Source organism: Aotus nancymaae, unplaced genomic scaffold, assembly GCF_030222135.1.
Source record: "Aotus nancymaae isolate 86718 unplaced genomic scaffold, 86718_ANA_hifiasm-v0.15.2.pri h1tg000083l, whole genome shotgun sequence".
Lineage (NCBI taxonomy): Eukaryota > Metazoa > Chordata > Mammalia > Primates > Aotidae > Aotus > Aotus nancymaae.
In genome coordinates, this window is record NW_026988498.1 from 563,716 (window position 1) to 635,537 (window position 71,822).

At 44.9% G+C, this 71,822-nt stretch overlaps 1 protein-coding gene and 1 long non-coding RNA gene across 4 annotated transcripts; one reads left to right on the forward strand and one right to left on the reverse strand.

Moving 5' to 3' along the window:
* Positions 1–23,238: 23,238 nt before the first annotated feature.
* On the forward strand, positions 23,239–27,620 carry LOC105710924 (uncharacterized). 3 transcript variants are annotated; one of them, XR_001105926.2, is made up of 5 exons: positions 23,239–23,819; positions 24,339–24,637; positions 24,750–24,902; positions 26,228–26,301; positions 27,542–27,620. It is a non-coding gene; the product is annotated as an uncharacterized LOC105710924 (long non-coding RNA). The 3 variants fall into 3 exon arrangements; XR_001105925.2 differs by lacking the exon at positions 23,239–23,819 and having other exon boundaries at positions 24,044–24,637; XR_010339701.1 differs by lacking the exons at positions 23,239–23,819; positions 24,339–24,637 and adding an exon at positions 24,044–24,301.
* A 12,980-nt stretch (positions 27,621–40,600) lies between these two features.
* KLF6 (KLF transcription factor 6) lies at positions 40,601–49,192 on the reverse strand. The gene is made up of 4 exons (XM_012443444.3): positions 48,849–49,192; positions 45,589–46,162; positions 44,060–44,183; positions 40,601–43,619 (listed from the first exon to the last, which is right to left on the reverse strand). Exons 1-4 carry the CDS (start codon positions 48,948–48,950, stop codon positions 43,568–43,570), a joined length of 852 nt encoding a protein of 283 aa, XP_012298867.1. The 5' UTR covers positions 48,951–49,192; the 3' UTR covers positions 40,601–43,567.
* Positions 49,193–71,822: the final 22,630 nt, after the last annotated feature.

Below are 71,822 nucleotides of genomic sequence, written 5' to 3' on the forward strand. Positions count from 1 at the left end.
GAGAGAGAGAGAGAGAGAGAGAGAGAGAGAGAATAAGAATAGGGAGCCATAATGGTAAATCCTCTTTAATTAACATCTACCAAATAATCCATCTCTGTTTAAAAATGGCAATAGCTGAGATACAGTGAAGGCTTGCGATGTGCCCAGTACTAAGACCGATGGCTCGATGGTCTCATTCCATTCTCAAAGCAGCTTTACGAGCTAGGAGCTATTACTGTAAGTATTTTTCAGATGAGAACACAGGCCTTGCAGAGGATGGCTGGGAAGCAGAGCAGGCTACAGGGCTGTCATTGCAGAGTCAGCATCTGTACCTGGCTACAAGACTCAGCCACACTCCAGCCCATAGTTGTGTAGGTTTTAAAAGAGCCTCCAAAATCCTTCGCCACTCAGTTCATCATGAGGTGAAGCTCTGTCCTCTCACGTTGGTGGCCGGACACATAGGGTGCGGCAGAAGTGACATGGGGCCTGTTGCTTTAGGAAATAGGTGCTTTCACCTCCTGTTTCTGGAGGCATTTGCGGTTGAGATCCAGCCCCCACTCTGGGAGCCAGCTCAGGCTGCCTACCTATGTCCGAGCCATCTTGGAAGTGACCCCCCCTCGTACCCAGCACCCCTGCTGATGCCACAGAGCACACACAAGCTGTCATTTCTAGCCCTGACCCAGTGGTAGATTCCTGAGCAATTCAAATGAGTGGTGACTTCCAGCCACTAAGTTACCGTAACAGTTAATTGACATACAACTGTTAGACGTCTCCTAAAGCTGTGTTATTAAACTTCAAGCTAGTAGCACTATTGAAATAACTGTTGACACACCCCTGTTTGGAACCAATGTCAACAGGCCATCTTATTTGCTTTTTTTTTCTTCTGAAAGCATCATTACTAAGAAGTCACAGAACTCACTGTTTCTCCTCGTCAAGATATCTCTTGCAGGACCTCAATCCAATGTGCACGTAGGCTCTCTTTCTAAACTAGGATGGTGGGAGTTTCCTGTCTTGGGGACGTTGCCTTGCTGTTCCTGGGATATTTCCAGTGCAGTCATGGACGCACAGGGCGCCCGTAATTTACAACTGAAGAACTCAATCCCAAAGAGACAGTGGGAGCTTTGCCTTCGTGGCACGGAGGTGACACCTGGAGGAGCCACACGCCGACCCTGGACCCATGGCCCCCTGTGAATGCTTGGCCTCTGCATGATGCAACAGCCTGTCCCAGGCTGGTGACGCCAGTGACGCCCCAAAGCACGTTGGTGGGAGGGACTGTGGACACAGCCTGCCCCACCAGCAGCTGCCCCTGCCTGCACCTGCTCACCCTGCCTCTTTGAACGCCTGTTCCCACCTTGACCTTGCAAAGGCGTCCCTCTCTGCAGTCTTCATTCCCTTATGTGAGCCTCCCCAGGGTGTCTGTCCTGCCCAGGGGCTCCTCCCTGTGTCCCCACCTGTCTAATGACCTGCTCGGACACTCTTCTAATCATGTTTTTGGCTTTAACACCTCTTTGTGTACCACATCTATAAGACTGTAAGACCCAAGGACAAGACCAAGCTCAAATGCTGTGAGGAGGCAGCTGGGTTGCATCTGTGGTAGAAACAACTTGGTATCAGACAATGGGAAGCAGCGGGGCTTTGGCAGTTTGTTTATAATCAGAACTATTCAAGGTTATTATAACACCATCTACTAGAGCAAGTCTGGAGAAACTGATTTGGGGCAAAGAGCTTCATTTGGACCCATCCATAGTTCCTGAATCTTTGGCTTAAATCCATTCCTGGAACTAATGAGAGTGGCACCCTGGTTTTGAAGTCATTACGATGAGGAAAGAAGGGGCTCTATCCTACAAAATCACCCACTCTGTGTGGGCACAGACCAGAGGAACCCTCTGTGCCTCGACCTACCTGAGGGCAGAAGCATCTTTAAAATAAATGTCTTAATTCATAAAAGTGCTGGCATACTAATGTGGAAATTATGATTAAAATCAAAGAACCAATCAGTCATCAAGCAAGCACACACACACATGCAGATGTCTATTAACCTGGGGTTGTCACCAGCCTTTTACAAACATCTCTCTCTCTCTCTCTCTCTCACACACACACACCCCTTGCTAGAGTCTGCGCCTTTTTTCAAGTTGTCCCAAGAGAACAATGAGACTCATGCTGTTGACTGATTTGGGGTGAACCATAGAGAGAAGAAGCCTGCTTCATTAGCTAAAACCAAAAGAAGGGAGCATACTATTTACACAGTCAGCTCAGAAAATACCTCGGCCATCCCTCCATCAGTGGTGTTTACTTTACCTAATTATGTTAGTTCATTACCATGGTCTGGATGGATTATAAACAACACAGTTATTTCTCACGGTTCTGGGGAAACCAAACGGCTGGGAAGTTCAAGCTTGAGGCACTGGCAGACTTGGCGTCTGGTGACGGTGTGGCCCCCCAAGTTGATAGACAGCACCTGCTCACTGTGTCCCCACAAGGCGGAAGGGGTGAGGCAGCCATGTGGGGCCTTTATGATATGGGCACTAATTGCAATCCCGGGCTCCATCTCTATGATCTAATCACCTCCTGAATGGGGGTTAAGATTTCCCCATGTGACTTTGGAGGGGAATGGGGCACAAATATTGTCTATTGTACCGATTTTATTCATTTAAAAATGTTGAAAGAGGATTAAAAATAAGAATAAAGAAACTCGTCAGCCTAGAACATGCTATTTGCCAATGAGATTTTCTTTTTATTTTTAAAGATCAACACCAACTTACTTTCCCAAGCTTATTTTGAAAGGAGTTGACTTAACAGAAATAATAAGAGGCTTAAAATTTGAGGAAAGTTTCCAACATATATGATAGGAAAAAGTTAATATTCTTAGACTATAAATGACTGACATTATTTGAAAAGAAGACACACACTTTAATAGAATAATGGACAGAGAATATAAACAAGTAATTAAAAAAAAAAACTTATATGGCCTGTAAAAGAAAAACGTATATATATATATATATGAAGTTACTTAGCCTCAATAGCATTCAAAGAAGTATTATATACTAGATACTATTTTCATGGATCAAAAGTCAAATATTAAAAATAAGTTATAGTGTCCAATGCTGTCCCACATATGAGGAAGTAAACAGCCTCCTGCACTATTGGTGGAAAACAAATTAATATAATCTTTGAATAAACTAATTTGCTGATTCCTATTAAAAACCTTTACAGCACTTTGGGAGGCTGAGGCAGGCGATCACCTGAGGTTGGGAGTTCGAGACCAGCCTGATAAATATGGAGAAACCCATTTGCACTAAAAATACAAAATTAGCTGGGCATGGTGGTGCATGCCTGTAGTCCCAGCTGCTCGGGAGGCTGAGGCAGGAGAATTGCTTGAACCCGGCTGGTGGAGGTTGTGGTGAGCTGAGGTCGTGACACAGCTCTCTCCAGCCTGGGCAACAAGAGCAAAACTCCACCTCAAAATAAATAATAATAAATAAAAATAAAAACCTGTAAAATAAGTCCATCCTTTGGTCCAGTAAGTTTACTTGGAAAGATTTATTTTAATAAAGTAATTATAACAGATGCACTCAAAGATTTAACTGAAATATGTCCATTGTTTATATCTGATGAAATATTTGTACAATCTGGTGATCAGAATAATATGTAGTATAACCCTATTTTGGAGGAAACAAATATTTATATGTACAGGTGACCCTTGAACAACGTGAGTTTGAACCACTGTAGTCCACTTATATATAGATTTTCCAATGAATATATTGAAAAAATTTTAAAGATTGCAAAATTTGAAAAAGTTTGCAGATGAACTGCTAAGCCTAGAAATCCTAAAATTAAGAAAAAGGTATGCCATTAATACAAAAAATATATGTAGATACTAGTCTTATTTATATATTAATCAACTGTGTTATCAATAAGGCTTCTTATCAAGAGTTGGCTATCGGTAGTTACATTTTGGGGGAGTCAGAAGTCATATGTGAATTGTATCCGTCTGTTCTGAAACTGCCAATAAAGACGTACTTGAGACTAGGAAGAAGAAGCGACTTCCAGTTTCACGTGGCTGAGGAGGCCTCAGAATCACAGCAGAAGTGAAAGGCACGTCTTACGTGGTGGCGGCAAGAGAAAATGAGAGAGAAACCCCGATAAACCCATCAGATCCTGTGACACTTATTCACTACCTTGAGGACAGTTTGGGGGAAATCGCCTCCGTGATTCAAACTCTCTCCCACCAGGTCCCTCCCACAGCACATGGGAATTGTGGGAATACGATTCAAAACGAGATTTCAGTGGAGACACAGCCAAACCATGTCATGAATTTTTAACTGTACAAGCAGTCAGTGCTCATAACCCTTGCATTGTTCACAGATCAACTGTATATAACATATGGAAAAAAATATATGAAGGTATACACAGCAAAGAGGTATTCCAGAGTGGTGAAATTTTAAATTATTTTAATTTTTTCTCTGTTAATCTATGTGGACTATTTTTCCTTTAATAATCATGTGCTGTGCCCTTAGATATTTTTATTATGTGAAAAAGATAGTTATTCCTTCATTACTAAAAACAAATGCTTTTAGAATAAATAAGTAAAAGTAATTTAATTACTTGATTATGGATTTTTGATAAAATGATGCTGTTAAAGAATAAAAATTCTTACATACACATGTATGTAAGAATCGAATATATGTAAACAAAGAAGCAATAGTCTTCATGTGTGATTCTGAATTGTGAGATGTTTATTTTCGTCCTGTTCTCATCCACACTGTCTGATTTCCCTATAAGAATGTTGATTACTTTCTAGGAAAACGTATTTTAATTGGCATCTTGGGGTTGTGGTGAAACAGGTGTCCTGATGCCAGTATAATTAACTACAGCCTTTCTTAGAAACAATTTTCAAATTCCTTTCACTCTCCTTAAAAGATGACACTGTTTCACATAATGATTCCATTCCTGTTGATCTATCTTAAGAATATAATCAGAATATTCACTCAAGAATGTTGTTTTTCCAGAATCCTTTGAAATTGAAAAAGATTTATAAAAGAATGTCTAAATAAGTAGAAGTATATCAACATGACCAACTATTGTGCAGTCATTTAAATGGTTTGTAAGTGTTTTTTTAAACAGCGACTTGTTATTGAACATTCAGTCTGAGCCGCGTGTCACATCAAACTTTTCGCCATGCCTGAGTTCCCTTGATTCTCTCAGCAAACCTGTGAACTCATATTGTGGCCACAGTTGTTCACATGGGAAAACCGAGGCTCAGAGAAAATTGTACGACTCTTAAGCGACAGAACGTCAGAACAGAGTACCACTTGAACCCAGCCCCTAGGGATTCTACTACTACTATCTGGAAATGATAAATTAAAATCAGACAATACCAGTGATTTAATGCTGAGAGGAAAAACGTCCTTACTAAATTGTATCCTATTATGATAGACATATAGGCATAGGAAGAAATACGACAAAATATTCATAGACACCATCTGGGCGTGGCAAGTTTTCAAATAATTTTTATTTTTTTAAAATGTTGTTCCTTTCTGCGTTTCTCAAATGTACTACCATGTACATGTATTATAAGAAGGAAAAATAATGTAGCTCTAATTAACAAAAAAATACATTTTCAAACAGGGCTATTCTCATGGTTGGCATGTTTTGTGTAAACACTAAACAGTGCTGAATAATGGGTAACTCGACTCTATACACACTCTGCTTTATCATAATTCTACAGAAAATGATACAAAATATCACTTGACTTAGAGTATGAGTGCCAAGTCATTCATAATTTGAAATCAGGTCAATTATATTTTATAATTAGGTATTTGACAAATGCTTTCCTGTATGAGCTCCTCCCTTTATAAATATGGACACACTAACATTGATGATAAAATAAGTATCAGAGTTCATCTGCCATCCACAGGGGCAGAGTGTTGAGCTAAGATTTTCATTTCACCCTTATCCATTCCTGTGGTACGAGGGGGACCCCAGCCAAGCAGGAAGTTCAGGCAACATTACTCAGCATTACTTAAAGTCTCTTCTGAGCTGCTTCCTTCTCACTTGCTATCTTATATCCTTCAGGTGTTGTATTACCTTTTATAAGATTTCAAACACTAATAAAATGATACACATGAGTAAAAGAGAAGGATCCATTATATAACCCTTCAGAACAGGCTAAAGGGAGCAGAGTCCATAAAAGCTGAATCACCCCAATGTGTAGGTCCCTACAGAAAAGAGTGACTCATCACCTGAACCAGGAAGCCTCATCTTCAGTACACATGAGATATCAGTAGCTGTTTCACAGATTGGTCATCAAGTGAGGCATTTAGGTGAAGATTCGAATTACGACTTTATCACTCATTAATTGGAGAATTGCAGGGAAGTTACTCAAGCCCTTGATACCTCTGTTTTCTCAGTAATATGAATGCAGGGTAATGTCTATTACATAGGGCAGTTGTGAAATTTGGGCAGGACAGTGAGTGTTAAATTCAGAGGCTGACACAGAGTAAGTATTCAACTCAGTTAGTCAGCCAATGTGTTTACTAAGTGCCAAGTCAGCCACTGAAATCCAAAATCCAGACACATCCCTGGTGCCACAGACACAGCTGTAAGAATGCAGCCAGACTTCTGTCCTCCCCCAGCTCATATTTCAGTGGTCCTTATTGTATGGGTCTTGCTTTTATACCAATAAGCAGACATAACATAAGATCTAAACTAAACATATTTATTGGATAATTTTTTTTTTAAATGGATTCTCACTCTGTGGCCCAGGCTGGAGTGCAGTAGCATGATCTCAGCTCAGTGCAAACTCTGCCACCCAGTTCTAGTGAGTCTCCTGCCTCAGCCTCCCGAGTAGCTGGGATTACAGGTGCCTGTCACCACACCCAGCTAATTTTTTTTTTTTTTAATTTTTATTAAAGACGGGATTTCACTGTGTTAGCCAGATGGTCTCTATCTCCTGACCTCGTGATCCACCTGCCTCAGCCTCCCAAAGTGCTGGATTACAGGCGTGAGCCATCACACCCAACCTATTGGATAATTTTTAAATCTTCAGAAAAAGATTCACAATGTAATATTTTATATTGCAATATATGTTTTTACTTGATTGATAAAACTAAGATCTTTAATCGACTTTTCAGAAAGACTTTTTTGATGGTTAATTTTATGTCAACTTGACTGGGCAAAGGGAAGCCCAGATACGTGGTAAAAGTGCATATCTAAGTGTGTCTGTGAGGATGCTTTCGGAATAAATTTGCGTTTTAATTGGATTGATGGGACTGATTTTTGAATTGGTGACTGGAGGTAAAGAAGATCCACCCTTGCCAATGTGGGTGGGCATGATCCAGTCCTTGGTAATCTCCCAGGGGGTTCACCTTGCTCGCAGCCTAGACAGAGCCCATTTATCAAGACAGGGGAATTGTGATGGAGAAAGAGTATTTCCGGCAGAGCCGGCTGTGCGGGAGACAGTTTTATTATCACTCAAATCAGTCTCCTCGAACATTTGATGATCAGAGTTTTTAAAGATAATTTGGTGGGTGGGAGGGACAGTGAGTCAGGGAGTGCTGATTGGTTGGGCTGGAGATGAAATCATGGGGCGTCACTGTCTTCTTGGGCTGAGTTAGCTCCTGGGTAGGGGTCACAGGATCAGATGGGCCAGTTTATCCATCTGTGTGGTGCCAGCTGCTCTATTAAGCGCACAGTCTGCAAAACATTTCAAGCACTGATTTAGAAGCAGTTTAAGGAGGGTCAGAATTTCGTAGCCTCCAGCTGCAATGATTCCTAAGCCGTAATTTCTAATCTTGTGGCTAATGTTAGTAGTCTAGTCCTCAGGCAAGAAAGAGGTTTGTTTTGGGAAAAGACTGTTACTCTCGTATTTGTTTTAAACTATAAACTATGAACTAAGTTCCTCCCAAAGTTAGTTCGGCCTACGCCAGGAATGAACAAGGGCAGCTCGGAGGTTAGAGGCAAGATGGAATTGGTTAAGTTGGATCTTTTTCATTGTCTCAGTCATAATTTTGCAAAGGCAGTTTCACTTTCAGAACCCAAACAGTACAAAAAAGTAGAGGAAGGGTAAATTTCCTCTCTGTGTTGTAGCCAGGACATCCATCTTCTCCTGCCCTCACACGCTGGGAGCTTCTGGTTCTTGGGTCTTCCAATTGAACTTGGGCCTTGGGACTGAGCCACACCACCAGTGCTCCTGGTTCTGCAGCTTGCAGACAGCAGATTGTGAGTCTCCTGGGTCCTCATAATCTCAACAGCCAGTTCTGTCACTCTCGCTACATACATATGCATATATGTGTGTGTGTTCATGTACATGTGTGTTTGTATAGTCCTTGCATGTGTATGGCCATAGTAACAGTTGTTACTCCCTTTAACCTTGATTATGTAACATTCACAAGCAAGTATTTAAATGCAATTCTTTTTAAATTTGAATTGTTTGGTGTTTTGTGGGACTTTTGATTTAAAGGCTCGTATTCTTTAGCTTTAAGCAGTATTCTTGTTACATTTCTTTTATAATTTCTATTTTTTCAAGTTTCTTTTGCTGTAACTCCTGTTTCTTTTTTTCTTTTGCCTTCAAGGTTCATATACACATTTCTTGTCTATATGTATGCATGTGTGTCTGCGTGTGTGTGTGTGTCCTTGAAGAAAGAAAGATATATATGAACCTTAAGGATTATACACACACACATGCACATTTTATGTATTTGCATCTATACATGCATATAGAGCATATATATGTATATGTATGTGTGTATGTGTGTGTGTCTGTGTGTCTGTGTGTGTGTATGTGTGTGTCTGTGTGTGTGTATATGTGTGTCTGTGTGTGTGTATGTGTGTGTGTCTGTGTGTATGTGTGTGTATGTGTGTGTGTATGTGTGTGTGTGTGTACCCATGAAGGCAAGCAATGCAGTTGTTCTTTACATCTCCTGTTGCCTATCACAAGGCATGGGATATGATATGCTTTCAATAAAGCTTGCTGAACAAATGCATGGATGAATGGGTTAGCAAAAACATTTTAACCTGCCTAAAAGAAACCATAAAATTTATAAGTTTCTAAAGCAAGACTGCCATATATATCAACAGATAAATGAAAATTTGGTAGAGAAAAAAGAAAATGCCTAGAATGAGAATGTTTGTTCTCTTTATCCAAACTAACTCCTGTGAATGTGAAACTTGGAGAGAAAATTAACAGGATCATTTGCTTAGGATTTCTCTTCTAAGAACTCTAAATATCGGAAACAGATTGAGTAGCAATATTGCATCTAAATCTGTTGGTTAACAAATTAAAAGTGTATAAAATAACAAATAGCGTCCTTAGTGTGGGCCCATAAAAAATAGATTTACCAAATGAAAGGAAGTAATGTTTCAGAATAATTCTTGTCACTAACGTGAAGGTTTTGCTTTATTGCACTTTTTTGTTCAATACTGCTAAAGCAATTTTTTAAATCATTTTTTTCAGTGATTCTTTCCCAATTTTGAACATTTTTGTTACTCTGTTTTATCCTTGATTATATAAAATTCACAAGCAAGTGTTTAAATACAATTCTTTTTAAATTTGAGTTGTTTGGTATTTTGTGAGCTTTTTGGTTTAAAGGCTCATATTCTTTAGCTTTAGTAATATTCTTATTTCATTTATTTTATAATTTCTATTTTCCCAAGTTTCTTTTGCTATAAATCCTGTTTTATTTTTATTTTGTTGTTGTTTTTAACTTCTCTGGAATTTATATATTTTACTTTTCCCTATTATTTTCTGTATCTTTGTATTTTTCTCAATTAACTACTAGACTAATGTAAGTAAGTGTTTGACATTTTGAATCTTACCATCAATATCAGAGTCACAATTTATGGGGGAAGAAAGAAGGTTAAAACAAAGACAGTGCCTTGCATAATCTCTTTATCAATAGTGCTGATTGGATTAACTATGCACTAAGTAGAGCAATAAAGCGGCTGCAATGAATAGCAAGGAAGGACAACCACCCCACTCAAGGAGCATCAGGAAACCTTTATCTGGCCCCGCCAGCCCTGTGCTCCCTCTGCCTGCTGGTAGCAGATCAACATGACATTGTCCTTGACCCTGAGGACTGAAGGCTTAATCTTTACTCCATCTTGCCACCCTTTGCCATATTAAAACAATTCCAGACCGGTTGTGCTGGTGCACACCTGTAATCCCAACTACTCAGAAGGCTGAAGCGGGAGGATCCCTTGAGCACAGGAGTCAAGGCTACAATGAGCCCCAGTGGTACTTACTGCACTCAGGCCTGGGCAACAGAGCAAAACCCTACTTCTGAAGTGAACAAGGTCACATGTGGTGGCTCATGCCTATAATCCCAGCACTTTAGGAGGCTGAGGCGGGCAGATCATCTGAGGTCAGGAGTTCTAGAGCAGCCTGGCCAACATGGTGAAACCGCATCTCTACTAAAAATACAAAAATTAGCCAAGAGTGGTGGCACACACCTGTGGTCCCAGCTACTCAGAAGGCTGAGGCAGGAGAATTGGTTGAACTTGGGAGGTGGAGGTTGCAATGAGCCAAGATGGCACCACTGCACTCCAGCCTGGGCAACAGAGCAAGACTCCATCTCAAAACATAAAAAAGTAAACAAACACATAAATGAAAATTTAAAAATAAAACAATCTCAGGCTTTGAGTAAAGCATCTCATTATATTATGATATAAAAACATTAAATTTTACTTCTAAAAATCTCCCAATCACTATCCCTCTTTATTTTCCATTGGACCATATCAGCCAGTCAGAACATTCTCACACTCTCTAGTCCACACTCATGAACAAAAACACACGTGCATTCAATATTCACATGCCCAAAAGCTATCTGCCTCCATAGTTCACTTTATATAAAGTCATACTCTATTTCCAATAGTCACTCATCCACTCATTCAAACTAAGGTTCTCAGTTCACTGTAATTCCATGAGCTGCAAAGTTCTTAACCTTTGAAGACGTTACGTTGTTTTCTAGAATTCCTCCCTCCTCCTAATAGTCTAGTCACCATATGCATCTTGATCCAGCTGCCTTCTGGAGCAGGTGATGGGAAAGAGAGGAAAAAGAATCCCTCCTCCCACCTCTCCGAAGTGCGGCTTCTGCCAGTCGTCACAAAACAGCAGGAAAACTGGGCTGAAAACAGGCACGGAAGGAACCAAAGAGTAAACAAATATCAGCGTAGAGGCAGACCTCGATACCCAACTCATCAAAGGGCGCTGGGCCCTCTTAAAAAACAGTCCCTTGCTTGAAAGAGCGTTAGAATCAGAGGAGCCTGTGATGCAACATGCAGCTGCCCTCAGCAGGGTGCCACAACACAGAAGGTCTCAGGAAATTGTCACAAGTGAAGGAAACGCAAATGCAAAACCGATGAGGAAAGTAACCTGCCTTAAAGACGCAATGGCAATTGGGAGTACTCTAGATGGCGTCCACGTGGAAACCACCCAGTAAATGGGATTACAGGCGTGTGGTGTCATGCCAGGTCAATTCCAGAAGTGGTTGTGTACAGCCATGTTTATTACTTTGAAGGATGTTCATGTCTTTTATAAGAGTCAAACAGGACTCTGATGTAAAGACGTAAGGAAAAGAAGAGAGCGGACCAGAACTTGGCAGGCTGTGTAACTATGCGTAATGCTGGATGACGAATTGTTTTCTGTCTTCCTCTTTGTTCTTTGTTCCTACAGTCTAATATTTACAGTGAATATATATTTTACAATTAGCCAAAAAATTTTTCTGTTTCTGAAACTCTGTTACCCAGGCTGGTGTGCAGTTGGCACACTCTCAGCTCACTGTAACCTCTGCCTCCCAGGTTCAAGAGATTCTCCTGCCTCAGCCTCCTGAGTTGCTGGGATTACAGGTGCATGCCACCACACCCGGCTGAGTTTTGTATAGACTAAAACATTTTCAAATGTATAAATTTCATACTATAATGCAATGCAATGCAGAGAGGCACTGCAGCGCGACAGCGGGAACTCCACGTGGGGGCCACGTGCCCAGGGTTCACCTCCAGTTCTGCTGCCAAGATGTTTAAGAGTCATTTAACCACGAGAGCTCATTTCTCCACCTTGAGCATGAAGGAGCTAAGTCCTCTTATGGCCACAAAATCTGGATTAATCTATTTTTTAAACCTATATATCTACCCACCCTAAACACGCTGTTCTTACATACACAGCCAGACTCTCCAGCTCATCATCACACAGCAAAGCCAAAGACATCAAACCTTTCTGCCAGGCGACAGACCTGCTGGGGGCTTCCGGTCACCCCTCACATGCCCGTGTGTCCTCTGTGGACAGAGCACTGCACAAGTCTACACAGCCCACAGTCCAGGGGAGGCTGAATTATCAGCTGGGCAATGCCACTAATTTGGAGCATTTCAGACTTCATCGAGCTTGGCTTAAAATAAGTGGAGACTTGTGGCGGTGGGGGATGGGGAGGAGACATATCCCCATTTTGTTCAATTTGGTGAGGGACTTTTGATGGCTCTGTCAACCCATGACAATGTTTGCAGTAACAATTCATAGCTCTCCTTGGGAACCACTGATATGAATGCAGCCCCGTCTACAGAGGTGGAGGATCAGGGGGCATCTGCAGGAGCACGTGGTCAGGCGTCAGTGCATCTAGATGAGGTGAGCAGGGGTCCTGGAGAACAGTGTCCCTGACACAGGGACACAGGTGGTGGAGGACGTCGGCCAGGACCAGTGGAGCACCGTGAAGCTGCTGGGGCTGAAGCATGATGAAGCAGGCACGGGGAACTTTCTGTTTCTCAAACTGGGGACAGCAGGATGAACGTGGCACCCAGGGAGGCTCAGCCTGGCGCGAACATGCGAGCTGAACGGAATGTGGGCAGTGCTGGCCCAGGACGCAGCCCAGAGGCCGCTGCAGTAATCCAGGCATGAATGAGGCTGTAATCCCCACAGAGCGATGTACTGGGCGATGTGGAGCCTGACTTCATTTCCAGCTCTATTTATGGCTCTGAATTACAGGAAAAGCGGGGGAGGGCATTGCTCCTGAAGTTCCCTGTCCTCCTCCCTGTGGTCGTAGGTATCTGACCACCTGCAGCCACAGTCCCTGGGCACAATGGTCATGCGCAAAGCCCAATTACACAGATTCTGGAACTCCCTGAGGACACAGAGGGTGGCTCCCTCCTTCCCCTGAAGGCACCTCATCCACGCTACACGTGTCTTACCACTATCAGGAAGCTCCTACGCTTCCCAGCAGCTCAGGTTTGAGGGATGACTCTGCTGTTTCACTGTAACCACCACAGAAGAAGGTAGCTGTGCCAAAGATGGAGGGAAATGGGAATGTTTGCCCGATAGGAGTACACTTTCCATCAAGTTTGGTTCTCAGGAGTAACACCCGCTTTATGACATAAACTCAAATTTCGTTTACACTAAAATCAGGGGTAGTAATAAAAGGGTATTCTGTGTGACCGGGAAGCACGGTCAACCGTAAAAACAGAACTTCAAAACAGGAGGCAGAGCCAATCGGGAACGCTTTCATGCAAACAGCACGCACAGCAAGCGCTGATAAACAGAAGGCCTTTTCCTGGGTATTGTTTTGTGGGACTGGATCACAGTTTCAAAATTCATGTGCCTTGTTAGAAGCACAATGTTCTGCACTTACACCCTAGTAAATATTTTTACAAGATAATATTTAATGATAAAGGTGTTTTGCTCACAAAATCTCTCCCTGTCAACAACTGGAAGTTGACCTCTCACTTGCCCAAAGCTGTACAAACAGTGGTGGGGGATAGTCGCCTCTGCCACCTCTAAAACACCTTCCTTTTAAAATCTAGTATGAAAGACAGTTTCCTCTACAAAAAAAAAAATTATACCAAACTGAAAGCTGTTCCTTTTTTCTTTTTTTTCTTGTTGTCTTTTATTTTTTGAAATGTTCCTAAGACTGGGAGAAATCTGAGTCTTTTCCAGAAGGCAGGAGTGACTGGCTGGCATGAATTAATAGAATGCCAATGGTGCTGACTCCCCCACCTGCCCATCCCTCCCCACAGTGGCGAATCTTGAAGAGGACATCCGTGGCACAAATAATTATGCCAGGCAACCCTAGAGAATAGGAGTGTTTAACCTTGTCCTCGCCATCTTCTGTACTTTGATCTCTGCAAAGCCCTCTGTGGAAGCGTTAGTCTCACACACCAACATTTCTGGGTGACGCTGAGCCATGGTTACAACTCTCTGCAGCTGTCAGGCAGAAAGTTCTCCAAACAGCATGAATTTGGGAGTCTGGACACCTCAGACATCATCAGGTTTATGGTTTTGTCATAACCCTGCTGAAAGTCCTTTACCTTCTCCAGGCCTCCATTTATTTTCTCTAAAATAAGGAGTTGGGAATGACTCTATGTTGATATTCTGCAGTTTTGTGAAACATCCTACTCAACAATCGCCGGCAGGCGTTTTACAGAAGACCTTGCTTTCCTAGACCCTGCTTTAGAACATTCAGGGTAGCACTAAGATTTAATATGCTGCCACCGTCTGAACTCTTTCCATAGGAAAGAGCAAAAGCTAGAGCAAGCTGGTTTCTGGCTTGGTGGAGTAGCTCTAAGTGCTGCCCTGTCCTTGGCTGTGTGTGGCAGCGAAGCATCTGTGAAGGCCCCGGTGGGGATGTGCAGAGCACAGGGGCTGCTCCCGAACACAACGCATGTGACCCACCGACACTGTGCGTCACCAGTGTGACCCCACGAGCAGTTTCAGAGCTTTGATAAGACCCAGGCCGGGCATGGTGGCTCACACCTGTAATCCCAACACTTTTGGAGGCCAAGGTGGGTGGATCACTAGAGGTCAGGAGTTGTTTGAGAACAGCCTGACCAATATGGTGAAACCCCATCTCTACTAAAAATACAAAAATAAGCCAGGCATGGTGGTGAGCGCCTGTAGTTCCAGCTACTCGGTTGGCTGAGGCAGGAGAGTCATTTGAATCCAGGAGGTGGAGGTTACAGTGAGCCAGGATCACAGCACTGCACTCCAGCCTGGCAGACAGAGTGAGACTCTGTCTCACACACAAAAAAAGGAAGACCAGAAACATCAGACGTGGGCTGCACTGGCAGACTGCTTCACTCTACCCCACATGAATCCAGGCTGTAAAGGCGGGATGTAAATTCAAGTCCTCATGCTATGGAGAAATAAGAGGTTTCGAAAGTGTCTCCATGACTATTTTTAAAGTCACAGCTAATAATTCACCGTCTGACGCTCTGGGGCTTGCCTGGATCTAAAAATAGTTGTTCCTGAGCTGGTCGGGGAACTGGCTGAGAACAGGCATGGGGGTTGCTGCGTGGAATGCATTCTGAACCATCAGGAAACCCAAGCAAAATCGAATCTGGCCACCTAAGATTTGATTGTTAAAAGATGGATTTGACGGCTGATTCCCCATTAATTACATTTGTAAAGATATTTTAAAGAGAGGAATGAAATGACGGTAGGCCCAACACAGTCTCGGAGTTTAAGTCGGAATCTGACATCGTATCCATCGGGTCCTGCAGCAGCTTAGCGACATCAGAGTCAATAGAAGCCAAGGGCCCACTTAGGGCTGACAGCTGACCCTGCAGCCCGGCGGGGAGCCCCTGAGAGGGCCACGGTCCAGCCACCAGGGAAGGGAACCAGCGTGGCCCCAGGCAGGCATTAGGCTGAGCCTTCTCCCAGGACGTGGAGGCTCAGCGCTTTGCACAAGTCGAATTAACGCCAAAGGAAACAGAAAGCCTGCCTTTCCTTTTTCCCCAGCACACATCTCAGAGTATCTGGCCTTTGTCCAAGGACCAAAAACAGTTCTGTGTCCAAGTATGTTTTTAATAGCTGATATTTATTTCACAAAGGAACTGAAATCACTTTCTGTGTCCAGGCTTGAATGTTTAAGGCATACGTGATTAATACATGTGTGCTGCACGCTTCCTAGGGCTCCTAGACTCTGCAAAAGGCAGCTCAGTGGGGGAATTCAAGGCAATTTTCCCCTTAACTTTTGCTACTTCTGACCATTTTCCACTTAAGTTATTATGCTGTCTATCCATTTGTCTGCCTGTCTCTAGCTATCCATCATCTATCAATCAATCTCTCTATCTTGCAATGGAGGAAATAAGAGTGGTGTTTTCAAGTGTATTCCTTCTCTCATATTCGTATTAACATACTGGAAACGCTCAGCTAAATAGAATAAAGTATTTAGTCTAAACATACAGTTAACGTCTCGTGTTTTGGGCGTGATATTGAAGGGGTGGGGGAAAAGAATATGAATGCTTTCATAGACACAGCTGGACTTCTCTGAAACATGAGTGAGAATGCTTTTTACACTTCTAGTTGAGATCGTAGTTAGAAAGATCACATCTGAACATAGGAGATGCCTTCTAATAACGAAGACACATTCCTATCTCTCTCTCTCACACACACACAGATGCATTTACACACACATGCACACAGACACACATACATGCACATGCATGCACACACACATGTGCACACACAGACCACCCACCCACCCATCAGCAGTGCCTCAGCAGCCTCTGCCTCTCCCGCCAGGCTTCCTGGCTGCAGGATGCAGCCCAGCAGGACAGGCTCTTCCCTCCATCATTTCAAGGGTGAGTGGAGACATAGGTTGGTGTTGTGTGTTTCGCACGGTGGAGTGAAGTCCAGTTCCTGGAGCTGGGTTTCTTTCGGCATCTGAGGTGAATCACATTGCCCATACTGTGGAGCCTTCAGAGGGGAAATGCGCTGTTCCAAGCATTTCAGTTTAGTTTCATTCAAATGCAGAAACATGAAAACACAGATTAGACTCATATGATCAAGTTGTACTGGAGCAAAAAATACAACACCAGAATGTCTGATTTTTTAAGTGTCCTGAAGGTGTCTAACACACACTTTAAGTTAGTTACCAAGTTTTCTGTGAGATCTTTTCTAAAATTATGAGTATTGTATTTGACTTGCGTAAAGCATCCTGTAATTGACTAAAGAAAATATGCATATATATATATTTACAAAGTTGTATAATATTTAAAATTTTTCTTTTCTTTTTTTTTTTTTGAGAGGGAGTTTCAGTCTTGCTCCCCAGGCTGGAGTGCAGTGACACAATCTCAGCTCATCATAACCTCCGCTTCCTGGGTTCAAGCAATTCTCCTGCCTCAGCCTCCTGAGTAGCTGGGATTATAGGCGTGTGCCACCAAGCCCAGCCAATTGTTATATTTTTAGTAGAGACAGGGTTTCTCCATGTTGATCAGGTTGGTCTCAAACTCTCAACCTCAGGTGATCCCCCTGCCTCGGCCTCCCAAAGTGCTAGGATTACAGGCATGAGCCACCTTGCCCAGCCTATTTAAAATATTTCCGAGTGGTGTGGCTTAAAAAGATATTATAGTAACCGATTATCATTGTATGGGAAGATGCTTTATAAAATGAGATTCTTCATTTCAGGATATTCTCAATGGCATTATTTCTTGGCTTTTATTCATCAATAATAAATTTGGTGGAAAATGTTAAAATAATGTTAGAGGTTATTTAATGGGAAATATGTATGTTTCTTTCCATTATAAGAAAATATGTGTCTTATAATAGGACATTTTCCTCACCTCACCTAAAAATAACACAGAATGTCTTATTTCAGATAAGCAGTTGTTTTTAAAAGGGTTTAGTCCTATGTCTTGTATCTTGTTTAATTTGAGTTGCTTTTATGCTTAGTGTGAACACAGCCCAATTCTACAAAACACGATAAGAGGCTACCTGTGGGATGGATTCAGGTAGGTGACATTTGTACCTCCTTCCACGGTGTTCTCAGGAACTTGTCACTGTGGCCACAGACGTGGTTTTAATGTGAAAGCGGTAGAAATTTGCCCAGAAGATTGCATGTCATAAGGCATCACCCTGGAGACAAGACCTTGATCTAGGGCTCTACATTATATACAGACAATCACTGAAGGTGAAGGAGGAATTGCAGGAAAAGGAGGCCAGGTGCTTGGAGAAATTCCTGTTCTGCTCCAAGGACGTTGGGGGGGCCAGGAGGAGCTTGGCTTCCTGCAGGGACCCGTGCTGTCGGGGTAGCCCCTGGTGGCCTCAGAGTGACCCCCAAGAGACTGGAAATCGGCATTTACATTTGAGATTCATGTCGAAATTCTGACCTCTTAGGTTAGGTGTTAGGGGATGTCGCCTTTGGGAGGTGATGAGGTCGTGAGGATGGAGTCCTTAAGAATGGGATTGGAGCCCTTAGAAAAAATGACCAGAGAGAGCTCCCTCACCCCTTTCACTGGGTGAGGACCCAAGAAGGAAGCACCCTCAGAGAGCCAGGAAACAGCCTCTCTCCAGACACCAGCACTGCCAGCAGGTGATCCTGGACTTTCAGCCTCCAGAACTGTGAGAAATGAATGCTTGCTGTTTAAGCCATGTGTGTTGTTGTTACAGCAGCTCCAATGGGAAAGACACAAAGGAAAGAAATGACTCTGATGTATTAAACTAATATGCAAATTATATAACAATATTTTACATAGATAGAAAATGTTCGCCAAGGCGGGCAGATCACCTGAGGTCAAGAGTTTGAGACTAGCCTGCCCAACATGGCAAAACCCTATCTCTGCTAAAAATATGAAAATTAACTGGGCGTGGTGGTGGGTGCCTGTAATCCCAGCTACTTGGGAGGTTGAGGCAGGAGAATCACTTGAACCAGGAGGTGGAGGTTGCAATGAACTGAGACAGCACCACTGTACTTGAACCTGGGTGACGGAGTGAGACTCCATCTCGAAAATAAATAAAAAATTAAAAAGTTCAGATAATATATAATCAAATGATATAAATTTAAAGATCTATAATTTTAGGCCTTTAAATATGTCCTTTCCATAATGGGAGCCCACTGTTGTGTCAGTCAGGTCTTGTAAGCAACATTTTCCTGAATGTGTTAGAGCTATTTTTCTCTATGTGAGTGAAAAGGAAGGCAATCCTGGCTTATAAAGCTAAACTTTGTGACTTGCAGGGAAAGAGTCAGCCGTGTGTCAGTGGGCCCAGCTCTGTGTAACCTCGGACGCCTCTCTCAGCCTCAGTTTCCTCATCTGTGACAGTGGGATAACAATATCTGCTCAGTTTCCAAGAGGATTCAATAATGTAAAACACATATCTTGGCGTTTTGTGCATCATAAACCCTCAATATGTATTTGCTATCATTTTTGCAACTTTTAGCTTTGTATCTGAGTTATTACATGGAAACACATCTAAATTCAGAACAACTCACAAAAATAATAAATCAACGTAAGATCTTTTGAGTTAATTTAAAACATTAAATAACATTTCCAAGGAGAGTTATTTTTCTTGCCCTTCTCCTCACCCCCAAAACTGTAAAGTGAACGAAGATGATGTCTGTTGATAGAATCCTGCCTCAAAGAGGTTTGGGAGATGGTAGAGTGTGACCTGTCATCTTGTGGAAAGGCCCACTTCACATGCTAACGGCATTCGAGTTCTTCAGGAAGGAGCAGCCTGTGACTGGCTGAATCAGCATTGAACTCCTATTCACTACCAAGTACAGTACAATTTATTTACCACGGAGTAACCCTTCACACCATATCGCCTCTTGAAAGCTTCCAAGGAGAGGAAACGTACTTAGACGTGAAGTCTTATTTTCTCAACAGTTTTCCGGGTCAAGTTTAAAATTTAAAAATTATCTTGCCATGCTTTCTGCCTTGTGATTTATGCAAGAATGATACAAGAATGAACGATTGTCTTGGCAGGCTGAGTCACCAGCTACGATACCAGGGAGTTTCTTCCTGCTGCAGAGGGAAAGGGACTCGTCATGCTCCTTGAGTCACAAACCTAATCATTGCCTGTCTGAAAGGTGACCTGTGGTGACTGCCTCAGCTGAGATTTGCCAGGCAAGCATGCTGAGTGAGTACAGATACCTGGTCAGCAGGTGGGGATGCTGGGGTGAGATTGGCAGCTGTGACTGTCTGAATTTTCAAAAGGAAGAGGATTGACATCTGATGCAGGAAAAGCGGGCGCTCATGCCTACCGACACGGTGGGCTCACTTACATAATCACACACGTTCATCTTGATCGTCTAGGCCTTTAAATTAATGAATTAATCCTCCCTGTGATGGGAGCACGCTGTTCTGGGGAAAGTCGGCTCTCAGGAAGCAGTATCTCAGCTGTGTTGGAGCTGTTTCCACTTACTCATTCACTGTTATCACGTTCATTGTGCTGGAAACATTCAGGTCAATGTTTTCACTTTTCCCGGGATCCCCACCGTAGCTGCTCCGGAACAAGCAGCTGAGTGGTGGTGGTGACTAATGCAACGGAAGTGGCCTGTCTCTGGTGAAGTCTCCTCTCTGTCTTCTGCCTGAGCTGAAAGTCACAAATCACATGATAAATCTGGAGTCTCAGCCAGTATCATTCCCAGTCTTCAAAGAGGTTCTGAAGAGCCTCCAATGCCTGACTATTAAGAAGTCCTTCAAGTTTTATTTACCTTGCTAGTTAATCCTGCCTGTCCTGCTCTTTAGATAGGCAAAGCAGAATTGCTCTAGGCTACAGCTCAGGGCCTTCATCTAAGGCTCTTGTCAACGGCTCTTTGGAAGGTCCAGAGGGCCTGGCAGAAGGAGTCCCAGGTTCCTAAAGGACCACATTTCTTCCCACAGCCACAGTCCTCTGGACTCCGGAATTTTGTTTCTAGCATGGCTGTGCTGTCTTTGGAAAGGGGGATGTGGGTGAGAAGAGTCTCTAGTTATTTCAAGTAAATATCAAAGAAAAACTGTGATCTGGAATTTTGATGAAGGGACAAGTTGTATAGGTTTTCCACTGATCCAGCTGAACCCAGGTCCTGTGGGAGCATAGAGCAGAAATTCCTACCAAAGAGTAAGAATCAAACCAAATGAGAAGGATGCACAAAGAGAAAAAAGGAACAGCATTTGCTGCAATGGCTGCCTGTACCCAGGCCATCACTTTTGGGAGTAGGACCTGAGACGGACAGCTGTCCTCGGTCGGGGCTGCAGCTGTGTGTCTTAGCTTTGCCCAGAGAAAGTTCTTTTCCATATAGAATACGAACGCATTCTTCCTCTTTCCCTCCTCCTCCATCTTCTTCCCTTCTCCTTCTTCCTTCTTCCTCTTCCTCTTCATCTTCTTCTTCTTCCTCTCCTCCTCCTCCTCCTTCCTCCTTCTTTTCTACATCTTCTTCTTTTATAAGGTTTAAGTCCCAGGTTGGGTGAATAAGGGCTTTTTGTTCTTTAAGAGATTTCCCTTGAACATGAAACAGAAATCTCTAACATCTTGCATGAATGAAAGAACACCTGTTTACTAAAAAGCCAACACCACACCCAGCATGGTGCGATGCAGCTCACTTCTAGGATGCAAACTCTCATAACAGCCCCAGGAGAAGCTGGGTCCCCTCACACGTGAGGGCCAGTGAGGTGCCTTTCTCAGGTCTTTTGGTCTGAGGGGAACAAGGCTGGTCTTGACTCCCTTAAGACATAGTCATTTCCAACAGCAAAGCATATTCAAAAACTTCGGAGGTGAGTGGCTTTTCAAAACCCACACCCCAGGAGAATGGTAACAGAGAGATCAGCTGCACCATTGCTGCTCAGGTTTGCTGTTATTGAAGCTATCTGTTTTATTTTAATCATAGTGTTATTATGTGTACTCTCTGGAACTTTAAGCAAATGAAATAATGTAGAAAATCCAATAAATAAGTAAAGGGAGATGAAGAACAGAGCACACTGTGTTGTTCAGGCAAAGGAACAATAGCAGCAGTGGCGTCAACAGAGACTCGCTTCTCTGCAGCCTTGCTGGCTGGTGCTGTGGAGATGCTGACTCAGTCTGCTCGACCTTGTCACCTAAGGTCATCAGTCTCTCTTCTGTTACTTCGACTTCTTTAAGTAGCTAAAGGTCTCCCTGTGGCCGCTGAATTTCAGCCGTCCTCACAGCGCTTCTGAGCAGCAACATGGTCCTACGGATGTCACTTACGTGTGTGAACCGCAGCTCTGCACCTGCGCAAACTGGTCCTCCTGGAGCCACGTCTCGCCGGGACAACCCTACGAAGAGGGGATTCACCCATGTCTATAAACGTCTTACTTAGTGGTGGCTCAGGATTCTCGGACAGTCCCAAGAGCAAAGTCCTGGGGATTCCCGCATTGTCCAATTTTATTGGCCCTGAAAACAACAAATTAGATTATTAAGTGAAGGGAATATACCAAGATTATTTCTAAAAGTTGTTTGTCATCATTCGCAGAAAAAGGTGATTCAAAGAAACATTGTAAAAATCACCCTCAGGCTGTCTTCTCAGAATCTTAGAGAACGAGATGACTCACCTTTCCTGCCTTAGCGGGCGACCTGTCTGGGTCTTCTCAGAGCTCCTCTCGCACAGGGACAGCCTCCTCACTGACTCCCTCTTCCTGAAGGCCATGCCTTGTGTTTTAAATTGTAGCCGATGCCTATGGGGGTCTACCGTGTCCAGAACTTCTACTTGGAGCATCTCATCTGATTTTTATTTATCAGATAAGTGCAGTGATGACTGGATGAAAAGGGGAACAAATGGTCCTGTTCAGGATCGAAGTGGTGGCAGGGTTGGACCCATGCCAGGTCCCAGCCAGCGGGTTCCTCCCCGTACCGCCCAGCGGCTGGGCTCTGGAAGCTGTGGGCAGGGTCCCTTGCAAGCCGGTGGCCTCAGCCCCATCTCCTTACTTCTCTGCAACTCGTTTTCTCTACATGTGAGCTGTGGCTAACAGCACCTGCCTTCGGGAGATTTTCACGTGTTTCATAAATGAAATAAGTGTCTATTTTCTTTCTTTCCTGTGGGTACCTTGTATACCACAGAGGTACACGTACGTCTAAAATACCTATTCTATCAGTGTTTTCTTCCATCTTAGAGACACTGACAGCCCTCACCAATCCCACCGTTTCTATCAGGACAAAGCTAATATGCACTGGCTGCAAAGAGCCCAGTGCCACCACCAGACTTCATTTTGCAGGTAAAGAAAGGAAACCGCTGGGTGCCACAAAGTCTCCAGGTTCGAGCCCAGGGCCCTTGATGGGTCACATCTCACTACACCCTGTCCCACTCTGTCCCAGCAAACTTTCTTCTCCAGTCAAAACGGGTCTCACTGTCTGAGGAACACCTGGGCCACCCCTCAGGTGTGGCCTATCAGGAACACAGCCCCCTGCCCTCTACCACCCAAATCTACACACCCTCAGAGGAACAGAACACTCCTGCAGCCTGGTAAGTTTCCCCTTCATCTGCCTCCTCCACAGGGACGTTGGGACTGTCCTCTGATGCCTCCTGATAGAGTGATGCTGGGTAGGGGGTGGGGGGGTGCCTGCTCACACCTCCCAGATTATTCACCAGGGACAAGGCCAGGCCATCATCCCACTGTATTCATCTTGGCTGGGCGTGGTGGCTCACGCCTGTAATCCCAGCACTTTGGGAGGCCCATACGGGCAGATTATTTGAGGTCAGGAGTTTGAGACCACTCTGGCCAAAATGGTGAAACCCCCTCTGTACTAAAAAAGACAAAAATTACCCCAGTGTGGTGTCATGTGCCTGTAATCCCAGCTACTCAGGAGGCTGAGGCAGGTGAATCACTTGAACCCGGGAGGTGGAGACTGCAGTGAGCCGAGATCGTGCCACCGCACTCCAGCCTGGGTGACAGCGTAAGACTCTGTGTTAAAAACAAATACACCAAAGTTTGAAACCGCTGGGTTCATCTCACACCTTGCAGAGAGCTACGCCCCAGCTGGGGCTGAGTAAAAAGCTAATAGTCATAGCCACCACCTATGGAGAACTTCTTATGGACCAGACGTTCTACTAAGTCCTTCTCTTGCGTTAGGTGAGTAAAATTATTAACCCATTTTACAGATGAAGAAAGAGAGATGCCTGCTCTTCAGCAAACTGCCCAAACTCATGCACGTAAGTGACAGTGCTGAGATTGAAGTCCAGGCAACCTGTCAGCCACGCACACGCTCCTAGGGAGGGAGGGAGAAGGGGAGGGAGGAAGAAGGAGCAGAAGGAAGGAAAACAGCAAAGGAGGAAAGAGGGAGGGATAGAAAGGAAGCGAAAGGAAGGCAAAAAGTGAAGAAAGGAAGGAAAGAGGGGAAGGAAGGGAGGGAGGAAAGAAAGGAAAAGGAAGAACAGGAAAGAGGAAAGGCAGGGAGGGTGGGGGAGAGAAATGGAGTAAAAGACAAAGGCAAGGCCTGGAGAGGAGGGGAGAGGAAGGCAGGAAAGAAGGGGGAAGAGTGCTGAGAGAGTTGATTTAGCAAAACAGATTTATGGTCTCCACCTAGAAGGACCAGTTGTGCCCAGAGAGCCTTCTCCAACCCGTGTGACGATGGGATGAAAGGAGATTTCCACAAGAGTGGCTCAGGAATCTCTTGAGAAGGAGGCGCTGAGAGGTGAGTCCAAGGGGTATCTGTCTTGTGTGATTTTCAGGCTCCGTAGGAAAAAATTCTTGGCAGAATCCGAAGGGAAGGAGGCAGGACCAAGAGACTCTGGGGGTCAAAAGGGAAAGGGAGAGGTCCATGGTTCGAGGACAGCAGTGCCGAGAACGGAAAGATGCCTCGCTGCAATAATCCCCAGGCTGGTTCCTTTTGACAAGAGTTTTCGGCCGCGGTTGTAGCAGAGTAGAAAGGGGAGAATCTGGGCAAACATCGCCATCTGTCCTGCCAGCTGCCAGTGCCCAGCTCTTCTGGAGCAGCGCGGCTTCTGCGCGTCACGGTCCCATCGTCTGGGTAAGAGGAGGTCTCGAAGCTGAGCTGCTCTGGAGGCCTGTGGGTGCCGGGGCCAGCGTCGTCGGCGGGCACTGCCACCCGTTCCCACATTCCTTTGTGCTTCTTTCCCCAGGACAGGACCCTGGATGCGGCCAGTAGCCGCGAGGGAGTGTCTAGATGCCCGTGTCAGGCAGAGGACGGCTCAGTGCCCTCTGATCCAGCGAACGTTTTGTGAACTTTACACCTGGTCTTGATCCTAAGTTAACACTGGAGATGATGGATTGCTGTAAGCATAAAAGGGGCTTTTTGTTTTCTTTTACAAATATGCCTAGCTAATTCTCAGACGCACCTAAGTAAGAGCACGTGTTCTCCCACCTTTTAGACTCATTGATGGTGAGAGGGAGATGGGTAATGGGAGGCTGTGAAAACACGATGCAGAGTCCAGAGAGCTTCTGAGATCATCAACCCCCCCGAGCTCCCAGGACCTTTTTTTCTAAACACTGTTTTATGGTTAACTAAGGAATCTGTGCTTAATTATTAGCATGAAGGAGAATAGTGAAGGCTAATAGCGACCAGCATTTTATTTTCCAAGTTGCAGAAAAGCATACATTCCCTCCCTCCGTCCTTCCCTCCCTCCCTTCCTTCCTTCCTTCTTTCCTTCCTCTTCCTCCCTTTCTTTCTTTCTTTCTTTTTTCTTTCGTTCTTTCTTTCTCTCTCTCAGTTTCTCTCTCTCTTTCTCTGTTTCTTTCTTTCTTCTTTCTCTTTCTTTCTTTCACCTATACAGGAGTCAGACTCTGTATTGCATTTAGAATAAAGAGAAGTTGAGTTTTTAATCCCTGAGACAAATGCATCGGGCAGCTTTCAAGTTCCCCAGAATTTTCTGATTTTCTCTTGGGTTCAAAACCACAGCTCCATGTGCAGTTGAAGTGGCATTTTCTTCCATTGGCAACTTCTGCATTTGGAATCAAACCTTTGGTTATGCACAGAGCTGAGGGAGAGCAAACCGCTTCTTCACGTGTATCCCACCCTTGGAGCACTCACCCCTGCTGCTAAGAGAGCCCCCCAAAATGAGCTGGAGTCCTCCATCCAGAAACCAACCGATGCTGCCCGCACGGGCAATGGCAGGGCCTTGTGCCTCAGCACCCCAGCCAACCAGGACTACAAATAAAGCCCAGAAGCCGGTCTCAGGGATGCAGTTAGTGTAGGAAATGAAAGACGGAACCAATGGTTTCAACCAAATTAGAGCAGAACTGAAAGTCTGCAAATAAAGATTACAGGTCCTTCATCACAGCTTTCCCTCCACACAGGCTGGAAGAAAAACACACAGTTCTCTAAGAGACCGCTTTTTTTTTTTTTCAAGAACCCTTGAGTCATCTTGCTTTCTATTTCTTGATTTAGAATGGGCTCTAAAAGCAATAAAATAGTAAAAACACCTAATCCCCTGGCTTTGCATGTAATGGACTAGCCAGGAAGATATTCCTCTACAAAATGCCCCACTTCTGGGGCTCTTCACCTGGCATCACCTTAGTTTGATGTTACTTAGCTTGGTATTCTGGCATATTTTAGAAAGCAAAAAGCACCTTAAACTCTAACATTTTGTGTCATTTCTAGGCCAGACACTTTGGGGCTTTAAAAAAAGAAAGCACACCGAGATAAAGTCATCATCAACTCTGTCGAAAGAAATGGTAGGCAAAAAAATAAATCTGACAAATGTATTAAAAATTTAAGACTAAATGGGTTGAACAAAAGACTGGAAGTTGCGGTAATCTGTGAGAGATCCCTGCCCAGCTGGCTAAGCCTTTTATCCGTCAGTTCTTACCCCCGACTTGCTGACCCAGCATGGCTAGAAAACACACACACACACACACAAACACACAACACACACAAACACACACACACACAAACAAGTCGAAATTCCTTGGATGTCGAACTTTTGATTCACACCGATTCTGTAGAGCATTAGGAGGTCAAAGGTGTATGCTTTTCTGCACTTTGGAAGAGAGGGAGCTGTCCATTTCCAGCAGTCAGTACTCTCTTTCACGCTAATAATTGAGCTGGAATTCCTAAAGAATGATGCTGGGCCCTGAGATTCCTCCTAGGAAGCAGGGGTGGGGTTTGTACCTGCAGTTTGCAAAGAACCCTCCCACCGACTTGCCTGTTAGAAAGGACACTGGCTTCAACATCTGTTTGTGGGCAATTGTTTTTCTCTCCATGGAGAACAAGGCAAGTGGAGGAATTTTCAATGAGAAGGAATCCCAAGCCCCCCATTCTCCTCTTACAAACACACCACGTAAAGTATCTATCCAGTCGATATGTTTTAATAAATGCTCTTTATTTATTGGACCTACAATACTGCAATTAAAATTGTTTGCCGACTTCCTTTTTACTGGAGGTCACTGGAAGGCATGATCGTTCCTGCCTGGGCAGAAGCTGGTGTGGCAATAGGAGTGGAGGCCTGAGAGTCCTTAGGCCAGTCCCAAATTCCCTGGGAGAAAACGATAGTAACAGTCCCTTCACTGAATTAACTGTGGGGATAAAACAACATTTGCGAATACTACGTACACACATATAAAATTGCCCCTAAGCAAATTATTCTGGAAATACACTATTCTAGCAAATGGTCATTCGTACGGCACACGCAGCAGGCTGTGGTTTCTGGGTCCACGATGCACTACTGTGAGAGGCGGACGCTCCCAGCTGAATCCATGACAGCAGGTGCAGGAGTGGCAGCCTCCAGCTCTTCCCTGATTATTTCCAGCAACCCCATCTCTGTCTATTTACCACCTTCCTTCACAACCTTTTCCTAAACGATTCTTTCTGTGCCCCTAGAAAAATTAAATTCTGCAAATGTGAAAGAAAAGGAAATGGGGATTTGCTTAATGCTGATTCCAGAGAATTTCTACAAAGATTTTCCCTTTTTCACAGATACTGCCCTGAAGACCTGGAGGGGTTGAGCCGCAGGAGCCTCGTGCCCATCCTCCACCCCAGGTCACTGTGCTCCCCCTCGCTGCCTCCCACGGATGAGTTCACCCATCCAGTTGTGAGGGACACTCCCCACATTTCTTCAGGGAGTCTCAGCTGGCTCCTTCCTTGTTCAGTAAAGGTGAAGCGTGTGGGTTTTCTTTGTGTGTGTGCATATACTCAGGAAGTTGAGTCCTGGTGAAACATGTCAGGCTGCCATTTCCCAGGCTGGGAAGATTTTCCCAGGCTGGGTATGAAGAGGCAATGAAAGTGCAAATTCTTATCCACGACCCGCCTCCGGTGTCAGGCTTCCGACTCAGGGCCATCCATGGGTGCTGGGTGCCAGAGCAGGGAGGTGAGTCCTTGCAGCGTGGCTCAGTGCCCCTGCAGAGGTCAGCTCCTGGGCCCTGAAAGCAGCTCCAGGATGAAAGCCTGCTCTCAGCGAGACTCAAATCCTGGTCCTTTGCAGTCTGAGGAGTCATGGGCATGTTACCCAAATAAAGATCTGGGCGATGGTCTGGCTTCTAGTTTGGTGATGTTAGCGTGTGTGAGCCATAGGAAACTCTATCCTAAAACGCGGCCTGTAATTCCTGCCCTCACAGGATTTGATATGTAGGGGTGGTCGTTGTGGCAGCATGACCAAGAACCAGGAACGTTGTTCAACACCCACTTACGAGTGAGAACACGCGGCATCTGGTTTTCTGTTCCTGTGTCTTCTACACTAGTTAGGAATATGCTGTTAAACCTCTTTGTCCAAACAATGTCCATGCATCTTTATAACCTATGATTTCCTCTTATAATCTATAATCAGAGACAGAGTTTAAGCTTTCGGTGGCCAGGAGCAGTGCCGGAAGTTTCTCTCCGCCCGTGCCTACCGCAGCACTGAAGACATTTATCCGTTTCCGCTCCCAGAGGTGAAGAACATGGCCCAGAAGCTGCCCAGACAACGGCTTGAGGGGGTGCTTTCCGCCTCCCCCTTGAGAGGCACCGAGCCGTGAGATTTCTGTTTCTGGAGAGGAACACGGTCTCTGCTTTTGTGGGGGCCACTGTATTGTTGGGCTTGCCATATTCACATTAGCCAAAAGATAGGCCACCGGGAGGACACAATGGCAAGTCCTGAGAGAGGGACCCACTAGACACTCGAGTGAATCTCAGAACGTCAAAAAGAGAAGCAAGTGGTCGTGGGGTGGGTTTAGCAAACATTCTTGCCTGGTGAAACAAAAACCTGGAAGATGTCAACGACGTCTGCGCCTTTGTGTCCCCAGTGGGCAAATCCGAGGAGCCCCTTCTCAGGTTAACGTGTTTTTATGAAGCCCGCTGAACTGCATGGAGCCCTCGCTCCTCGGACGAGGAGATGTTAGGAGGATCCTGGGTGGTTAATGGATTAAAGCAAAAGAAACCATTTCTGAGTAACATCAGATAAACAAGGAAGAGCAGCAGAAGCTAACCGCCTTGTTCCACAGGCTGCCAAAATCGTTCATTCCTCACGTGAATGCTTGCTTGAGATCAGCTTCTGTGTGTAAAAAGAAATTTAAATGTAGAAAATTCAAATAACATCCATTCATTTATTGAAGAACTCAAATGTTCTATGATCAAGGCAAAAATCTAGTAGCTGAACAGAGGATTCCTTAGCTGGTTTGACAGTCACACGGAAGGACGGTTGTACACAGCCACTGTTACTCTGGAAGCCAGGGTAGTTTATGTTTGGGATATATAGAAAATACAAGGAAAAGCCTCTTTGATTTGGGGAGGGATGGTGGGAGGGGAAATAAATGTATAAACATATAGTAACGATGGAAGTCGGAAATTGAGGTAGACAGGGTGAGAGCTGACGCTGTTGCAATCTGTTCTTCATTCCCCATACGTGAGTTGCCTGAGGCTTCCGCGGTCACAGAAGCTGTGATGAACATGATTCAGTAGAAAGCATGCAGGATTAGAAGCCAGAATCCTGAGTTCTCATCTCAGCTCTGATGCCGATGCTGCGGTCCTATTACATAAGATTAAATAACAATCGCGTTTTTAGATGCACCGGCAGAGAAAACGTCACCGTGTGGAAATTGGCCAAGGGACTGAAAGGAACGTGCCGCGCAGGATCTTTTTATGACTCAAAGTTCTGCAGGAGTTAGACACAGTTTCTGAACAGTCTCAGGTCCCTGTCTTTAAGACGCTAGAACTCAGGGTTCAACTGGAAATTGAAGCAGGATACTCTGTTCTCTGGGTGCTGAGTTCTACCAAGAGGTAATTTTTCCTCCGGACTCTGCAGACAGAGGCACCCCAAGCTCCTGGGATCGGGGCAGCAGCCTCGGGGCTGTCTGGGATTTGAACAACAGGTAGAGAATGGCATCCGTCCTCTCTGTAAACCTGAGCGGTAGACATCCCCACGCCCACTTTAGAAAGAGGGAGGTTGAAGCTCCCATATGTTCATTAGTTCTTGTGGTTAGGAACTCCTGAAGCTGCCATTTGAGTGGAGATCTGCTGGACGCCGATGCATACGTCTTCGCATGTAAGCCCTGTGCAAGGCACTTGCCCGAAGAGGGTGTGAGACGGGGCTCGTCAGTAACGTCCGTGCAGTGGTAGAAACAGAACAGAAACAGGCGGTGGGCTAAGAAAGAACACTCGGGATGCAAGATGGAAATTTCTCCAAGGTTGTAACCAGCCGATGGTGCAGGTGCAAACTTCGTGACCCTTGCACACCAAAGATCATTCCCGTGCCTGCCTTGAGGCTGCCACTGTTGTTGTTATCTGCTAGGGAAAGTGATGGCGCCTTTGAAAAACCATTCTGTTGCCCTGACGCCACTTTATATCCAATGTTTTCTTCATCCTTCAGCCACAGAAAAGACGGACCCTCACAGTGACAGAGTGTGGGCAATGCACTCTGCACTCGTGAGTTACACAAATAAGGATTGATTTGATCCTCTCAAAACAAGGAGGTCACCGCAAAATTCAACTAATGTTTAGTAGTGCCATTTTCTTCGCTAAGAGCTCCTCTGCCAGCAGTACCTGTCCCTCTCTAAGAAGAGGACTCTCAGAAGTGGGCAGATCCTAAAAGCGGTGACTGATGATGAAGCAAAGATGAAAATCGTCTTCGTGCCCGGCATGTGCAGCAGAGGAAACCACATGTTATTCCCTGCAGGCCAGAAGCGGGCAGATGTTTTCGTGGCCAAATGCAGCAGTCCTCATTTCTGTCTGTCATATCTTAGGGTAACTTGCTGGAAGAGAGGGAGCAGGTGGCAGGGACAGCAAAGCACAGACACCTTCTAGAAACAGTGAAGGGCTCAAGACATCCCGAGAATGCCAACAGCGTGCATGTGTCTGCTTCTGACCCACCCAAAGTCTTTCTGCTTCTGAGTCCTGCACATCTGCAAAACCAAGGCTAGGAGGGTAGTTTTAAAAATAATTTTCCCTGTTTTACAAAGAAGAAATTACAATTATAATCTGGATCCCAAGGGGCTGTGACACACATCACCCACCTTAGCGCCAGGACGGGGGCTAAGCCCCTCGCAGATGCAAAGTTTAATCCTGACAGCCATCTAGCACATGTGCTATCCTCAACCCCAGTTTCACAAACAAGAAAATTGAAGCAGAGGGAGGTGGTGAGCAGCCACGTCACATTTAAACACAATTCTTCCCAATTAAAGATGCTTTTTCATGCATCTGCTCTTGAGAACTCCACACCAGACTCAGGACTTTAGGAAGATGAGAATTTCTACTTCAGGTAAGTAGTGTGTGGGCCCACATCACAGAGCCAGTAGGAAGTGGGCGTCTGGAACGCAGGCTTTCGAGCTTCGGTGCATTTCATTTGTCAGTGAGATCTCCTGAATGGATATTTCCTTGTGACTGACAGCAAAGACTTGATGAAATGGAAAAGAATGGGAGATGTGGGACTTGAAACACAACAACGTGCCTCTAAGTCAGCCATTAGGATAAAAGTGGAGCGAGGTCAGAGGCTCATCAGGACTGTATCGGGGGCACGGCCCTGGCCTCCTGGCTCACAGCCCACAGCAGCCCTCCCAGGGGGCCGCACCGAGGGAGGAGGAGCAGACCCAGTCTGCCTTCGGGTGCAGATCCCCTGAAAGGGATGCAAACTCCATTTTTCCTTCTCAAACACTCAGTACATCACACGTTACCTTTAACTGGAAGAAGACAGCATGCACTCTGCAACGTTCTGCGTTAAATGCATGATGAACAGTGACAGCTTAACTGTCTAGTTGACCTTGAAGAAAAAAAGACGACCATTCTCTTTTAATGTAGTCAAATAAACATCAAGTGGTTTGCAAATAAAAAGCAGGAAAAGGCAGCACTTTGTGAAAAAGGAGGTTTGGGATTTGTGGACGTTTTAACTAGGCATCTGGGAAAACCCAATTTGTGTCTCGCGTGCAAAAGACTCACATCCAGAATTACAAAGGTTTTTCATTTAGCATAGAAGTGATGCATCAAAACACCTGCTTGTTTAAATTTTAATGACAAACAAAAAACTGTTATAATAAGATTTCACTTTTGTTTCCCTGAGTAGCTGTGTTCAGGGGCCTGTGAATCTTTTTGTAGCATTAAATGCATTTGTCAATTTGGGGGTATCTTTTCAATTAATATGACATCAAAATAAAGGACATGCACAGGTCCTTCCTTTCCCAAGTGGGGGTTCTTGCTGGTGTTGTACTATTGAGAACCGGGCTGACAGGTGTGTGGATGTCCCTGGTCATTTTCCTCTGATGTCTAACCATGTCCTCTTTCCCACAGCCTTTCCATCTGCCGAGAAAGGGGAGAAGGAAGAGAAGGAAATGGAAAATGAGTGATTGGTCTTATGTAAATGCTTCTAGGCAAAGCATGAACCAGAAGAGGTCTAATATTTTGGATCAAATGAGTTGCTGGGTTTTATTTAGAGATCCTGCTTAGAATTAATGTCTCCGTGCTGTTGGAGAAGAGAGCAAAGTAGTGACAACATCAGGCTCATTTGTTCATTCATTTATTCATTGAGCATTCCTAGGGGCTGAGGAGTCAAGAGACAGCAAATTTTATCCAGTAATCCTCCCTTATCTGTGGGTTTGCCTTCAGCAGTTTCAGTTGCCTGTGGTCAGTTGAAGTCCCAAAATAGGTGAGGTCCCAAAATAGGTGAGGTCTCAAAATAGGTGAGTACAAAAAGAAATTTAGAGAGAGAGGAAGAAAGAGAGAGAGGAAGGGAGGGAGGGAGAGAGAAAGAGAGAGAGAGAGAGAAAGACACTGTGTTCACATAACTTTTATTACAGTATATCGTTGTAACTTATTTTATTATGTTATAGGCGTTCTCTTACTGTGCCTAATTTATAAATTACACTTCATCACAGGTTTTTTATGTATGCATAGGAAAAAACCGTGTGTGTGTGTGTGTGTGTGTGTGTGTGTGTGTAGGATTTAGGATTTGGTGGTGTCCACGCTTTCAGGCATCCTCCGGGGGTCTTGAAATGTACCTCCCTGGGATAATGGGGACAACTGTATGAACAATTCTTTGTCCAAAGGGCTCATCCTCCAGGGAGGAAGAGAGAAGGGTGCAGACGCTCAGAGCAGAGGTAGCCGCTAGCTCTCCCAGGGTGTTCCATCCATTTCTGGAATGTTGTTATGATTCACGGAGGTCGTGCCGGACAGGACACTCACTACTGTTCAACAGCCATGAGTTAGAAACAAAAGCAAATGCTGTGTGCACCTTGTTCAGCTCCACCCTGAGTATTCTACGGTAGAAACGCCACCCCTTGCCCATGAGTGAGGACGTTCTGCTGCCTCCTCCTCTCCCAGGGAACGTGTGATCTGGGGCCAGAATGAATGGCCCTGGCGACTTCTTCCCTGACTGATCCCACACCAGTCAGACGGGGCTGTGAGGGCAGCAGCGAAGGAGCCACAGATGGACATGGAACGGGTGCAATGGCCATCACAGACCACTGCGAGAAAGGTGCTGAGCCTGTGCTGTCCACAGACTGTGATATTCGGCTGGGGCACACACACACACAGCCTCTCCTTCGAAAGGACCAACTGCCTCATCATGGCCAATAGTACATAAAAGCCGAAAGGCGCCTCGCACTCAGGCTCATGCTCTGCTGGTAGCCACCACGCATGAAGAGACAGAGGGGCTCCCAGCATGGTGCCTGACACCTGGAGACACCCCCTGCTTACTGCGTGGGTGAATGAAGGACAGGCCTACTTGGTCCCAGAATCGTCCATCGCTGGCCGGCGTGGGGTTCCGTTGCACAGAGGTGGGGGGAGGACGGGTTTCACTGGAAGACAATAGGACGCAGATGTGGTTCCACCACATATTTTATAAAGGTGCGCCTGGCCTGTGACTTCTGCAGCATCTAATTTGAGAAGTTGATAAAAATGGCTGAATATAGTATATGATAGTAGTTGAAGCGATGAGTTAGTTATAACTCCAGATCTTTCTTGCAGGGCTGCGTGGGTTAATTGGCTGTGTCTCAGGTTCATACCTGCACAAGGAGAATAATGAGGACTGCCCTGCGCACCCCTGGGTCATCTCAGGGGAGAGTCATTCCCAGGTTCACAGCAAGCATCCTGTTACTCAGACGGGCCGTCTGTATCAGGCCCCGAGGAAGCACTTATTAGTTGGAATACACACACACACACACACACACACACACACACACACAGTGAAAACAGCCAATGAGGCTATTTTACAAACAAGTGAATAACAGCAACTGAAAATAATAATAACCACAACATAAATCCCTCCACAAATATTTGGGATTTCATTTCCACTGAGGATGATGGTGGTGTAGAAGGCATGTTTGTAGGAGTTATGCACACAGGGAAAAAGGTGATGAAAATAATAAGCCAACAAATAAACCGGATTCAACTAATCAAAACAGAACAGAATAAAATGAGCCAATCAGTGTATCTGAATGTAAGCATAGTCATTGTCATTGGACAAACCTGTGCCAAATCAAATTGGCTTCTTGCACACTGACTGACACTTTGTGATGTAAGAGGTGTTCTACTCACATATTTCATTTACTTGCAAAGAATATAACAAATAATGCAATTATTACAGCAATCACGGTGAGACATCTATTTGGTGATGACTTAAGCAGAGTGCCCCTGAATCAGAAGAATTAGACCAATCTCTAGATTTACAGCCACTCATGAAAACTGCAGTAACTCTTGGGACATCTGGGTTCCTTGTCTTTTGTCAAAATCACAGGGAATTCAACTTACTGAATCTGTTGATCAATTCAATTCTGCCATTGGCCAGTATGACTCAGCTCTTGACAGGAGAGTTTTACTCAAAGACTTGCAGAACTTCCTTCCTGCAAGATTTCAGCAGCACGGCAAGCATTGCAAAAGGAAACTACTCTATAAATCATCAAAACACAGCACAGTGTTCTCTGCCTGTTCCTCCCTGAATTCACTGAAAAATTATGCTGTGAAACCCAAATGTGAATGAACCTTTCTTATTGCAAATTAGAAACAAAATCCATTTTCAACTGAATTCAATGGGAAAAACAAGAATTATTTTCCTAAGAAGTAAATACCCACTGCTGCATGAAAACAGTGACCCACTACGGCTTATTTTTCATGTCTCAGGCCATGGACTCGGTCCTCTGCATGCCTTACCTCTCATCCTGCAAAAATCCTGAACAGTCCCCACTACCCCATTTTAAAGGTGAGAAAAACACAGCTCGAAGGGTCTAAGTAACAATCCCAAAGCCAAAAATTGGCGAAATCTTTACTTGTAGGTTCCATAAAGGAATACTCCCCATCGTGTGCTCAAAACATAACCAGGGTAAATGTCTACTCTTTGCAAATATCACTCTTAGGAATCCCTTAAAAACAGTAACTCCGAGATTATAGTACTGTTGAAAGTTTTTTTGTTTTGTTTAGTTTTGTTTTGAGACAGAATTTCATTCTGTCACAGTGGCATGATCCCAGATCATTGCTACCTCTTCCTCCTGGGTTCAAGCAATTCTCCTGCCTCAGCCTCCTGAGTAGCTGGGATTACAGGCATGCACCACCACGCCCGGCTAATTTTTGTGTTTTTAGTAGAGACGGGGTTTCACCATGTTGGTCAGGCTGGTCTTGAACTCCTGACCTTGTGATTTTCCTATCTTGGCTTTCCAAAGTGCTGGGATTACAGGTGTGAGCCACCGTGCCTGGCCCAGAAAGTTTTTTAAGGAAACTCATAAACTTAAAGGAACAGCTGTGGGGTGCTTGGGTGATGGCTTCCCTACTTTTCGGTCCAGGAGTCTGACTTCCAGGTGCTACCCTAGGCTGGTCATGAAGATACGTCCACTTTTTTTTTTAAGTCACAGAGTTGCAAATATTTTAATATTTTAAATTGATAAACCCAAGTTATTTGAATGCCATCTTTACAGTTTTGTTTTGTTTGTTTGTTTTGCCTTGTCTTGGTTTTTAAACTTTTATTTGAGGTTCAGGGGTACAGGTGCAGGTTTGTTATATAGGTGCACTCCTGCCAGGGGGTTTTGTTCACGATCCGGTTACTAAGCCTACGCATCCTTGAAAGGCAACGTTTCGGATTCCCTAAGCGCAGGGAGCTCAGCGGCTGGGGCACAGTTGATTAATGGTGACCCAGGAGATGAGGGCATGCCTTCCCCTCTTAAACCCCATACTCCTTTCTCGTAGGGTGGAGGATGGGACTAGCCCTGTTCCCACAGCTCCATCCCCTTGCCATCCTTGAACCTTGAAAAGGAGCTGCTTAGACAATGAAGAATCCCAGAAGGTGTTTGCCACGTTCTTTGGGACCATCTGTGGACATGACTGTCCTGATTCAAACCTGCCACGAACAAACAATGAACGTCTTCTGAGGTTCCCGAGCTTGGCTACTGGGTAACTGAACACAGGGTTGCACACTATTTTTCTAAGAGTTGTCCTTTGTTGACAACAAAGCACATTTATGGGTGACTTGGATGTATCAACCGAGCGCAGCTCCGTTCCCCTTGATTTCTTAAGTTTAGTTCAGCATTCACTGTTATTACTGCACCTCCCTCAGGTCTAGGGGAAAGTGCTGGGAGCCGCGTTAGAAATGGGGGACGTTCTAGTGGTCTCTTGCCCTGCCCATCCTGGAGGAGCTCCTGCCTCCTGTATCGACCTTATGGCAGGGCATGACGACCAGTGAGTGCATTAAGTATGGATCCTAAGTTGACTGTTTCAAATATGTAGCTAACACTTATGTTAGTTTTAATTTACATGAACTCAATTATTTATATATTTGAATGTTGTTCAAAGGCAATTTACCATGAAAAGTTAGAATAAAGAAACAAAAAACTCAGCAAATACACATATGTGTGGTGGTGAGCCCGCTTGCTCTAGCTCCTGAGCTTGTGAATCAATAATCTATTTGAGGAGGATAGTACATTTCGCAAGTGAAGGCAGAGGCGATGGTGAAGGGTTTCCCCCTCCGGCCTGAAAGAGGATTCAGAAGGCTGCATTTCACTGCAGTCAGATCTGTCCCATTTTCTCGTCTCCTCACCAACAGAAAAATGCCACCTGGGCCACGCCGCCTGGCTCTGGAGTGAGTTGACTGATAATGTCAGCGTGTGTCATTAACTATCTTGCACATCTGGAAGCAGATCTTGCACAACCAAATGAAATGTGGTAATGCACACTTAAGAAATCGAGGGGAACAGAGCTGCGCTCGGCTGATACATGCAAGTCACCTTAAATGTGCTTTGTTGTCGACAACGGGCAAATCTTGGAAAAACAACTTGCACTCCTGTGTTCAGTTACCCATTAGCCGAGCGCGGGAGCTTTGGAAGACGTTCATTTTTGTTCATGGCAGATCTGAACCAGGGGCTCTCAGTTTCAGAAATAATCTCAGAGATCATGTGATGATTGAGGAGTACATATGTCAATATATATTTCTGTATATGTATATATAAAATGTGCACACTCACGTACACTTTATATATACATGTACACATATATCTAAATATAAATACACACACGCATATGCTTTTTTGCACGGATCATGTAAAGGAAAGTAAATGCAACTTAGCAACTGGAGTTGGAAGGGACTCGTGGGACAATGGCATTCTGGTTAAATCTGTCTTAAGATTCCGTGGTGACTGTGCAGCCCCGGGTAGCTTCTCTCCGGACATGTGGAGCCCATATTTGCTCTCCTCTTTGTTCCTTTCATTCACAGACGTTTAGAGAATTCTCATGAAAATTCCTTAGAAGCAGAAAGACCTTGTTATAAAATCAATCTAGTTAAACACACTTTGTTGTGTTGCCTCATTTGCGTGATGCATGGGCCTCATTCCCCTCTCTCTGTATCTTAACTGTGTGCATTAGGTGATTCATGCCAATTAATGCAGGATGCCACATCTCCAATTGCTTTCTCTATCTTCTTCAACATTAAAAATAAATATGCGCCATCTGTCTCATATCTTGAAAGCAATTCAAAATGGTTACTTTTGTTTTCTCAGGATTACAGCACAATTTACAGCCGGAGTGCTTCTGAATTGCGAGAAAGCCCTGTCTGCGTTTCCTACACGTAACGTCATATGATGGTGCCTCCTGCAGATGGAACAGCAAAGGCTGGGCCAGACGGCAATGTGCGATGGTGATGAAAAGCACGGTCTTTGGCATCTGAAAGACCTGGCCCAGCATGCTGAGCCTGCTGCTTCCTAGCTGTGACCTCAGGGAAGTTGTGTACTCTCTTAGGGCCTCGGTTTCCTCACCTGTGAAGCAGATAGAACATCTACTGCAGCAGTCCCCAACCTTTTTGGCACCAGGGGCTGGTTTCATGGAAGACAATTTTTCCATGGACCAGGGATAGTGGGGGGTGGGCATGGAGAAGGGTAGGGATAGGTGGAGGCGGAAGACAGTTTAAGATGAAACTGTTGCCCCTTAGCTCATCAAGCATGGGGCATTATATTCTCATAAGATCCCTCGCAGGCACAGTTCACCATAGAGAATCTAATGCCACTGCTGATCTGGAACAGTACCAATCCATGGCCTGGGGATTGGGGACCCGTAATCTACTGTACAGAGTATTACTATGCAAAATATTGGGACACACACACACACACACACACACACACACACACACTCCATGCGGCACAAGAAGCAGGAAGCAGATGCCACTACTTGTATCATCGTGAAATTTTGCTAGGAAAGTAATTCAGTTTGGCAAAGATGGTTGTTAAAATGTAGCTCCTGATGGCATAATATTAAAAGAAAAGAGAGGAGTTAGGTGTGAGAGCTGTGTTCTTTCTCCACAGCAATTACAGTACAAAAGGAAGACACATTCCTCCGATTGCCTGGGTGGTCCTTTGAGCACTCAGGACGCTTGGATAGGGAACGGGGCTGGTAATGTGGGGAGACCTGGGAGACTTGGGTCCATTTATGGCTACAATAGTACTTTTCAAAAATGTTTTTTATTTTAAAAAATGGTATGCTGTAAAGCAAAAATGTCTGAATAACTTAACTGTAATTAGAGGGGCAAAGGGCAATTTGAGAAAGCCCTATTTTCCATTTGCGCAGTTTTCTTCAACAATTCTTTCATATAGCACAAGAGAAAGCTTTCTAGAGCTGAGGCCAGCACTCTGAAGACGGCGAATGTGTAATCTGAAGTCCACCCTGTATTTACAGACCACAGAACTGTAGTGCTACCGAGAATGCTGGATCCATGTGACTAGCCCTATTTTAGCAATAAGCAAACTGAGGGTCGGTGGAACTCAGCAAATTGTCCAAAGCACACAGCTCGTTCAAGCTAGAACATTTCCTTTTAGCTAGGTTTCAAAAAATTTGTTAAGCAGACTGAAATATTTTATACTTCTATAAATACCCCGGGGTTGCAGCTGATTCCTGGCACAGCAGCACTCCTAACAGCCTTATTTGAACATAACTTAGTTGTCCGCATAGTCTTTCCATGACAAAGTGGTCAAGTCTTAATAGTCGCCGAGAATGATTATCAAGACTTTATTTAGACTGTACAGTCAGGCAAGCCATCGGTGAGTCACGTTGACATGTGCTCGGAGCATCACACACCCATGAATCCTGGCAATAATGTCATCTGCTCCCACACCCTGCCCCACCACCACTCCTTCCAAACTGTTGGCGTTTTTAACCACAGTTATAGGAAGAGCATCACTTAAAATTCCTCATCTGGGCACACATCTTAAAATCCCCTCTCCAACTATAAAGTTAAAAGCAACTAGTGTAAATTCCCCGGTTTAGCAAAACGAAGAGCTATGAAGAGAAGTGAGCACTTAAGTCACTAAAATAGAGTATCCTTACTGTCACACTAAGAAGCTGGTTCCCACGGAAACCCATCGATTACCCCCTTGCTACCGATTGGCTTAGTGCAATCTGAAAAAGGACCACTACACGGATCAAACTGTCCTGGTCCACACAGTGAAGCAAAGTTGAGGCGTCTCGCTAAACATTGCTTTAAAAAACAAAAGGCTGCCTGTCTTCAAACTCTAATAGATCTCATTAGCCTTAAAAAAAGAGATATAAATTTATTTGGCAATGCTGTCATCTTTTACTTTCTGCCCTCCTTGACTGCTAGTGGGCTGAAGGTGGTAACAACAGCCCTCTGGCCTGGAGTCCCTCTGTCCCCTCCACCCCTCCCAGACCCGCCTCAGCCAGGTGTGTAGCAGGTCTGGCTGGGGAAGGCAGGCCCAGCTCTAGCTGCAGAACTGGAGCAGGCTGTGAGTACATGAAGTGACAGAGAAGCACTCAAGTTCATCATTGTGCAGATGCGTCTGCAAGGCATCCCCTGGCTTGAGCCATGAAGACAAAACCTGGCATGTTTCTCTACTGTGCCCACAGCCCGGAGGCTGTTTTTCTCAGTCCTGGGAGAAGAGTATGATGTATTCTTCGTGAGGGCAATGTCAGGCTCGTTGACATCCCTCAGCTCCCAGTACGGGCCGTGGAAAGTGGAGAGGAAGGGGCTGGGGTTGGTGAGTGGTTCTCAGGGCTGTACAATGGAGACTTCCCCCAGGAGGAAGCCAGAGCCATGAATGCAGCAGGGATTTGTTCCAACAACCCCCTTCCCCCAAAAAACCACCAGACTCAAGATGCTGATAAGAATTCTTTTATGTTATTCCAATAAAAAATACATTCATACAGAAATATAACAATCTTGCAAAAAACAATTTCAAATAAAATCTTGTAAAACAAAATTTTACAAAAATCTTACAAAGATTCTTTAGATAACAGGGTGCTTCCAAAAAAAAAAAAAAGAAATTTCACTAATAGAAATTTTTTTTTAAATTTCAAGCAAAAAGTTTCTGCTTGATTGAGGCTCAGTTATCACCTGAACAGAAGGTACTTGTCTATGTACGTGCTAATTCTGCAAATCACAGGCATTGACAGGTACGGTACCCAGCCCCACCCAGGCAAACAGCTCCGACGTGTTTCCGAAGTGAGACAAGCCAGGGCAAGTTTTTTTTTTTTCTTTTGTTTACCTTCTTGCTTAATGGAATTGTTATGGCTAAGCACACAGAAGGCCAAAAAAGGAGTTTTCCAAACCCAGCAAATCAAGTGTTTGGATTCTGAACTGCCAAAAGAAAACTGCACTTCCCCCCAAGCAAAATGAAATGAGTTTCTTAGGTAACTGTATTCATCAGCCCAGATTAAAAAAAAACAAAACACAGTTATGTGAGCATTAGTCATTGCTCATTTCCAGGAAGATCAAACAAATTACCAGCCCAGCCAGACTCACATGTGTGTATATATATATATAAAGCAAAGAACCACACCCACAGGCCGGCAGCTGGGTGAAATATCAGCTGTCCGCGCTGTGGTATGCCAATTCGGGGAAATTACTCCTCGGAAAAACTGGAAGAATCTACATACTGGAAAAAATAGCTTCATCTGCATAAAAAGTGTTCTACAAAAGAATCCCTGTGGCTAGCTTACTCTTAAGTTAGAATCTTCTAATAAGGCTGAAATTCCAAATCAAAACCTTAGTGTGTCTGAGTCCAGCCTGGGCTCCAGTATTCTGTTCAGGCCACTTCTGAAAGGCCGAATGTGCCCCATTCCAGACTTGCCCATCTGATGGACAAAGCAGGCAGCCCGGAACAGATTCAAGCGAGAAAATACTCTGTAAATCGTTAAATTAAAGATAAAGCCTCTATAAAAGTTAGGTTATGGTTTTCATTTTTACCTCCTTTATGGCCATTTTGAAATATTTCTTCACAGGCTGTGAAATTTTCTAGCTAAACATTCTAGTTTCTCCTTAAAAAAAATATTTATATATTATCTATATATAATATATATATATACACACATACACATACTATAGACACAAATATACATACACAAGAATTCTGCCCACTTTTTTAAAAAAGTAGTATACTTTCTGTATTACCAACAGATAGCTAGACAGATAAGTGAAACTTGTGCCTTTTAAGCAAATACATTAACATTGGGTTTTTTTTTTATACTTCTGTATCTTTAATATGTGTGAAAATGTTACATATTAAATACAGCCGGTGTGTAATCTATACAATTGTGCAAGGTCTATATGAAAGTCTCAAGGTGGCAGAATTGGTCAGATTTTTCCATTTTCATGTTTTCCATGTTAACACTGACCGTCAAGTTGTCTAAAATGTTGACCAAATACTGACATGTGAAGGGAGTTTTGCTCTGTCTTTGTGAAGGAGGACCTCAGAGAGATTTTTGTTTCTGTATTTTACGTTGATACAGTACACTGCCAGGTGAAAAGAGAGCCTTAATAAAGCACGCATCGCCCACACCCCTGTATGAGATCCCACGTAAGGGATCGCTTGCGTAAGGCACCATTATGAAGGTCAACAGTGCATTAACAGCTAGAAAACCAGAAATTAGTCCTCAAGGCATAAATAAGAGAAACGTAGCTGCATGAGAAAACAGTTTCTAAGCATTAGTGGTTTTATCCACCCAACTGAGAAAAATTTTAGGTTCTTAGTCTAATGAAACATTAGACCAGCAATTCCCGGCCCCAGCTTTGCGACACTCAACAACGTGTCCAATTTCTACTGAGGGCATCACAAAATTCTCCAAAACGTTAATTCAAATTCAGAATCATTTAAAAATAATCCTGTGTTGCACAATGCCTTTCTGGAAGGGGAGTGTTACAAACCTGGAGGGGAAAAGAATTGTATATTGCCAGGCCCGGGTGGCTAGGGGTCACTTTATTAGACAGATAGGATTTTAGCTGCTCATTGACTGGAATCAGTATTGCAGTCCTGACTTAAAAATGGACAAGCGTATAGTTCCCCAGACCATGCATGACTTTTTGTATTCTAAGGAAAAGTTAAACTGTTGTGTTATATTTGTAAATACACAGCTTATACAATGGGTTACAAATGAGCTATGTTGTAGCGTGTAAAACAAGCTACTTGACACATTGCACATTTAATAGCTGCACCAGACACTAACAGCTCCTCTCACACAGAAGAGGGAAAGAGAGGCCCTCCCTCCCCACACCACTCACCACTCTGGGGTCCTGAGTTCCCACGCCCACCCTCCAAGAGTTTCCTTCTTTTTTTGTTTTTGTTTTTTTTTGTTGTTTTTTTGATTTTTGTTTTTTCCTAAGGTGCAGACACCCCCTCCCCCCCAGGAAATGATTGGTGGTCATCTCATCTCATGGTATACTCCTTACACACAAAACATTCAAACTACTTTTTTCCCAACTCTTGCAGTCTTGCTGACCGCAAGGAAAAAAGTTGGCCTCATCATACAGTCAGTAATAGATCCTCAGCATACAATCAACCCAACCATTAACATTCTCAGTGCGCATGCTCACGGCAAAGGCTTAGGCGCCACTCGGAAAGTCGGGTCCCAGTGGCGAGTCCAGGGTTACCCACACACCACGCACCACGGGTGCTATGCCGCTTCTTACAGGACTTTAGCAGCCCTCAAAAGACCTTCCAAGGAGAGGCCCTGGAGGCAACTGGGTAGGGTGCAGACGGCATGCTTCGGCTGGAACACGCATCCCTCCTTCCACGGCCGGCTCTCAGCCCGGAAGCCTTTTCCCTACGGGTCCACTTCTCTGCTCCCTCAGAGGTGCCTCTTCATGTGCAGGGCCAGGTGGTCAGACCTGGAAAAACACCTGGAGGGCAAATGAGAAGCACAGACGTTAGGTTCCCATCCCTTCAGTGATCCGGACCAGGCCCTCACCTCCCTGCCCTGCCCAGCCCAGCCTAACCCCCTGCAGGGAAAGCGGGAATTCTCCCAGGCCTCATCCATGTTTTCAGAGACAGGAGACACCCACTGATAGGAACATGAATTCGGGGTGCCTGCCATCACTGGCTGGAGAGTGCTTTGGAGAAGCTGAACGGACTTAAACCTTCAAATTGGATGTGAAGTTCTTCCTAACCATGGACGATGAGCACATCAGAGACTTTCTAAAAAGTCCCAGGCATGAAAAGACGTGCACACGTAGGAAAGTGCGTGCCTTCCTTCACCCGCGCTCTGCACGCCTCCTGGGCCCTGCTCATCACTCTCCCAAGGCCCCATGCTCCTTGCCCAGTGTCGTCCACATGCACGTACCTGTCACAGTGGGAGCATTTAAAAGGCTTGGCCCCGGTGTGCTTTCGGAAGTGCCTGGTTAACTCATCACTTCTTGCAAAACGCCACTCACACCCTTCCCATGAGCATCTGTAAGGCTTTTCTCCTGGGAAGAGAGCACAGGAAAAGCGGGCCATGACTTTGCTGACCCAGAGGGAAGCGGGAAAAGCAACGACAGTCACAGGGGCAGGATGCGAGGTCAGGGTCCCAGCGGCTTCTGCCAGCGGTAACACGCGTCAATGGAGGACAGTAGCTGGCAGCCTCAGAGAGACGACAGGAGCTCTCTCCTGACCCAGTCTCAGGCCTCCCACTACTGTCCAAGGGATACAGCTTCGGCAAAGCCCATGGTTCCGTAATCAAAGCTAATGTGCAGAATGATGACGACTCAGACCAGCCAGATGCCGGCGGGAAGAAGCGCCAGCCAGCCAAACCCACAGCCCCGCAAAGGCAGAGCTATCGCCTTCTCCATGGCAACTGCTTCTCCCAAGCACACTTCCGTTCCCTAACTCACTTCCCTATGGAATGAGTCTCTGCACTTTCCTCGGGGACCTTCTCCATTTCTACAAAACAGAAGTGACCAGCTTCTGGGAAGCCCCATGCCAGGCCTCTGAATCACTCTCTAAATGGCACCCCAACAGCCGGATCACTGTCATTCCTTGCTCAAATGATAAATATGAATTTAATACAAGTGCGACCTGAGAATACGACGTCGCCAAGCCAGTCCTAGAGTATGCTGAGACAGGCCTGGGCCCGGATTTCAGGCCACACAGATCCCCATCTCAGCTGTCACCAAGCCTGTGACTCTCAGCAATTTGCTGTCCTGCCGCTAAGAGTCTGCATCACGTGACCACTAAGCTCCTTCCCAGCTCTAAATTTTCTGTGCCTCCTCACCGATTATCCTGGTGTATTGTCAAGGTATTTTTAAATGGCACTCTCACCTAAATAACGGCACTTCGTGAAGAAATTGTTGTTTCCAGCGGTATCAGAAACGAAGGCCGCCTGAGACACAGAGAGTCACAGGAAACACCCGCTGATGAGTGCCGCTGCTTTAGAGCAGGCCAGTCCCACTTGGGCCTCAGGCATCAGCATCAAACCACACACTCCACGCTGCCCTGCAACCCTCTGTCCTGACCCCTGAGTTTCAGTGAAGAAACCCAAGGGCAAGTCAAGGTAGCCTGTGCATGTGCCCTGGTGAACAGGCAGTGGCCTTGGTAACAGGGAACCGCAGTGGGGTGGGGGTGGAGGTCTGGGTGTCCATGGAGAATACGACCTAGTCTCTCGTTTGTTTAGTCTGAACAGTGTTAAACACTCATCCAACTCAAAAGTCCAGTTTTTAGGATTCTACTATGAACTCCAAAAAGACCCAGTGCTTTGGTGGAAAAGCTCTGAGGAAGTGAGGATGTGTCTGCTCTGACCACATCCTGTGGGGTCAGCCCCCGGCACCTTCAGGGGCTGGTGCAAGGCAGTGGCGCCCACCAGTGGCCGCCCCCGGGGCCCGTGTGGGCACTGACCTGTGTGCGTCCGCTGATGTGCTTTCAAGTGGGAGCTTTTGGTGTAAACTTTCCTGCAGCCGTTAAAGTGGCACCGGTGCACCCTCCGCCGGCCGTCGGGGGAGGCATCGCCGCTTCCCTTGTCGCCTGGCTTCCCCGAAGTCCCGCTGCGTGCCTTCCCTGGCGAGGGCAGCTCCCCGGGCACACAACCCCACAGTTGAGAAGGTTCCCTGCTCAGTTCTGGAGAGGATGGAGGCGTGGAGGTGACGGAGGAGCTCAGTTTCCCCGAACTGACCAAAACTTCGCCGATGGGGTCGGAGGTAAACTTGGCTGTGGGAGAAAGTTCCTCGGAGCTGTCAGAGGATTCACTGCTGACATCTGAGTTCAGGCTGTTGGTCTCTAAGTTGTAACAAAAGCTCGGGCTGATGAGAGTGTCCTCCGGAGGACTGGAAGAAATCTTCAGTTCGGATTCCTCCTTTTTCTCCCGAGCCAGAATGATTTTGGTCCACAGATCTTCCTGGCTGTCAAATTTGATTTCTGAGGCTGAAACATAGCAGGGCTCGCTCTGGAGGTAACGTTCCAGCTCTAGGCAGGTCTGTGCAAAATGAACCAGAGAAGGCACATGACGGCTATGGCGACCAAAAGCAAAAGCAATTTCCAAAAGCATGCAAGAATGAAGGGCAGATCATTGCTGCCCGGTCACTACTGGGACAAAACATCGTGGAATTAAGCATCCCTGTCCTCACGGAAGTTAGAGGAAATCTATTTCTAGCAACAGTGAGAATTCAGAGGAGAAGTCGGAGGGTGAACCTTCTCCTGTCTTTCCCAGTGTTGGGCCAGCAGCCACAACGGGTGACGATCACTAAGCCGGTTTTTCTGTTGTAGTTACCAGTGTTAATGTTTCCCATGAAACCACAGGAAGAGAACCGGCCCCACACACATACCCCCCCAACAGGTTCAACCAGATGATCTGACATTGTCAAGAACCATGTGTTTTAAGGACAGCCCCAGCCATCCACCCTTCACACCCCACAGATACCCACACAACAAGACAGAAAGACTGCACGGCACACAGTGTGTTCTGGGGGACCTCCTTGGGGACACGGCTGACAACACAGGGCCACACTCGGGGAGAGGAGACAGCAGCTGTCTGTATTCAGGGGCATCGAATGGAGCTGCAGAGAAGCCACCCATTTCCTGTGCAGCCAAGACCTACGTTTTCACAGAATGCCATTCCCAAGTGCAGGGCCTTGCATGCCACAGAACTTTAATTACTTCTGCAGTGATCACAGAAAAACAAGGAACTTCAACAGGAGTGCAGAAATAATTCCAGCGTGGCCATCTGCTATTGTGAAGGAGGCAAGGGGAAATTACTCCACGGCCCTGCTGGGAGTCCCACAATGAACAAGAACTTTATCTACTGGCCAAGCGTACAATGGCATGAGTCATCACTCCTGTTTCTTTCACGCAATGCCAAAGGAGACTTCCTTTTGAAATTCTCATCAGCAGCCAAATAAGGACCCAGCTCAAATGGACATGCAGTGTGGCATGGACCGTGCCCCTTCCCCAGCCCCGCAACCAACCTTTCAAGAAGCTACAACTGCCGAGATCAGCATCCCCTCTCCCCACCATTTCAAACTTTCTAGCCACTGGAAAAGAAAAATGGTAGGAAACATTTTAGGATTAAATTATGTCTGCCCTGATTTTCACGAGATCAGTTGCCTGCATGTCCATATAAGGTTGTCTATACTACTGGCAATTCTACTGATTTCAGTTTCTACACCAAACTGCTCTGGTGAGCACCTCATTTTCCAGGCACCCGCAGTCCAGAGCGCAGCCTACCCCAGGGGCTCGGCTGACTTAGCAGAGTGCTTCTCTCCCCGGCACAGGCAAGCCCTCCCCCTCCCAGGCTCGCACACAGCGGGGTGAGCAAGCACACAGGAAAATCATGGTTCCCCCTTTGCCCTGAAACTAGGCGTCTGAGTTACAATGCACATTACAGCGTTCTGAAGACAGGCAGCAACGATATATTTTATTGATTTTCCAAAGAAAAAAACAAAAGCACATTTATGGAGATCTTGTTAAACTTTAATAATCCGGCTAATTTAAAATCTCCATTACGCTGATGAGCACCCGGACCCTGAACGAAGCTCTCGGAGAGTTTAAAAGCCTCCGAAGGCGACCAGGAGCCAGGTCTGGCCGTTTGCCCAAATCCCAAATGCCCGAAGGAAACTACTTAGATCAATTTCAATCACGTCCCAGGGAGCAGCTTCTTTGAGGAGGAAAAAAAATAAGTGTGGGGGGTGGGGAAGGGGGAAGAAGGCAGGAGGATTGTGAACAATTAAGCAGGCATGTTAAGGTTGCAACAGCCTGTATTTCACCCTCCTGAAAGCTTTCGAGGCTTGGAAACCCACAGCCTCTATTGGATCTGGCAATGCACTTTGTGGCGAAAAACAAACAGCACAGCAGGGCAGGCAAACAACAGCGAACCCTCCCGCGATCGCTGGAGAGACAATGGGACGAGTGTCAGTCTCTCCCCCCTGGGGAGATGCTAGCAATAAGCTCGGAACGTGGTAAGTTTCTTAAATTTCCAATGCCCCAAAATTGCAGTTCTACGGCAATGTCGGAAACCCAGGTCCTTTCTCCCAAACTAAGACTTGAAGCAGTTTGGACAGGCTCATTGTCACAAGACTGACAAGTCACTGGTGTGTACACAGTTTTGTTTATTTTTATTTTTCTCGGTCAACAAGAGAAGCAGGTGAGACAAGGCAGATCTAGGGGAAACGTGAGGCATTCCAAAGAGGGGAAAACACTGAAAATGGTCTACAGTTTTTAAAAAACAATAAAAAAAAAGAGCTGGTCTACGTTCTGCTGGCAAAATGTGGTATTTTTAAAAAAGCTGTTATGTACTAGCACCAAGAACCAAAACAAAAACAAAATCCCTTTTAAAAAAAACCAAAAAACAAAAAAAAAACCCTTGGCAGGCAGAGCAAGTTGGTCCCCATGACAAGCTCCAGCTGTGGCGTCTGGAGCGGGGACAGGCTCCGAACTCGTGCCAGGGGCTCGGCCGGGCTGCGTCGGGAGTTGGGGCTTCCCTGAGCGGACGCGGCTCGCGGGCTGGAGGGTCGATCGGCGGGGGCGCTGCGCCCGCTCCCCCGGTGACAGCCGTGGCCAGGGCCCGGCGGACCGCAGAAAGCACCGGGTCTGAAGCCAGAACTGCCGCCCCGGCCCGCGCCTCCCCGCCCCGGCGCCCGCAGGGAACCGCGGCCGGCCGCGTTTACCTGTTGCCAGTACTCCTCCAGGGACGGCAGCGCCGAGAAGTAGCCGGTCTCGTGCACGATCTGGAGCTCCTGGAAGATGCTGCACATGGGGAGCACGTCCATGTCGGGCCGGGTGGGACGCAGCCCGCGGTTGCGAGGGTGGCGAGGCGCGCGGTGGGAGCCGGAGCCGAAAGTCTCCCCGGAGCTCAGGTGAAAGTTTCATGCAAACTCCGGGCTCGAAGAGACGCCGGGCCGGACCCTCCCGCAGCCCGCAGCGCACGGAGCCCACACAATATTTGCAAACACCGGACTGACTGCAAACGTAACCCCTGCAAAACTTCCCTATTCAAAGCTCCGCTGCCAGCCTCCCCCTCCGCCCCCGCCTGGCTCCCCCCACTCCCCCTCCCCCCCCACGTGACTCGCTCCGCGCCCGCCCCGCGCGCAGCCCAATCCCGTGGCTCCCGGCCCGGGGGCCGCGCGCCGATGATGTCAGCTCCGGCCAATCGCGGGCGGCGACACACAGCGGCCCCGCCTGGCGTGACCGAGCCTCTCCATCACGGCCCGCGCCATTGGCTTAATTCGAACTCTGCCCGCTCTGATTGGAAGGTGGCCTCGCAGGCTATTTTTAGCAGGGTTTATAAGGCGCAGGCGGCCGCGCGCTGGAGGAGTCCGCGCTGTGAAGTGCGCGGCCGAGCGCCGCACTCCGCCCGCGGCCCGGGCTGAGGGAGTCGCGGCCGGGAGAGCCGGGCGGCCGGGTCCCGCCACCCCACGCCCGTCCCGGTCACCGAGCCGGGCTCCGTCGCCGCGCGAGCCCCGGTTCTGGCAGCGCAACCCGCGGGCGGCCGCCCCGTCCCTCTCCTCCCGGCCGTCCGGCCCCAAGTCCCCCAGTCACCCCGTCCCCTTCTTTGCCCGGAGCCGCCCTGTCCTCCCGTCCCGTTCTACGCCAGGGGCCTCCCCGTCCCTCCGTCCCTTCTGCGCTGCCGTGTTCCCTTCCATTCCCCTGGTCACCCTCTATTCACTAACCTTGGCGTCCCACGCTCTGTTCCCTCCATCCCTGAGTTCTCCCTGTCCCCCTCCACCCCCTGAGTGTGTCCTGTCCCGCTCTACTCCTGAGTCCCTCTCCATTCCTGGGGTCCCCTCTGTCCCCCCCCCCCGTGTCCTCAGAGCCACTTCGGTGGGGGAGGGGAGCACGGAGGCTCCCGGAGGCTCCCCTCGGAGTCGGGAGGAACGTGTTTATCTCGTAGAGGGCGATCTCAGCCCTCACCAAGGTTAACAGCTAGGTTTTCCCATGAATGTGTAAACAGTTTAAATTAGGAGAAAGCTGACATTTTGTGTGTGTGTGTGTGTGTGGTTTTTTTTCATATGAATTATCTCCTAAAATATACCATAATGTTCATTTTTAAGAAAAATGCCAAGAACATGAACTAGAGCATTTTAAAATCCAAAATAGAAAACTGAATTGTAGCTATGTTTGTTTCAAAATAGAGTTTAATGAACATTATTTTTAAACACTTTGAAGGAATGGACTATGTTAAAAAAACAAAAATTAGAGGGTTTTGTATGTTTGTTAGAGCCTCCGGCAGAAGCATGCGGCTGTAAGGCCAGGTGGGACCTCTGTGAGTTTACAGTGCAGGAAGGTGGTCGTCTTGGTGTACCTGTGGGATGTGGGCTGTGGTGGTTACGCGGACTGAATTGACACGGTGTCTCTCGGCCAGTGTTCACGTTTACCCTATCACCTGAGAGCCAAGACCAGCCCTCCTTGGGCACCTGCACCTGGAGTCTGTTTCCAGGAATGCAAATGGCTTTGTTTTGAACCATCCACAGATTTACTCAAACGCCCAGTGACCGGCAGCTGAGAGGGTTTGGGCAGCCGTTGTGTTGGGGACAGGGTTCTCTCGGTGATTAGCAGCACGCCTGTGACCTTGGCCCCACTAGTTCCAAAGGAAGCAGGAGTGTGGAGCAAGTCCCCGCTGAGGGCCAGGCACCCAGGAGCAGGGGGAGCCTGAGATGTAGGGGAACCCAGGAGCAGGGGGAGCCTGAGATGTAGGGGAACCCAGGAGCAGGGGGAGCCTGAGATGTAGGGGAACCCAGGAGCAGGGGGAGCCTGAGATGTAGGGGAACCCAGGAGCAGGGGGAGCCTGAGATGTAGGGGAACCCAGGAGCAGGGGGAGCCTGAGATGTAGGGGAACCCAGGAGCAGGGGGAGCCTGAGATGTAGGGGAACCCAGGAGCAGGGGGAGCCTGAGATGTAGGGGAACCCAGGAGCAGGGGGAGCCTGAGCAGGGGAACCCTGCTGTCTGGGCAGGGAGTCCAGGGTGGCTGTCTGTGCAAGGTCTGTGGGCCGTCATGATGAGGGCGTCCCATATTGTCTTGATTTTTAAAATAAATCCACATTCCTATGGAATTTAAATTTATCCTTGTCTCTTAACAGGCCCTGCCCAGTACTATGAAGATGATGTAGTTTATTTTTACAAGAGGGAACCTGATTAGGTATAATGCAGATACAGTATAATGGCCATTGTCATTTTCAGACAAAAAAAAAATGGTTTAAAAACCGGGTACATATGAACACTAAATTTCAAATAGAATAAATCCTATGGCATCATTAACCATTTAACACATATTATTCACACCCTATGACTGGCCAGGTATTAGTACACAGAAATTTACAAAATAGGCAAAAATCCCTATTATGGTGTGAGGGGAGGTGGGCAGGCAGGGGAGTGTAGGCGTCTGCAAATGAAAGTCATTACTACTAAGCACGTAACCAGGTGATGGACGAATATTTTCTTTGATGTGACAAAGGATATGCATAGCATGTGGACACTACTAGTTGCACCTGATTTTTTTAAGAAGCACAACAAAGAATCACAGAGGGCCAGATTAATTCAGAAGGGGAAGTATGGCAGGATATAAAAAGATGGACTTTACACTCTAGTTATCCAGGCTATGTGCGTGGCTCTGGTCAGGTTATTTAATAGGAGATTAAAATGTCTGTTAGAATTAGTTTGGTATAATCGAGTTAATGTATTAAAATCCCTGCTTAGTAGCAAATAGTAGTCTTTCAATAAATTGAAAGCAGTGTTCACTTACTCAACATTTAGCCATTTCTGAGTTGGCTTTTGATAATTATTTTATAATCCCTCACCCCTTTTTTAACAGATGAGTGACTGCGGACAGAAAAATGAAATCAACTTTGCAGGCCACAAAGCAAATCAGAGACAGAGTTGGACCTCCACTTGTCCAATAACCCCACGTGCGCTTCCTCCCCCATCACGGAAGAGCCTTGCTCTCTTCTAACTCACCCAGTCTTGGAGAGAAAATAATCAACTCAGTTGGGCGTGACCCTCATCCTCTGCTCACCTTGAGCCTCTCAAGTCTCTGCCGCTATCTTCAGAAGGTAAACATCCCTTCTGGGTGACAGTCTTAGGCCCCTTTCCACATTCCTGGGGGCACTTGACGCCCCTTGCACCCTCGTGTTACTTCCTCAGTCCCCGCTTACACTTCCATGCCCTTCTCCTCATAGACCTCCAGGCTGCACTCATTTTATACCAGGACACTCTCCTTGCTGCCTGTAGGAAAGTATACATTTGAAACCTAATTTTATGTTTAATTTAAAGATTAATGGGATGGCATGTTGGTTTTGAGTACATTTGATCTTCCTGTTCTAGATAATTTAAGATGGGCTCTTAGGGGAAGTCTTTCAAATCTGTTCAGAGGATAATTCCGATAATGTCCCCTAATTATATTGACAGAGAATCCTCCAACTTTGGGGCAAGAAGCCAGTTTTGTTTTGGTTTTGGTGTCTGTCTTTACCAATATATTGCCAATTCTGGAGAAAACTAACCTTTTATTTCATCTGTTTATTTTGGTTGTGCAAAATATAATTAAGAAAGTACTTTTGAATATTTACATGATAAATCTTATGTAAGTGTAAAATGTTCTCTTTTTTTGGGATGGAGTCTTGCTCTGTTGCCCAGGCTAGAGTGTAGTGGCACGATCTTGGCTCACTGCAACCTCTGCCTCCTGGGTTCAAGCAATTCTCCTTCCTCAGCCTCCCAAGTAGCTGGGATTACAGGTGTGCACCATCATGCCCGGCTAATTTTTTTATTTTTGGTAGAGATGGGGTTTTACCATGTTGGCCATGCTGGTCTTGAACTCCTGACCTCAAGTGATCTGCCTGCTTGGGCCTCTCAAACTGCTGGATTACAGGCATGAGCCACTGTTCCTGGCTCCAAGATGTTCATTTATTAATTATCTCATTTGCAGATAGTTCTATTTAAATAGTGAGTTGCCTTTTCTCTCTGTAGCATTTTTTAGGAGGCATATGAATTTTTTAATTAAAAAAAGGGTTACTGCATGACATGTAAGGTATAGTAGATTCACTCTTTAACCATTTGTGCTGAGAACAGTTCATGAAGGAAAATGCCCTACTGATAGTTTTCAAAAGATGTCAAACTTTATTTGTCAACATATGCAAGGTGATAAGTACAGTGATGGGATACCTCTGGGGCATTGGTGGGGGAGAACGTCTGCCAATGAGACCTTTGTTTTAGTAGCCCTCTTTTAAAATATAATTGTCAAGTGAGACAGCTGTAAAGCTCACCTCACACCAGGGGCTTCAGAAGAAGCTCTCTGTGGACTATCTACAGGTACAAGCTCTACCACGTCTGTGATTAAGATATTGGTTCTTTATAAGTTGGTCTGTGCATTCCACACACTTCTCATCAAAATCTCAGCAGGCATTTTTGTTGAAATTGTCCTGATGACTTTAAAATGTATAGAAAATGTTCAAGAGAGCTATACCTAAACCAGTTCTGAAGGTTGAAAGTTTTTTGTGTTTCAAAACTTAAAGCAAAATTGAACATGACTTTGTGACGTTGGTGTAGATACAGTTAAATCAATCTAACAGAATATGGAGCTCAGAAATACCTTTATTCTTATACACTTTATTTTTTTTTAATTTTCAAAAAGGTACTAAAGCAATCCCTATGTGTGGTCTACTGAGTTCTTGTATCTGTGGTTTGTTGTATTTCATTAAATCTTGGAAAGTTCTTGATCACTGTAACTTCAATTATGTCTTCTGTCCCATTCTCTTTCTCTTCTCCTTCTGAAACTCCAATTGCACTTGTGCTAAACAGTTGGATATTGTCCCGCAGATTTCAGATGCTCCATTTCATTTTCTCACTCTTTTTCCTGAATGTGTTTCTGTCTTTATAATTTCTATTGACCTATCTTCAAATTCACTGATTATTTCCTATGCTGAATCCTGTCTGCTGATGAGACCATTGACAGGATTCCTTAGATGTGATAGTATTTTTTTATATTGCTTACATTTCCGTTTTATTCTTCTCATAGTTTCTTTCTGCTGCAGTTCTCCATCTTTTTATTGTCTTTATTTTTCCCACTACATTTTAATTTATCAATCATAGCCATTTTAAAGTCCTTCTTTGATAGTCTCAGTATCTTGATAATCTCTGGGTCCAATTTTATTGTCTCATAACAATGTGTTGTTTGCCTTGCTTTTTGTGTGGCTCTTAATACTTGATTAAATGGAACATATGTTGAGCAGAATAGTAGAGACTTATGGTAAGTAGAAATTCCTCCTGAAAATGGACAACTCCCTTCTCTCTAGCTGTCATTATAGGGTAGGGACTGGCAAACTTTTGTTTGTAAAGGGCCACATAAGTAAATACCTCAGCCTTTGTGAGCCACACTGTCTTTGTTGTAACTTGTTGACTCTGCCAGTGTACCCCTAAGCCAGCCATAGACAACAAGTAAGTGAATGGCCATGGTTGTGTATCATTAAAACTTTATTTATGAAAACAAGTGACAAACCAGATGTGGCTGGCTAACTGTGATTCGCCAATCCCCGGTCTAGGGATCGGGTCTGCCTGGTCAGTCAGTAGTTGAGCTAGGTTTTGTTTTTCTCATCACTATGCATGTAAGACTTGTTAAAACGCTCCAGCAGTGGGCTGCTGCTACGTTGCATTTAACATAGAGATGGGGGTGCCTGGGTTCCCCTCAGTGCTCCTGTTCCACACCCACTTTGACCATTGCTGCACACCTGTTGTGATGGAAGTGTGCAGGGGAGGAGAAGGGTTCCTGGTGAGGATAGGGTGTATTTTCAGTTTTCATCTCAGGATGGGCCTGTGCCTTTGGGCTTTGGGGCTAGGGTTTTCTCAGTGTCCCTCCCTCTTCTCCTTCACCAAGCCAAACTGTTTGTATCTGTTAGAGGAGAGGTGGTAGGTGGGAGGGAGTTTCCTGCCCCTCTCCCAGGAAGAGAAGATCCTTGCTTCTTGACATACAGGACCTGGGCCTGAGGGAGCATCCTACTGCCCTGCACTGAGAGGCTTTGTCTTCCTTAGAGGAGGGGTCCAGGGATGCAGGTAGCGGGGGTCTAGGGCCTACTGCCTTACCTACCGATTTTCCCTGTCAGCACCTCGTGGAAGCCTGTGGAGAAAAGCTTGCAGGTAAGAATGGGATCCCATTTATTCCAAACTGTGGTCCAGCCCACACTTTCCCATTAACAGATTGTTGCAATGGAGATTGATTTCTTCTGTGGCAGCTCCTCCTTCTACTTTTCCAAATGCAGAACAATCTGTGGCATGATTTCCCTTCAGACGTTTTGGGCACCTGTGGCCCTTGCTCTTTAAAGGCTAAAGAGAAATAGGATTTTGTAGACTAGCTGAATTTTTCTTGTTAGTGGGGTGGAAACAGTGTTCTCTGATGGCTTTTTCCATACACAGAAGTGGAGTTCCAGAGAAATACAATGGGGAGAGGAAAGTCTTCAACAAATGTTGCTGGGACACCTGGGAAAAAAGGAGGCATACAGGCAGGCAGGAAGGAAGGAGAGAGAGAAAAGAAAGAAAGAGGAAAAGAAAAGAGAAAAGAAAGGGAGAAAGGGAGGGAGAAAGGGAAGGAAGGAACGACAGACGTAGGGAGGGAGGGAGAAACTCAGCCCTACCTCATATTATACATACAAGTGAGTAAAGACAGATGATAGACTACCTGAAAACAGAACTACAAAACTTTCAGGAAAAAAAACACAGGAGAAAATCATTATGATGGGTGTGTGGGGGGCGGTTCTTGGGTGGGAAATAAAAAGCAAAAATGTAAAAAAAAAGTGATTAATTAGATTACATCAAATTTAAAACTTTATCAAAAGGCAACACTAAGAATATGAATAAACAAGTCACAGATTGAGAGAAAATATCCAAAAAAACACCCATCTAGTATTGAACGAGTATCCAGGATATAAAAATGACATATAGAAGTCAATGATAAAAATATTTTGAAAAAATTAAAAATAAACAACATATTTGAACAGACACGTCACAGAAAAGATATGCAAATGACTCATAAGCACTTAAAACCGTTTTCAAAATTGATTGTCCTCAGGGACATGTGAAATAAAATCCACTGGAATGGCTGAGATTAAGAAGACATTACCAAGCGTTGACAAGGACATTTCGTGAACCATCAGAACTTCCCTCCACTATTGGGTGGGAGGGTAAAATGCTACTAGCTCTTTGGAAAAAAGTATGGCTATTTTTAATAGAACGAAATATTCACCTACCCTCTGACTCAGCTCTTCCATTTTCCAGGCATTTAACCAAAAGAATTAAAAGAATATGGCCACAAAGAGATTTGGTCAACCTCGTTCATAGCAGTTTATCCATAATAGTCAAAAACGGGAGCCTGTCCAGGAGTCCATGACCAGAAGGTGTGATGAATTGTGTGATGAGGCTGCTCATCAGCAGAGAACCTGCAGCAACATGGTGTGTCTCGGACACCTTTGGCTGAGTGAAGAAGCCTCTCACTCAAGAATGCCCACTGCAGGATTCATTCGGATTATGCTTTAGAACAGGCACCACTGATGTTTAGTGAAAACCAGCATGTCAGTTGCCATGGTGAGCAGGGGTGGAGATTGACTTGAAAGGGCATGAGGGGACTCTCTTGACCGGGTGGGCATGTTTAATGTCTGGATAGAGGTTTGGGTTACACAGAATATTGCATTTATCCAAACTGATTGGTATGCTTAAGACTTGTGCATTTAACTTTCTGCAAATTTTACCTCCCTCTCCTCCACCAAAAAGAAGAGAGCCATAGACAAATATTGAACTCATAGTAATAACATGCTATGTTATTACTGCATAATAAGCTGCAGTGTTCAGTGGGGAAGCATGCTAAGGCATGCATGTGCTTTGAAACGTCAAGAAATTGAGAGAGAGAGAGAGAGTGAGGGAAAGGAAGAAGAAGAGGAGGAGGAGGAGGGAGGGGCAGATGGCTTGAAGGATGGATCCGTGATTGATGCATGGGTGGATGGATTTATATGCCACAAAGCAAATATAGTAAAATGGTAATTTTCGAATCCCAGTGCAGAGTGTTTGGGTGTTCACCGATCCTTTAAAACGTCTCTTTGTATTTGAAAATGTTCTTGATAAAAAGTTGGGGGGAAATATGCTAGAGCAGGGAATGTTGGAAGCCATGCTGCAATGTGCCTTGGTTAATGAGATATGGTTCCAAATTCTGAAACCTAATAGCTAAGGGACTTGGGTGAGTTATCCAGCACCTCTAAGCCTCGGTTTTCTAGCCTGGAAGATGGGCTAATAATTACGCCTGCTGCCTGTACCTGCTCTCCGGACATTCTGCAGGCCCTTATGTGGCAGTAAGTGTTCCTCCCAATAGTGCACCACCACGGAGGCCATTTATATGAGCACCCTGCTGTACAGATGAGATTGAAGCTTCGAGGGAGAGGAGAGAGGAGAGAGGAGCCGGGATTTGTCTGGGGTTCCTTTGGTTCCAGGCTTGACTTTTTTGCTCACCATGCTCAGGGCCTCATAATTTCAACTGAACCACTTTGTTGAAACCTATGTTGATGCAAAGAGGAAGATGTAAAGCCAGGTTATTTTGGAGTTAACTTTCAAATCGCTGTCTTTGTAACAAATTATAGCTATACAATGCAGATTTAAGGCATCTAATGAGTCAGAGTAGAAAATTAGCCTCGAACTGAGTATATTAGTCTCATGTGGCTGCTGTAACAAACATCACACACTTAGTGGCTTAAAACAACTGAAATGAACTCTCTCAAGAGTCTGGGGGCCAGAAATCTGCACTGAGACATGGCCAGGTCCATGCTTTCTCCAGAGGTTCCAGAGTAACATCTGTTCCTGGCCCCTTTCAGCTTCTGTGGCTGTGTCACTGCAGTCTCTCCTCTGTGGTCACGTTGCCAACTCCCCTTCTATTGGGGTCAAGTTTATCTCTCACTTCCCGTATAAGAACACTTGTCACTGGATGTAGGGCCACTTGGATAATGCAGGACAAGCCATCTCAACATGCTGAATTTAATGACGTCTGCAAAGATCTGTTTTCCGCATCAAGCCGCATTTGTAGATTCCAGGGATTTGACCTCTTTGGGGAGGAACTTTCCTCTTTGGGGAGTCTGTCTTCTCTGACAGCCTGAACACAAGAGCATACGTATTCCTTTTTTATAACTAGTATTTAGTATAATGTCTAGACTCTCCTGGCTATTTAATAAATGCTTGCTGAGTGAATGAATTCTTGAATGACTGTATGTGTGATACAGAATTTATCTGTCCTCTTTGAGGAAGACACTTCTTTGTCCTGACACACTCAGCAAAACCATGTAAATCAACGAGCATTCAATTGTGCTTATTAGTAGAATAATGGATTAAATATTGTAAGATCTGGCCGGCAGGAGGTAAGAAGGCTGTGGACAATCACAGTAAATAGAGAGCTGATATCATAAAGCCAGGCTCAGTGGAAACGTGTGAAGACCACAGCATTTCCTGGTAACTTGACATGGATTGTTTAATATAATCCTCAGGATGTCCCCACCACCTCCATTGTGAGTAATGAGGAAACTGAGGCACAGGAAGGATTTAGCTTGCTCAGTCACCCAGCTTTGGTAAGGAAAGATCATAAGGAAAGGTGACTCTCAGTGGGTGCTCCACAGTGCAACTCTCTGAGATGAGGGACACCGTGACCTCTGCTGTGTAGACCTGGAAACGGAGATGGGGGACAGGAAGTTACGTGCCTGAGGTCACTGACTGTCAGGTGGCCAGTGGAGGAGGAGGGGGTCCAGGAGCTCACAGAGCAGCTCTGCAGCCTTGCACAGAGTAACAGGCTGGGATCTGAACCTGGGGCTCTGAGTCCAGAGCCTGAGGCACGACCACTGGTGTGAGACTCACAAAGAGAACTGAAAGAGAAGATGACAGACTTGCTTCCAAGGATTATCATTAGAACCCGGTACCAGGGAGATGAGGTGAGCTATAGTCCCATCTCCAAAGAGGCTGCCGTGGGCTGTGAGGTCTGCAGAGGGCCCTGTACTGCTTTACTGTGCTCTCTGGCCAGCTGCCCTTGGCACTAGGAAGTACTGTGGGACCCCCATGGGGACAGCCACTCATCTGAATGCTGCTGCTTTCCCCGTGCCCTTCTGAGTTAGCCAGGAGTGTGTCCTCCCTTGCATTAGCTGGGAGCCTGCGCACCTGTCCCTCTGTCTTCCCCAGTGCCCGGAGCAGTGCCACCCTCACTGTCCTCCCTCACTTTCTGCAGCAATCATCTGGTGTCCTCATTGTGGATCCTGAGGATTCCCCACTGGTCTCCCTGGGCGCTGTGGATCCTATAGTCTTGGTGGATCCCCGTGCCTTTCTCCTAGGTCTGTGAGCTTCTAAGGGAATCTCCACATCCCATTGCCACTATGGGGTGTGCAGAGGTGGACAGAGTTTATAGCCGGAGTCAGATATAAAAGTTGTTTAACTTCCTGCAGAACGGTGCTTGGGAGGTTAGCTCTCTGAGTTTTTGCCTCTTGTCTTGTATTACAGCTGTTTATGAATGTTTATCTTCCCTCCTAGACTCAGTTATTGGAAATAGTGACTGAGTTTTGAGCATCTTTTTTTCTTCTGCAAATGTCAGCAAGCACTCACCTTCAGAGTTTTAAAAAAGTACTATGTTATCTATTAGTCTATAAAACAGCCTCTAGAAATTAAGATTCAGAACTACTAGAGTTTGTAAGAAGGCAAGAAGCAAAAGGAAGATTGCCGAAGATTAGTGATTGATACATTTGGTATGAATCTAAAACCCATCATTGAGTAGTAACTTGTTAAAAAAAATAGAGAACATGAAAAAAATGACAGCTGAGTAAAAGAATTGAAGCTGAAAATTGCAAGTAAGATTGTACTTTGTCCCTGTAAATTAAAAGTTATGGTTATATTTGCTCCTGAATACTTTTAATCTTATTTTGGTTGACTATGTTCTAAATAAAATGAGCTACCAGTAATGCCTTCCAAAATCTCAGCAATTACTAAGAATTTTCCAAGAACATTTCACAAGAAGGGGAAACTGGTAGATGGTCTTCAGGTATAAAGCACCTGCAAATATGTAAATGAACCCCATTATTTAAAAAAGCAAATGAACCCTACTCATATTTCCATGGTGTCTCTACCTTTGTCTTGCAGTTCTGGCTTTCGTTACTGCTTTTCGTCTGTGTCTTCTCTGACAGCCTGAACACAAGAGCATACGTATTCTTTTTTTATAACTGGCGTTTAGTATAATATCTAGACTCTCCCAGCTACTCAATAAATACGTAGAGTGAGTGGATTCTTGAATGACTATATGTGTGAATACAGAATTTATCTATGGGTTAAAGATGGAACTTCAAAGTAATGTATAATTGTTCTCAATTGGGATACAAATTTTTAAAGCCATTAATGATTTTGCTTCGCTTTCACTCTTTTTTGTGCCCATACAAAAATTTAAATAAACATTGACTGTTTATCCTTACTATCCTTAGTAAGTCACAGGTGATTTAATTTCACGTTGTAAATTTCTGCACTTAGGAACTCAGTATGTGTGATGGAGTCCTGAGTAAATACATATTCATGGGATAAATTATACACCAATTCAGAAATGTCAAATATTTTGTATTTCATTGCATGTGAAGAAGTTGAAGGAAAATCTACTGAACTGTTGAACAGAGACCTCTAGACTACAAATAACCAGTCAGAGCTTGCTTAGCTCATGTGTTAAGGTTGACCCTGGGTGCCCCACTTTTTGTGAATTTCATTCTCATACTTTCTAGATTTATTTCTTAGTTTTTCTGGAGCACATCCTGTAGTAATGTCTTGAGGAATGTGTGGAAGGTCATCTTTCTGAGTCTTTGACTCTCTCAGCTTTCTTTAATCTTCTCATACACTTGATTAATAATTTCACTTAATATAGAAATCTTGGTATACCTTTCTCTTGGGCCTTTGAAGATAATTCCACTGTGTTTCAGATTTAGTTTTGTGTTTCACTTGACTTTTCTGGTTAGTTTCCCTAATTTCTGGTTCTTTTATGCTGGTGATACCTGGGTGTCTATGGTTTCCTAGACTTTGTCACGACTGATCTCTTCACAGTAGGAATTCTATCCAGGACTCCATAAAGAGCAAATCATTTAAAGTAGGTGTGCAGGGAGCTGGCCATGGGCTGCACATTTAACCAATGAAAGATATTGTCTCCAACATTTTCTCTAGTTTCTTTAGGGGAGAGTGTTTTTGGGAGGAGTGTTTTGCTGGATCATAAATGCCTGAGCTTCATGGCTGATGGGTAGACAAGGGGAAAGAGGGTTAGGTTTTGACTGGTGTAGTTCCCCCAGAGATAGAACTTCAATTTCTTCCCTGTCTTCAGCCCTTTCCAACTCCTTTGCTCCAGTCTGTGTGCTGATCTGAGCCCTGGGTGGACTGATGCCCACCTCTTCTGAACCTCACTCCCTGTGTGCCCAGGTTGCACGCTTCTTGGCCTGCTGACCTTATGTAGCCCTCTGCCACCCACCTTCTGTTTTCTAGAACCTTATTGAAGTCTTGTTTATGGTAGTGACTCCCCATTCAATTCCTGTCATGGTTATTCTCATAATACTATAGTTTTATTTCAGTGAGATCTGGAGAGAATGGGGACATGATTATAGTCCTGATTCTTTAGCTTAAGCCAGAGGCCCTGAATGTCATTAATAAATAAGTTCAAGAACTCCAAAATGATCTAATTAAACATGTGTTCATGGTTATGCTTTTATCTTAGTATACAAAAGAGATAGATGTCTATTTTATTTCCATTTTACTGTACTGGGTTTCAACAGTGCCTGCTAAGCCTGAGATGTTTAAAAACAGAGGCAAGAGAATATGAGAGAAAGAATAAGAGAAAGAAAGGACTAAATGAAAAGGCAAGCTCCTTTTACCACCTTGGTTAAATTTATTCATAGGTATTGTTTTGGTAGCTATTGCAAATGATACTGCCTTTTTAATTTTTTTTCAGCTACTCTATTATTCCTATATAGAAATGCTGCAGATTTTTGTGTATTAATTTTGTATCCTACAACATTATTGAATTTGTCAGTTCTAACAGTTTTATTTTTGTGAGATCTTTAGGTTTATCTCTCTGTAAGATGATATCATCTGCAAACAGAAACAATTTAACTTTCTCCTTTCCAATTTGAATGTGCTTTATTAATTTCTCTTGCTTAACTGCTCTGGCTAGGATTTCCAGTACCATGGTCAATAAGGGTGGTGAGAGTGGGTATCCTTGTCGTTTCCCAGCTCTTAGAGGAAAAGCTTTTATCTCCTTCTGTTCAGTATGATATTAGCTGTGGGTCTGACATAGATGGATTTTATTATGTTGGGATACTTTCCTCCAATTAACTGACTGAGAGTTTTTATCATGAAGAGGTGTTGGAGAATGAAATTAGATCCCCACCTCTCACTCAGTACAAAAGTCAGCTCAAAATGAATCAAAGACCTAAATGTAAGACCCCAAACTATAAAACTAATAGAAGAAAACAGGGGAATTGCTTCAAGACATTGGTCTAGGGAAAGATCTTATGAATTTTTATGATCTTAAGATTTTTATGAATCTCAAAAGTACAGACAACAAAAGCAAAAATAAACAACTGGAATTACATCAAACCACAAAGCTTCCACACAGCAAAGAAAACAGCACAGTGAAAAGACAACCTACAGAAAGTGAGAAAATAGCTGCAAACTATTCATCTGACAGGGGCATAATATCCATCATATACAAGGAACTCAACTCAACAGCAAAAGAATAAACAATCCGGTTAAATGAGCAAATGACTTGAACAGACATTTCTCAAAGGAAGACACATATATAAACAAGAAATATACGAAAAAATGCTCACCGTCACTAATCATCAGGAAAAGGTGAATCAAAACCACAGTGAGGTATCATCTCACCCTGGTTAGGATGGCTATTATCAAAAAGACAAAAATCACAAATTCTGGCTAGGGTGCAGAGAAAAGGGAACTCGTACACTGTTGATGGAAATGTTAACTAGTACAACCACTGTAGAAAACAGTATGAAGATTCCTCAGAAACACAAATAGAAATAGGACCTAGCAATCTCTCTACTGGGCATTTATCTAAAGAAAAGAAAATCAGTATGTCCAGGAGATGCCTGCATCTTCCATGTTTATTGCAGCCATATTCATAACAGCCAAGAGATGGAATCAACCGAGGTATCTGACAACAGATGAGTGGATATGGAAAATGTAGTACATGTGCACAAAGGAATATTATGTGTAGCCATAAGAAAGAATTAAATCCTGTCATTCATGGCAGCATGGATTGAACTAGAGGACCTTATGTTAAGTGAAATAAGCCAGAAACAGAAAATTAAACACCATGTAATCTCGTTCATATGTGGAAGCTAAAAAAAAAAAAGTCGGTCTCATTGAAGTAAGAAGAAAAAAAGAGGATACTAGAAGCTAAGAAGGAACTGGGAGGGGAAGGATAAGGGGGCTTCATTAAAAGATGAGAATTACAGCTAGATAAGTTTTAATGTTCTATAGTAGATGACTATCGTTAATCACATACTATATAGTTATTGCTATATAATAATTATATAGTTAACTATATAAGTACATATTACATAGTTTCAAATAGCTAGAAGGATGACTTGAAACTATATAACTATATATTCTATAGTTTCAGATAGCTAGGAGGAGGATACAGAATAGTCTCAACACAAATGAGAAAGGTTGAGATGATGGGTATGCAAATTATCCTGATATGCTCACTTTACATTGTATGTAGGAAAACATCGCTGTGTGCCCTACAGATACATGCAATAATGATGTGTCGATCAGAATTGTTTTTTAGTAAAAAATAAAAAGTGAGGTGATGGCTGGAAGTGAGGTGTAGTGTTACCTGCCAGGAAGCATGTGCACGATGTAGTTATCAAAGTGATAAACAGTTTCTTTTTTAGTCTTAATTTTAAAAGACATTTAGGGATTTGATGTCCATTGAGGTATTTCTTTATGTACACATTGAATTTTTGTATTAGATAACATTTGTTCATAGGTAACCTCAAATATAAGCTGCAGGGAGGTTATGAGGACCTACGTAGAACTTTTTGGAGGAAAGGAGTTTTTTAAAACACAGCATTCGTGCTTGACTGGGAAGGCCCTTCTATTCCAACGCTGTGGCAGACTACTTGACTCCGATGGATGAGACCAGGTCAGCCACTGCACAGAGCAGTTTCTGCAGCTTCAAAAGCCCCTTCAGCTCTTGTATACTTGACAATACTTCGGCCACTACAACATCCCTGTTTTATACAGTTTTGTTGATGAGATAAAGAGCCTAGAACACCACAAGTCCTGCTTGAAGCTCTCCTAGAAAGAAAATTCCAGAGAGGCCAGTCCCTCCTCCTGGAACGTCCTCCAGGATTCGTCTCTGTGGCACCAAAGCTCTGGGGCATGGACCAAACATGAGCTAGCCTCCATGTGGGTTTTGTCAAAGTGTCATCTGCTGTGGTCTTTTCCATTAACTCCATTCACTCAGTGATCCTCCCTTCTTGACACAAGAAGGGAGGCTGAACACAACGAGGAAACCCTCACAATTCGGAGTCCAGTGGGACTCATAAAAGCCCAGAGCACCCTGATGTCCACATGGTCATTTCCAAATCTCAAAGCAACATTTGAGTTGCAAAGTTTAAGCTGATGGGAAATTGTGTATCTCCTTCCCAGCTCCAGGATTCCTTGACATATTCGAAGGGCTCCAGAGGGAAGATGGCCTGAGATGAGAGAAGTAGCCATCATGCCTCAGAAATAGAATTTGCAGCAAAGGACTTGAGGAGTTTTTGCTATTCCCTATTTACTGTTCTTGGAAGCTAGCCTGTGGGGCCTGTGATCCATCACCTGTCATAACAGGCATTAAACTGACGTCATTATTCAATGTCATTCATTGCCATCAAAACAGGTCCTGCTTTTGAAGGCCAGCCTGGGTTTGAGGCTGATCTTTGTCATTTAACCAGCTGCCCCACTGCAGACATGTTTCCCAACTCTTGAATTTCTTCTAAAGACAGGCTGACCTGACGGGATTGGTTTAGGATTAAGTGAGATAATATATGGTCAGCTCATAATAGAAGCTCTACTAAATATAATTGCTCTTTCTCTCTTTTTTGTTTGTTTTTCATTTTTTGTGTTTTTCTGTTTGTTTGTTTTTTCAGCATGGTGACAAATTGCTCCTCTGGAAGATCCCACAGATGTGAAACTGGGTGGTGACGTTCCCCAGTGACAGCAGTGGGATTTTCCTCCCTTGGGTGCTATGAGAGTAAAGAGCAGGGTGAACACTTGGATGACGGGCAGTTGGTTTGCTCTGTCTCCTGCATTTCCAGCTCTACTTGGTTATCCATCCACTGGGTCACATATTGTCCTTGAGAAGCCCTCAAGCCCCAGGGATCTACCAAAATGTCCCTCTCAGCAGAGGTGACTTCTTGGTCTTGGTTAGAGGATGGTAGCAGGATTGTGTCTCGGAAGCTCTGCTCGACCCCTCCTTCTGACTCAGCACCTGTTCTTCCCACCTGGTCTCTAACATAGACCGTTTTCACAGCTTCTGTACTCAGTTTCCCTTCTCCCTTAGAAAATGTCTTGGTTGGGAGTGAAGACACAAACTCACACAGACCCACAGCAGACACAACACACACAAATACACAGATGCACACACAGACATATACACACACTGACACACACAGAGGCACACATACACATGTTCACACACACAGACAACACACAAACACACAGACACATACATACAGAGGCACACATACACATGTTCACACACAAACACACAGACACACATTCACACACAGAGACACAAGCACACGGAGGCACAGTCGCACACAGACACACAAGCACACTCGTTCACACTCAGGAGGGCCTCCTGGCTACTGTGGCCCACTAGTTCATGAGATGTTGGAGCTGTCAGCTGGCTTAAGGCAAATTACAGCCTGAATGAGTTATCAGGTTGGTGCAAAGTAACTGCAGTTTTTGCCATTACATTTAATGCAAAAACCTCAAATACTTTTGTGCCAACCTAATAGCTTTAGACTTATTTTCAAATAAATATTGTTGTGATTAAAAGATTAATAAAAACATGACAGGTCTTTTGTGTGTTTTAATGAGTAACTTTCGGGACTGAGGAGGCAGTCAACATTTGGCTAGAATTCACTGTCCTCAGATACCATGCGATTGAAAGAAAATCCGCTTGGTGATGTGCTATTTATAACACTATTTTAAAAGGTTATCTTGTTCAAATGCAGTGTGTGCTTAGGAGTTAAATCCCAGAACTGCCTGACCAAAAAAAATAAAGAAGGTGCTTTAAAGTAGCATGTTGTCATAGTAGCGTGAAAATGTGAAGGTGTGACTGACCCAGTATGAAATGAGCACACTCCCACAATGACTCCAGCTTCTGTGGTGAGAAACCCCCAGTCACTCTCAGGAGCCAGAAGCCCTCACCAGATGGCAGGGCAGATAGCTGCTTTCTCAACGCTTCCAGGTAAAATCTTACATGACAGAGCACCAGAAAACATGGTACTCTAAAAAGCAAATTGACGGAAACTGTCATTTCAAAAAACTAAAATTATAAAAGACTTCATGTCTCAAGCAAAGTAATGGAGAAGAAATGTCAGGCACTGTGGTTTTTCTGAATAGATTTGAGCACATATGTACCACAAGCCATTTTTTAGGAAAGTCAAATTTTCACACATTTACAGAAATAATTTGCTTCAGATCTGCAGTGAAGGCTTGAAGACACATGTGTTTTCTAAACTGCCAATCCAGGATAGTGTCTGGAGTATCGTTTTTTTTTTTTTTAGATACCTAAATTAGATCTATGCAGAGTGTGGAAACAGCAGATAACTAGCAATACAGAGTTAGCAGAGGAAAAAAAGGAACTTTCTTGACGCGTCTCCCCTCCCCCCAGACAAAGTAAAATGACTGCATTGTGCTGTTATCGACAGAGTTGCATGCAGCAAATGCTCGAATCATTTCAGAGATAATGAGACATTATGTTTCTTAGTTCACTATTTAAAAATATAAAACCAACAATTACAGATTGAAACTATTCATTCTGAGATTTACGGAGAGAAAAGCAGAAAAAAACGCCCATGCCTTTCTAATGCCTGCGCACACTGCAGATAACCGAGACGCAGAAAGGGAGCTGGTGTTTACGGAGAGAAGCCGGTGGGCCAGGAGGGTGTGCTGTGAGTTTGGGCCTGGTTCTGACCCAGTCTCAGCTTTGGCGTGGCCTCTCTGCCTTCTGTGCACGGAGCCCACAGCCATCAGCTTCTGGTTCTCTGGTCTTTCGTGGTCTTTCAATAGTTTCCAGCAGTGGGAGACCCCCTTACAAAAAAATTGGTACGTCAGGCAGAGACTTATCTCACTAGGGAAGCCCATATTTGCAAGAAATGTCACATGTGTAATGACAGAGACAGGAAAGTCTTTCTATTTGAATCACTTTAGTCTGGGTGGGTGTACTAGTGAATATCTAATTCTAGAATTTAAAGAATCTTTTTCTATTTATTTTCAGTACTTTTCAGCAGCAGAGGCATTGTTCTGGAGTAGTCTATGAACTGTAAACATATTCTCAGTATTCAACAGGCCAGTCGCCTTGGTTGCATACAGGAAAATGTAAGTATTTTAAGCACTTTGTCCTGAGATACATTTTTTTAGATGATCGATTTACACTGTGTAGGTATAAAGGCTTAATAGACAAAGATGAACTTCAGCTCAGCCCTGCTCGTAATGAACAACATTTCTGAAGTTAATAAAATCCTTAAAAAGTACATTATGATGTGTTAAAAAAAGTCTATTTTTAGTTAATAGCAGTAATGCTACTATTCAGTGTTATAAAAGGTTTTACAACCAGATTCAAACACTAGAATCCATGTCCTTCAAACACATAAAACATGTATTTACTTTTACTGAAAAATACTCATTTGATTTTATTATATTTGTGAAAACATATTTTGCATTAAATAACATATGTTATTTAAATGTTGACATATTAACTGAGAAATTATCTCCTGGTTCCTAGAAAACATTAATTAAAATCTCAAAGGCTTTATCTCTCTTTTACATGTTTCTCTGAAGAAAATGTATTATTTAGAAAACAAACAGTGTTGCCATGTGATACTTTTTTTTTCAAATGAGACAACACAGTGGAATAAAATATATGATCTGTAGCTGCTGAGGCTGAGTCAGTTCCTGTTTCAATAACAAGAGTGTCATCCGCTCAACTCTTAACCAGCACAGTTTGTCACTGTGGATGTGGCTTTATTTGTACATGTTGCCAGAAAGTTCTTAGGGAAAATACACCCATAGTTTTCATACCCCCCCCCAAAAAAAAAAAGCTTTCGGTGAGCAGTTGTGGCTATGGCTGTTGCCTTAGTTTATTATTTATGCTGTAGCTGATGCTTCGCTAATGGAAGGATGATGCTTGCCTGGCTGCATAAAGCAGTGCCCCAATTTTCCCTGGGGAATTCGGCATTTGCTCATGTCGCCCCGAAGCTCTCACACCTGTGTGCGGTGTTTTTCCAAAGAGTGAGCGGTGCGCCCCTATGGCATGACAGGCAGAACTTCCAAGCCAAGAATCCGAAGACGTGTAGTTTCGTCTGGCTCTGCTAAGTGACGTTTTGATCTTGGACTTCTGTTTTCACATCTACAGAATTAGGCCACTGAATACCATGTTCTGTGTGCTTTCTTCCAGGGAAAGGCTCTCTTACTCTTTTTCTAGAATCATGAAATTGAGCTGGCAGTCTTTGCTTGGTCAGAGCCTGATGTTTCCTGGATTGAGAACTTGGTTCCCCTGAGACCCACTGGACTAATTTAAAATGATTCATCCGCGTGAGTCATTGCCCTGCTGCCTTCAGGACAAGATGTCTATCTATTGTCTTGTTGCTACCATTTTTTTACAAATAACTCCAGCTCAGCAGCTGCAGACTCCAGCCCCTGCACCTGGTGGCATGGGCTGGAAGACATCAGCTGGCTCTCTGCAGACACACCTGGAGGGAGGGCTTGGGAGGAAGGGGTACGGCCTCAGGTCTGACCACCTCTGAAACAGCATCCCAGGCTGTCTGTGAGGTCCATGTGCTTTGGGTCAGATTCTCAGTAGAACGAGAGGCCTTTCGGGGATCTTCCAGGTCCTGAAGGAAGCCACCAGGCGAATAACTGGTTGTCACATTCCCTTTAGAGCCAGAAGGAAACAACATCCTATCAGAAGGAAGGGAAATTTCCTGCCATGGAGAGGAATCTTACAGCCAAACCGAGTCATGGTTTTGCCCTCGTTTTAAAATCCGGTTGCATATATGGAAGCATATGAGTCCTAACAATTTCTCTTTCAAAATCCTCATAATGAATTACATTATGGCTATGTTTCTCCCTGAAATGTATCTGAAAAACACATCTAGAGTCTAAGTCTAAAGGCACCATTCAGTTGTAATAATTAACATCTCATTTGCATTCAGTACAATTCTAAGTTCTATATAAGTGTCTAATCTGGTGATGGGCGTTGTATAATTGCTAAGTAAATATTTGCCGTTGGTTATGAAGAATGAATAAGATGGGCACGGCCCTGTCTTCCTGTCGTCTTAGCCCGGGGTTGCCTTCGCTGTAAACTATGTGTGACCGCAGCTGAATCAGCGAAGCCATCACCACCGGCCTCATACATCAGGGTCCTGTGGGCCTGTGAGTAGTTCCAACACTCCCATGCAGTGACCCTGCTTTACTTTAAACTCAGTTACATAAACCTGTTTAAGATAATGCTGCTATGTGGCCACTGAAAACCTCCCGAATGCCCTGTTTGCTGCTAAAGCTGATGTTCCCAAGGAGAGTTGCAACCGTGGCAGAAAGCGCCACCCTCCAGGAGTGACCTGCAAGTTGCTTATCCGTGGGCTTGGGTCAGTCCCAGCGTGAGGGTGCCGAACGGTACCCAGGCTGACGTCGGAGTTGCCATCAGTTCAGATGACTTGATCCTTCCCTACATGTAGAACGGTCCTCCCTTCCAGGCCCTCTCTTTGCCAGTCTGCTCTGGCTTCAGGAGAATAATCCTCCTGCCACAGATTGATGGTTGCCTGCACACTGCTTTCACTTCCCATTTTAAGATCTCAACATCCCTCCAGGCGGCATCCCTTGGCATCCCTTGGTTTGGAATCTGTGTTGTGAATTGCCAAACCTCCAGCCCCATCCAGGCTTACTTAGCTCTACTTCCCTGTAACACCCCAGAGCTCCAGCCATATCAGCCTGCATCCCAGCCCGCAGCACGGTCAAGAGCTGTAAACCCGCTTCTCTCCTTCTGGCTAGTTTTTCATGTAGACCATCCTGCTGGTTGCCTTTGCTGACAAGGGTCTTCCTTCCATAGAGCACAGGCCACCTGGGAGAGCACCTCTGTGCAGCCGCCCCAGAGGGGAGGCATCTCTGTCCCGTCTCATGCCTCTTGCACCCCGGGGCTGTGCTGTTAGAGAGTCACACTGAAATCTATGCTTTTGGCAGTTAAGAGTGTCTAAGGTGACTGCTGCCCTACTGCACAGAACACTCAAGATCCATGGTGTGATGGGAAGAGCTTTCCAGCTGTGCGGCCTTGGGCTGTCTTACTCTCTGGGCCTCAGTTTCCTCCCTGGAGCATGGGAGCACTGAAGGCTACCAACGGGAGCTGCAAGGGTGAATGGAAGATTCATGCCAGACCCTGCTGGTTGTCCCTGCAGAGCAGACGCTCAGGAAACCCTCCCACCAGCTCCTGGAGAGCACGGGAGGCGCTGGCTCCTTCGTTCTCTATGGAAGGACAGTTCTGCACCAGGGATTGTTGTTAGAGTCGCAAATTTGGGATTCTGGACTTCTGTGCTCGACAGGGGCCTCAAGTCCCCAGTGTCACTCAATAGTGACAAACCCAAATGAAAGATCCTGGCAAATGATTAGCAGCCTTCCTGCTGCTGTGCGCCTAAACCCTGTTGCTATTTTTGGGCCAGCATTGTTCAACCTGGATTTAGTTCTCCTTTGCTGTCTATTTTGGCTCTGACCTGCTCTGAAAGGGCAGGCCCCACACCGGGTGCCGCAGCCAATGGCTCGTCCACGGTCTTTGTCCAAATGGACCCAGTGAGGATATCACCAGAGGAAAAATAAAAGATGAGAGAACTTGAAAAACATATCTCCCCTTCAGAATCCCTTTAAAAATAGACTTTTAAACAAAGAGGTGTTATAGAAAGCATTTTGCTTTTCATTTCAAGCTAAAGAAAATCAGAGTCACCTAGAAATGTGAATTACTGGAGGAAGAGGGGAATTGTTAAGATCATTCTACGGTGTCTGTACGCACTTATACATTCCAGTGGCTGTGTGTACGTGTGTGTCTCTCCATGTGTTTTTGTGTGTATATCTGCATGCATGTACATGTACATGTGTGTATGTCTATGTACCTGTGCATGTATGTGTGTCTGTATGTACACGTGTGTCTCTGAGTCTCTCTGTATGTGTCTCTTTGTGTGTCTGCCTATATATCTGTGTGTGTATGTATGGTCTGTGTGTGTTTGTATGTGTGTCTGTGTGTACACGTGTGTCTCTCTGTATGTGTCTCTCTGTGTCTGCCTGCATAGCTGTGTGTGTGTATGGTCTGTGTGGTTTGTATGTGTGTCTGTCTGTGTGTACATGTGTGTCTG

What these genes read in the sequence shown, in the direction of transcription:
- KLF6 (XM_012443444.3), bottom strand. Translation starts at nt 48,950, where the DNA reads ATGGACGTGCTCCCCATGTGCAGCATCTTCCAGGAGCTCCAGATCGTG. An exon ending in TGGAGGAGTACTGGCAACAG is followed by an intron (nt 46,163 to 48,848) that starts GTAAACGCGGCC and finishes CATTTTGCACAG; the next exon opens with ACCTGCCTAGAGCTGGAACG. An exon ending in AAATGCTCCCACTGTGACAG is followed by an intron (nt 43,620 to 44,059) that starts GTACGTGCATGT and finishes TTTGCCCTCCAG; the next exon opens with GTGTTTTTCCAGGTCTGACC.